The 58,428-nt window shown below is 46.1% G+C and overlaps 4 protein-coding genes across 4 annotated transcripts; 1 reads left to right on the top strand and 3 right to left on the bottom strand.

The window, feature by feature from the left end:
- The first annotated feature begins 25,253 nt into the window (after positions 1 to 25,253).
- Positions 25,254 to 25,886, top strand: LOC136466321 (uncharacterized). Its single transcript, XM_066464699.1, has one exon. The coding sequence runs from the start codon at positions 25,254 to 25,256 to the stop codon at positions 25,884 to 25,886; it is 633 nt and encodes a 210-aa protein (XP_066320796.1).
- Positions 25,887 to 32,584: 6,698 nt separating this feature from the next.
- On the bottom strand, positions 32,585 to 33,964 carry LOC136468039 (aquaporin PIP1-5). Its single transcript, XM_066466896.1, has 2 exons — positions 33,113 to 33,964; positions 32,585 to 33,000 (listed from the first exon to the last, which is right to left on the bottom strand). Exons 1-2 carry the CDS (start codon positions 33,881 to 33,883, stop codon positions 32,905 to 32,907), a joined length of 867 nt encoding a protein of 288 aa, XP_066322993.1. The 5' UTR covers positions 33,884 to 33,964; the 3' UTR covers positions 32,585 to 32,904.
- Positions 33,965 to 35,746: 1,782 nt separating this feature from the next.
- On the bottom strand, positions 35,747 to 43,192 carry LOC136468038 (signal peptide peptidase-like 4). Its single transcript, XM_066466895.1, has 14 exons — positions 42,878 to 43,192; positions 41,450 to 41,608; positions 41,248 to 41,359; positions 39,161 to 39,277; positions 38,851 to 39,002; positions 38,582 to 38,764; positions 38,187 to 38,227; positions 37,892 to 38,048; positions 37,761 to 37,814; positions 37,588 to 37,680; positions 37,336 to 37,478; positions 37,148 to 37,218; positions 36,373 to 36,456; positions 35,747 to 36,258 (listed from the first exon to the last, which is right to left on the bottom strand). Exons 1-14 carry the CDS (start codon positions 43,013 to 43,015, stop codon positions 36,119 to 36,121), a joined length of 1,644 nt encoding a protein of 547 aa, XP_066322992.1. The 5' UTR covers positions 43,016 to 43,192; the 3' UTR covers positions 35,747 to 36,118.
- A 142-nt stretch (positions 43,193 to 43,334) lies between these two features.
- On the bottom strand, positions 43,335 to 48,597 carry LOC136468037 (U-box domain-containing protein 33-like). Its single transcript, XM_066466894.1, has 7 exons — positions 48,049 to 48,597; positions 47,203 to 47,324; positions 46,870 to 46,991; positions 46,608 to 46,712; positions 45,811 to 46,141; positions 45,258 to 45,398; positions 43,335 to 45,152 (listed from the first exon to the last, which is right to left on the bottom strand). Exons 1-7 carry the CDS (start codon positions 48,473 to 48,475, stop codon positions 43,644 to 43,646), a joined length of 2,757 nt encoding a protein of 918 aa, XP_066322991.1. The 5' UTR covers positions 48,476 to 48,597; the 3' UTR covers positions 43,335 to 43,643.
- Positions 48,598 to 58,428: the final 9,831 nt, after the last annotated feature.

Raw genomic sequence — 58,428 nt, 5'->3', positions numbered from 1 at the left:
TTTAAATAGTTAGCTTAATACCAAACCACACATAGGAATCTTAATTCTTAAGTGAGGAGGAACAACTAGTAAATAAGGGAGGTTACCACTTATCAGCAGCCACAGAAAAGAGGATCGAAAGCTGTTCTCTTACTCTTATACTCGTCAAAAACCAAACATGCACCTTTTTGGAGTTGGAGCCTTGGAGGGAGTTGGAGTGCCCATTTCAGATCAGGTGCAACCACATTTCATTTTACCTTCTCTTGCTATTCTTCTCTCGTCTCTCCTCATATACAGCTCCAAAAAGGTCCGTCCAGTCCACATATGTAGCGGTTTTAGGGTCCCTTTATATCAATCCATAGGAATCGATTCATTCTAGGCCCTCTTTGGCAACCATGATTTTTTTTTCATGTGTTTCTATGTTTTTTCTGTGAAAATTTACACATTTTTTATGAAATTCATATGTTCCAAAAGGACTCTCGTCGGGTATCGATATTAGGGATACCCAAAGCAAGGAAGTTAGCGCACACGCTGACTTCCCCGGATGGCTCGAGACGTATTAAAAGGTCTCGCCCGACCTCAAGACCGCGGGCTCCGTCTCGCCCGACCTCGACGCCGCGGGCTCCGTCTCGCCTGACCCCAAGGACGCGGGTTCCGTCTCGCCCAAGGCCGCGGGCTCCGTCTCGCTCGACCTCGAGGCCGCGGGCTCCGTCTTGCCCGACCACGAGGCCGCGGGCTCCGTCAAGTCCGACCTTGAGGCCGCGGGCTCCGTCTTGCCCGACCTCGAGGCCGCGGGCTCCGTCTCGCCCGACCCAAAGGACGCGGTTTTCGTCCCGCCCAAGGTCACGGGCTCCGTCTTGCCCGACCTCGAGGACGCGGGTTCCGTCTTGTTCGACGGGGACCCATACCGCCGCCAACCACTCTAGGTCCAAGCGTATGGGCCTGGGTCAAAACTCTGATGCCAAGGAAGAGGCCGGCACGCCTCGATGTAACCCGTGGCCATGACGGGCCATACCTGGAGATTCACATCAAGAACAGTGTCAGACGTGCCGGTGCTGTTCTGCCTAATCCTCGTACGGACGCTGATAGGCGCGTCAGTTCACCATGACGTCCGTCGGGACGGAATAGAATGCCATGACCGGCAGATGATGCCTGTGCATGGCGTCAGTGACGAACAGGTCCGCGACATGGAGCCGTCCCTGTTGACATCTACAAGATTGGCGGGACCTGCATGAAGGAGAAGAAGGACCTAGCAACCCTGGAAGCCTTCTTCTCTCTCTCGTTCTTCTCCTTTTCCTCCTTTGTAACCCGCGCATTCCCTTCGCCTATAAAAGAGGAAGCAGGGCGTCCCACGAAAAGGAGAGATCAAGACGGGGGGTCTTAACATAAGAGCACGACATGAGCACACGGCTGAGCGGTAAATGAGCTCTCAGCACCCGTTCAATCCTTCCACCAGAGACTTATTATCCTATCCCTCTCTCGCCTGTTTGTAATCCCTACTACAAACCAACTGCCGGTAACACGAGTAACAGCGAACTGGACGTAGGGACGTTCTGTCCGAACCAGTATAATCCCTTATTATAACAGAACCGACCAATTATACGAAATTAAGTAACAAAATCATTCGCCAGAGCAGACGGTTTAGCAAACTTAAGCCCGTATAACCCGATAGTCCGTGGAATCACGAAGGATTTCAAACCAACTCACATCCCAGTCAAGATCATAATAAGTTTAGCGGTCACCATCATATATTACATAAAAGTTCACATCTCAGATACATTAGAGTTTAAAACATAGTTATTACAAAACGAGTTCGAATAAAAGTAGCGGAAGCCATTTGTTTAAAACCACACACACTCACACGGAGTTCAAATACAGTGCCAGCTAATGATCATCTCCAACAAAAGCATCAGACGAGACATAAGGAATGATCATGCCCATGGTCCTAAGCATCACCCATCGCAGGATACAGGCAGTTGATACAGTAGCCGTAATACATCTGCCCATCTTCAACAAGGGGGAATAAAACCCTGAGTACGAGAAGGTACTCAGCTAGACTTACCCGACATAACCAAAATAAGTGACACCAAGGATTATGAAGGGCTTAATAGTAGTGTAGCTGACTCATTTGCAAAAAGAAGCATTTTTATCATTTCAAGAACCTTTCTAGAAGCATTATTGTCAAGTTCATTATTATTAATCTGTCGACTACATTTGCACCTATACTAGAGCAAACATGTGATTAAGCAAATAATGATAACCCATGATCATTAACAACTTCCATATTGTCATATTCATTATAACTGTCCAAGTATTCCATCAACATTACTACGATGAAATCACTCAAGTTAAGTGCTCACTATCCAGGAGCGATGGCGATTCGAATCGATTCCTAACCAGCTGGTGATTTATTCCTTATACAAACCCCACTCACCCGCTAAAGTGAGGTATTGATCACCGAGTCAACTATCCAGGAGTCTCGAGTTTACCAGGAACCACATGTATCCGGGGGCCAACCGACTGCACTTTGGTCTTATCATCTCGCCCCCGTGTCCTACCACACCTGCTCCGGCACAGTGCGCTGCGGGCAATCTACTCGGCCCAAATAATCTCCCAGCTTCACGGTCGGAAGGTACTTTATCCGGACAGCTAAATGTAAGGCAAGCGTTCAACATGACTCGAGGCCCAACAACAGTCGATTCTTAATCGACACAGACAGAAAGCACTACAGTTCAAAACTCTGTAAGTCTCCGTCCGGTCTCAACTTCATTTAACACTTAGTTATACCATGACTACATAGTTATCCAAGCAGATCCAGGTAACCACCTATAGCTCGCAGGTGACAGGAAATCACCCGACTTCTACCGGTCTAAGCCAGCTAAGCATTGACTCGACTGCGGATACCAGGGTAATAAGGATATAGTATAACAAAGGTAGACAAGGTATAATGCAGCAACGGTTGCAAACAACTCCTGAACATAATGCATCAATTAAAGTAAAGCATTTAATTAATAATTGCAAACCAGGGAGAAAATGCTCTGGGGCTTGCCTCTCTCGAAGGAGCTTGGGCGGTGATCGGGGCACTCCGGAAGTTCCTCAACGTCCTCCTCGTCGACTTCGGGCACTTCCTGCGGCTGCACCTCGAGCTGCTCCTCGGGCTCCTCGGGTATGACGACTGGGTTCTCGGTTTGCGATCCTGTATGATGCAATGTGTGTAAGTGCTTATGCAATCGGTGCATCGGATGAGATGAATACAATGGATATGCTTGAATGCAAGGTAGTCAACATCATCCAAGAACATATACTACAAGCACATGTCATCTACTGCCTTCTCTTCTACTACTAATATGCTAAGTCAACACATCTTATTAAATGCTTCAAAGATACACCAAAGCTTCACTAATTTCTTAATCACACATAAAGCAACACTTGATTAAACCCTAATTAATAATAATAGGTTTGAATAGCAACATGTATTTTTATTGCTTAGAAAAATCTTAGAAAATTACCATAGCACAGTACTACCCTAAGTAGTCTACCATTAGATTTTCATGGTATTTGAATGAGTGGATTAGCCTACACAAAAATAACAAGCTATGGCATGATTATGAACATGAAAATACTTTGTACTGTGAAAAGTGTCAAACAATAGAGGAAATATTTTTCCTATGTTCTGCACAGCAAATAATCACTGTACAAAAATTATCACATGCATGTTTTATAAAAATTTTGCTCTCTAGCAAAAATAACAGAAATCAGCCATTAAAGGCACTTGAACTACACCTCATAATTTTTCTATAGCACATGCATAACACATATTTTTCCTAGGAAGTACATTACATAAGAAGATTAACAAACTTGGAATCATATTTTTCTGAAGCCTATAGGTTTTTCTACACATTTTTCAAGTTATCAGCAATATCAAGGATTAAATAAAGCTCTACAGAAAAGTATCTCAAAAATGACATGCAATATTTTTAACAGATAGATCTAGTCACAAGAAACACAACAAAATTTGTTTCATCCATTTTGGAGCACTATAACTCGAGATATACATTTTCCAAGCATTTTAATCAATTTTTGAAACCATTTTAGAAATCCCTTTCTTTAAAACAAAAATCCAGCGACCCAAATAGGATAGGTACACCCGGTGCAGTGCACCTAGAGAGGCTGCCACACGGGACCCGCAGTCAAGCCGGACCCACGCGTCAGCCGGAGCCGAAGCAGAGGTCGCCGTTGACCGACCGGCTCTCGCCGCCGGTGAGCTTGCTAGCGGTGAGGTCACCACCAGCGGCTTCCCCGCGTCGAGGCGGACCCGAGGTGCCAAGAGCGGCACTGGAGTAGCTCGGACACGAGCTCGCCGGCGCACATGGCGACACGGCGGCGCGGCATACCCGTGGGCGGGCACTCCTGGCCACAACAAGCCACGGGGAGGCGCGCACAAGGGTCGCGGGGGCAAAGCAGTGCTGATGCGCGAGAAAAGGATGATAGAGGTGGAGCGGGTCGCCTGCGCGGGCACGAGCTCCGGCGAGCTCAGCCATGGCGGTGCGGAGAAGAAAGTCGGCCACCACAGCCTCTCACCTCGCCCACGGCAGACACACGCGGGCGCCACCGAAGGAGATTGACGAGGTGGAGCTGCTGGCGGGAGGAATCGAGGAATGAGGCACGGGAGGAGGAGCACGTCGCCGGTGGAGCGACTGTGACGCTTGGTGGCAGAGCTCGCTGCGCGCGGGAGCTGAGGCTGCTGCGGCTGGCTGAGTGGGGAGGCGAGTGAGGAACGCGGCGCTGCCGGGTAGAAGAAGGCGCACGCGTGGAGGCGGAGTCAAGCCGTGGCTGCCGTGCGGCGGGCGTCGCTGGCGCATGGTCGCCACGCGGCGGGCGTCGCCTGACGCGGTCGGGCGCGGCACGCGGGAATGGCGCGGCGCAGCGCGGAGGCAGGCCAGACCCGGCGCGGGGCTGGGCCGAGGCGACGGCCTGCTGGGCCAGAAGCGCGTGGGCGAGCGGGGGGCTACTGGGCCAGACGCGCGTGGGCGAGCGGCGAGGAGGCAGGCCGGCTTCGGTCGTGGGCCGAGAAGGGAGGCGACGGCCCATGAAAGAAGAAAAGCATTTTTAAATTTTTGATTTTTAAGGAAATTTCAAATATCAGTTTTCAAATACCCTTTTGAGCAAGAAAATGACTTCTTTTGAAAATGGCCCAAAAATAAAAGTTGCTTAGAATTTAATCCTCTACAACTTTGCTTTTATGACCAAAGTCCAATTCTTGATAGATTTTGAATTAAAAATTAAAGTCAATTTTAACTCAAAACCCTAATTTTGGAGAATTATTTTTAAAGCAGAATTTTGCAATAATTTCAATACAAACTTTGCTCCAAAAATTGCGCTAAATAATTCTAGATAATTTACAATCATAGCCAAACATGTTTTACTAACCTAGCAAGCATAATTTGGGCAAAAGCAACTCCAAACAAGTGTATGCAACATTCATGTTCCGCGAGCATGTTTCATATATTTCGAAGCAGGGTTTCAGTTATTATTTACATGATTAGGCATGTATGATTAGGATGCTTGATGATGCATAATATGTATGATTTGCAGTGCCTAAATGCTGGTCATAACACCAGGGTGTTACAGCCCTCCCCCCTTATAAAAATCTCGTCCCGAGATTTGGGTTACGAACCATTTGTTATAAAAATCTTCATAAGCTTTTTATAGATATTCTCCCGTTTCCCAAGTTGCATCTCCCTCATCATGATGATTCCACTGTATCTTGTATGTTTTTACCACACTATTCCGAGTAGCATGTTCTTTAGTGTCTAACACATGGACCGGTTGCTCACGATACACCAAATCTGATTTGAGTTGGATGCCTCGAGGTTCTATTCTTTCCTCCGGAACATGCAAATATTTCTTGAGATGTGATACATAGAAAACTGGGAAGACGGTACTCATTGTCTCAGGTAACTCTAACTTATAAGCTACTAGACCTCTCTTTTCCAAGATCTTGTATGGTCCTACGAATCTAGCGGCAAGTTTTCTCTGGACTCCAAACCGTTTCTTCTTCATTGGTGTGACCTTCAGATAAACATAGTCACCAACTTCAAACACAAGAGGTCTCCTTCTTCTGTCTACATAACTTTTCTGACGCGATTGGGCCGCCTTCATATTTTGCTGAATAATATGAACTTTCTTCTCGGCTTCTTCTACAAAGTCAATGCCATAATACCTTCTATCTCCTGGCTTGACCCAATTCAATGGTGTTCTATATTTTCTGCCATACAAAGCTTCGAATGGAGCCATCTTGATGCTTTCTTAATAACTATTATTGTAAGCAAACTCAGCTAATGGTAACCATGACTCCCATGATCCCTTAGAAGACAACACACAGGCTCTTAACATATCCTCCAAAATAGCATTCACTCGTTCAGTCTGACCATCTGTCTGAGGATGATAAGCGGTACTACGAATCAAACTAGTTCCTAAGCCTTTGTGTAAATGTTCCCAAAAGTGAGCCGTGAACTATGACCCTCTATCAGATACTATAGTCTTTGGTATACCATGCAACCTCACAATTTCTACGATATGCTTCTCGGCATATTGAGGTGGTCGATAAGTTGTCTTGACAGGTAGGAAATGAGCGGTCTTAGTAAGACGATCCACAATCACCCAAATCGAATCATGTCCTTTTTGAGTAGTGGGTAAACCCGAGATAAAATCCATACTTATATCATCCCACTTCCAACTAGGGATGGACAGAGGTTGCAACAAACCGGCAGGTTTCATATGAATAGCTTTCACTCTACAACACGTGTCACATCTAGCAACATATGCTGTAACTTCATTCTTCATTTTGGTCCACCAATAATGAGGTCTTAGTTCTTGATACATCTTACTACTTCCCGGATGGATAGATAGCTTAGAAAGGTGAGCTTCATCCATGAGTTTATTCCTAAGCTCTCGATCCTTGGGAACCACAAGACGGTCGTCAAACCACAACACGCCCTGTTCATCCACTTTAAAGTGCTGAGACAGCTTTTCTTTTATTTTCTCTTTAATGCGGAATATTCCCTTGTCGATTTTCTGGCCTTCTATTATCTTACTCTCCAAAGAGCAACTAATCTGAATACTATGTAACACAGCAGGATGCATCAGATCGAACCCATCTTCAAGTAATGGCTGAACATTCAAGTAATGTGACTTTCTGCTCAAAGCATCTGCCACTACATTGGCTTTTCCAGGATGATATTGCACATTCAAGTTGTAATATTTGATCAATTCCAACCATCTTCGTTGTCTTATATTCAACTCTGGTTGGATAAAGATGTACTTGAGACTCTTGTGATCTGTGAAAATGTTGCACACATTACCAAGTAGATAATGTCTCCAAATTTTTAGGGCATGCACAACTACAGCAAGTTCAAGATCATGTGTTGGATAGTTGACCTCGTGCTTTCTCAATTGACGTGAGGCATAAGCAATGACTCTCCTTTCTTGCATAAGAACACAGCCCAATTCAATTTTTGATGTGTCACAAAATACATCAAATGGTTTCTCAATGTCCGGTTGTGCGAGAACAGGAGCAGTGGTCAACAGTTTCCGCAAGGTGTGGAAAGCTGCTTCACACTCCTCTGTCCACACAAACTTGTGATCCTTCTATAGCAGACTTGTCATAGGCTTGGCAATCTTCGAGAAGTCTGGTATAAAACGACGGTAGTAACCAGCTAGTCCTAAGAAACTTCTAATCTCAGGAATGGTGGTCGGTGCCTTCCAATCCATAACCTCTTGCACCTTACTTGGATCGACTGAAACTCCATTTTCTGACAAAATGTGCCAAGGAAAGGAACCTTCTTCAACCAGAATTCGCATTTGCTAAACTTAGCATACAGCTTATGATCTCTAAGTCTGGTCAAGACAATTCTCAGATGCTCTTCATGATCATTCTCGTTCTCGGAGTACACCAGAATGTCATCGATGAACACCACCATGAACTTATCCAATTCTGGCATGAAGACTGTATTCATCAAAAACATAAAGTATGTAGGAGCATTTGTCAAGCCAAAGGACATGACAAGATACTCATACAACCCGTATCTAGTGGAAAATGTAGTTTTTGGTATATCTTGTGGTCTAATCTTGATCTGATGATAACCGGATCGCAAATCTATTTTTGATAACACCTTAGCCTTGGCTAACTGGTCAAACAGAACATCAATATGAGGCAAGGGATACTTATTCTTGATGGTTACAGCGTTAAGTGGCCTATAATCTACGCACATTCTCAACGTGCCCTCTTTCTTCTTCACAAACAAGGCAGGACATCCCCATTCAGACTTGTTTGGCCGGATAAATCCCTTTTTCGATAACTCTTCTAGTTGCTTCTTCAGCTCAACTAATTCATCGGGAGGCATCCGATAGGGTCTCCTTGAAATCGGAGCTGTTCCGGGGATTAAATCAATTCCAAACTCAATATCCCTATCCGATGGAAGACCAGGTAGCTCATCCAGGAATACATCCGGAAACTCACACACTACCAGAATCTGATGAATAGGAATAACTTCAGTAGCGCATGTCACACTTATAAGGTCTGTTCTCCGGGGCAATGGTACTTGGAAAGTACCCTCACCCAGGGGATCCTTAAGGGTAAGTACTCGACTTCCAGTATCTATGACTGCTCCCCAATCCTTCATCCAATTCATCCCTATAATGACATCCAAAACTAGTCCAGGCATAACTATCAAGTTCACTCGAAACTTCCTGCTACCTAATTCAAGGGTTGCCCCTCGAACCATCCGATTCGTCAAAACATTAGCCCCTGCTGAACTTATACGGTAACCATAACCCAATTCTGTGCATAGTTGTTCATGTTTCTGTGCAAATGCTTGACTCATAAAAGAATGCGATGATCCAGAATCAAATAGAACAACTATAGGGTTTTCGTTGACAGGAAACTTACCAGCGGTTACGGGCTCTCCTTCAGGAATCTCATCCACAGTCGTACTATGCACCCTAGCATTATAAGTCTGCTGCTTCTTCTTGGGTGGATAAGGACAGAACCTTGAGAAGTGGCCAGGTTGATCACAATTATAGCAGGGTCCCCTCACTGTCCTAGTAGATCCCACAGCTCCCTTGGAATTGCCTTGTACCGCAGTTGCGGCTGCCTTGTTGGACTGTACTGCCATCTTGTAAGGCTTCTGGGGTCCACGGAAATTCTGACTTCTCTGCTGAGGTGGCCTGAACCTAGCGCCAGGTGTAGATGGATGATAGGGAGGATGACCTCCCGCAGGTGCTCGTGCTTGGGAAGGACCACCTTCTAGGGCTCTCTTACGAGTCTTAGCTGCGGTGCTGGCGTTGTTATTCTTTTCCTGCTTCAGACAATCGCTGATGAAGTCATTGAACCTGGCACGGTTGTTGGTACCCACATGCTTCATCATCTTTGGATTGAGTCCCCTCTTGAAACTGGCGATTCTCTTCGCATCGGTGTCAACCATGTCGGGAGCATAACGACATAAGTTGTTGAAGGCATGCAAATATTGCGTCATGGTCTTGGTGCCCTGATTCAACATCAAGAACTCTCCTAACTTCATCTCGGTCAGCCCAGGTGGAATATAAACTCCATGGAAGGCCTCAGCGAACTCTCTCCATGTAATCTGAGCATTTGGAGAAAAGGTGGTGCGATGGTGCTTCCACCACATTCACGCTGGTCCTTGCAACTAATGTGCAGCATACTCAGTTTTTAATACCTCAGTCATCCTCAACACACAGAATTTATCTTCTATAGTGTTGATCCATTCTTTAGCATCGAGTGGTTATGTTGCTTCCTTGAATATTGGTGGCCTGGTGTCCATAAAATCTTTGAAGCTGCTGTATTGATTCACCCCAATGCCACCACCCTGATTGTTACCGCGCTGAACATTGTTAGCGATGGTACACAGAAAATCCTCCATGTTCTTCTAGGATTGTTCCGTGTTGCACTGACTCCCGAGTAACTATGCGAGGAACATCTCTGGGTAAACGGGGGAGAAGGTGGCAAATGCGGTTCATGGGGAGGCTCATTGTTGTTGCCGTGGTTTCCACCACCACCACCGGTCCCCGCACCGTTAGCACCGGTCTCAGCGGCCTCATACGTGGTACAGCGAGTGTTTGTCATCTGCATATTTCAGCAACAAGTAATGATTGAGTGAAGCTGTAATAATTGCGAGTGAAGGAAAAATTATGCCGTACTGAATTTACTGGAGAGAATAAATTCATACAATAAAACAGAGGCACAACAATCGCATTCCAATTAAAACAATATCACTTAATCAAATTACTTCAACAGCAAACATCATGTCCATACAACCAATTGCCAGCATACATACACTAGACTTTTATGCGTTCAGATATCGCATTAATAGCCAAGTTCCAATCACATGCCAAGTCTCGTAAGTTCGAAGCAAAATACATTAGGTTACATGCCAACAAAAGAAAGATCATCACGACAGGACCTAGATACTAGCGCAAGGCAACTAGCCTACTCCTCGGGGCCATCGTCGGGATCAGAGACGTCACCATCGCCCCTAGGTGAAACTACAGGCTCGTCCTCGTTGTCGTTGTCGATGTCCTTGTCAGCGGCGTCTGGTGGAGCATATGGGCCAACCCCATTGTAGAGCGCGTGAAACTCCTCATGCAGGTTGTCATTGTACTCCTCTAGCTCATCGACCCTCTGCAGCAGAAGGTCCCTCTCGTCCCAGGCTTCATTCCTTTCCTAAACCAACTGTCCAATCATGCGGTCTGCATTGTTGTTGGTTTGAGTCAACGTATGCACCCGCTGCATAGCTCTATCACCTCTCTCAACTGCCTGGTCTCGCTGTAAGTTCATATTAGCCAACTGCTCCTGCAAACTAGCTATAGCACGTGCCTGTCTCTTCTTCTGCTTTCTCCCCTTGAGCTTATCCTAACCACGTAAGCCAGTCAAAGCCTAGTAGGTACTCTCAAGACCCTCATACGCTCTGATGGTGGCGAACATAGCACTCATAGCCTGATTGTCGCTAGCCTATCCCTCAGCTAGACCTCTGACCATGGCACTTCCCTGAGGCTGAACCCAAATAGCATCACGAGGATCATCCCTAGGAAAGGTACCAGCTAGAGCTGCTGCAAGCTCACTGGGAAATCTGCTCATGATATCCCTGATGACACGGAAGGCTGCTCCCTCTGCACCCTCAGCAGGAGTGCGACCCTCAAACTCCAAGTGCCAACCATCCCAATCTAGAGCATCACCAAGAGCAGGAACCATGATCTCTACCATTGCAAGTCCATCCTCTGCTAACTGGCTCTCATTCCAAGAGTACACCGATTCTTGACCCTCTAGGTACCCCACATCATGGAGCACTCTCCAAAGCAAGGTCGGCATGACAAACTCGCTCAGGATGGTGTCCATGGTGCGGTGCTCCCTCAGGGCCAACGGACGTCGAGGTGCTCTTCCTCCGGTGGACTTACGGGCGGTCTGCTTCGTGCGGGCCATCTGTAGCAAAAGTTCTTTTATTACCCCGGGGAAACATATTTTATGTGATATAACTTTTATCAAAATGAGATAATCAATTTATAAGGGGAGGAATGCATGACATGAATGAAATGCACAAGTAATATGATGTATGTACGTGCCGTACGTTCTCACAAACTTATGAAATAAATTTCTAGCGACGAATTCAGTGGCATACAAACAATCTCTCAAATACATATCTAATACGTTCTACACGATAGCGTTGTTATGTACCTATAGAAGATTCATTTCAGCCCAATTCCCAATGAATGCATAAAAGCAGTAAATTTTATCTACACGCTCTACACGAATCCTCAGATACGTGTACAACGGTAGTAACTACCCGAACCATCGTCCTATTGATGGCATCGCCTTAATAGACGGAATACCCACACATGAGATATCTTTGTAAAACATGCGTAGAACTTGTAATTACTCTGGCATCATATAAGCATTCACCCTAGATCAGCGGTGTATCCGATCATGCTCTCACAACTCACACTTACTGAGGCGTAGAGGCAATTGATCCATACACTACCACTCAAACAAGTGGCACTCATACAATAGCACGCCGTATAAGCGACGAAAGAGAAATATGATGCAAGAACCCCAAGTCAGTACTTAATTAAGCCACCTAAAGTCCTTAATTAGGCATAAAGGATATGACCACTGGCACACTTTTTAGTTTAGAAATCACGTTTTCAAATGCCTTTTTGTTTTAAATACACTTGTGAACAGTAACACGCTAAACCATGCTCTGATGCCAGCTATAATAGAACCGACCCCTCCCACATTTCACCTTGGCAAAGCCAGAACATCCTTGCCACGGCGGCCTCGCTCCGGGGGCTTCCAAAGCCCACGACACCCGAGGATCGTCAGGCCCATCATGAGATTCGCACACTACTCGAGCGTATGGTGGCGCAGCAGGCTGACAGCTCGTTGTCTCGACGACATGAGCTCAACGCCAGCCAACGCGCGCCCTCAAAGCGACCTGACAGGGACATGTTAGTCCACCTAGTGTAGCGAGGTGGTAGGCCGTGCGCCGTGGCCCTGGTGCATGAGCGTCTCAGCCTCCACTGTGATGCACGCAACACCATGGATGCCCCGCAGGCATGCCCACGATGATGAGGGAGGAGGCTAGCCGTGGCTACCACCCTCATCATGGCAGACGCTACGACAGCGGCAAGGATCGAAGCCCGAGCCTCGACTTGCTCAGACCTCAGGCCTTTGGCCAACACATCCTCAACGCTGTCTTCCTACCGCGGTACCGACCAACGACCAACATCCCGAAATACTCTAGGGAAATAAACCCCAGATTGTGGCTTGAGGATTATCGGCTTGCTTGCAAGCCGGTGGAGCGGATAGTGACAATTTCATTATCCGCAACCTTCCATTATTCCTGGCCGATTCAGAGTGAACGTGGTTGGACCACCTTCTGCCCAACCGAATCCAAAGTTGGGCATACCTAAAAGAGATCTTCGTGGGAAACTTTTAGGGCACATACGCGTGTCCTAAGAACTCATGGGATCTTAATAACTGCCAACAGAAGTCCGAGAAACTCTTTATGGGTACATCTAGTGCTTCTCTTGGCAGGGCAACAAGTTGTCCGACATCGTCGATGCCGACGTCATAGGAGCTTTCCTGTCTAGGACCACCTATGAGTCCCTAGTTCACAAGCTAGGACGTAAGGTCCTGTGAACCACCAATGAGCTCCTCGACATCGCCACCAGCCACGCCTCGGGCGAGGAGGCAGTCAGGGCGATTTTTTACCGCCCCAAGGGCAAGGCAAAGCGGGACAAGGACGCTGGCTAAGGCGCCTCCAACAGCCCCAACAACAAGAAGAACAAGCAGCGGCGCGAGGGCTCACTCGTGGCCACTACCGACCGCGATCAGCGGCATGAGGGTGAAAGGTCCTAATGGCTAGAGGGGGGGGGGTGAATAGCCTAATAAAAATTTCTACAACAACACTTAACCAAATGGTTAGACAATTATGAGGCGAAGCGAGTGTTGCGCTAGCCTACTAAAAAATGCAAGCCACCTACCACAATTCTAGTTTAGATAGTGTCAATTCACACAAGAGCAATGACACTACCCTATGTTAGTGTGCTCTCAAAGGCTAACTAAAGAGCCACACCAACCAAGCATGCAAGCTCTCACAACTAGCAACACTAAAGAGCTTGTCAACTAGTTTGCGGTAAAGTAAAGAGAGTGATCAAGAGGGTTATACCGCCGTGTAGATGAATGAACCAATCAATCACGAAGATGAATAACAATGATGACCAATCACCTCAGAATCAATGATGAACACAATGATTTTTTACCGAGGTTCACTTGCTAATGATGAACACAATGATTTTTTACCGAGGTTCACTTGCTTGCCGGCAAGCTAGTCCTCGTTGTGGCGATTCACTCACTTGGAGGTTCACGCGCTAATTGGCTTCACACGCCAAACCCTCAATAGGGTGCCGCACAACCAACACAAGATGAGGATCACACAAGCCATGAGCAATCCACTAGAGTACCTTTTGGCGCTCCGCCGGGGAAAGGTCAAGAACCCCTCACAATCACCACGATCGGAGCCGGAGACAATCACCACCTCCGCTCGACGATCCTCGCTGCTCCAAGCCATCTAGGTGGCGGCAACCACCAAGAGTAACAAGCGAAATCCGCAGCAAAACACGATCACTAAGTGCCTCTAGATGCAATCACTCAAGCAATGCACTTGGATCACTCCCAATCTCACTATGATGATGAGTCAATGATGTAGATGAGTGGGAGTCCTTTAGCTAGGCTCACAAGGTTGCTATGTCAATGAAAATGTGCAAGAGTTAGCCCTTGAGCCGGCCATGGGGCTATAAATAGAGCCCCCATCAAATAGAGCCGTTATACCCCTTCATTGGGCAAAACGCGCTCTGACCGGACGCTCCGGTCATACTGACCGGACGCTGGCCCTCAGCGTCCGATCGCCCGATGGACGCCATGCCTCACCAGCTTCAAACGCTGTTTGTCAGATTTCAACGGCTACGAAGCTGACCGGACGCTCTGGTAAAACTGACCGGACGCTGAAGCCCTAGCGTCCGGTCGTTTCCAGTAAACTCCCCGAGGCATGTTTTTTCGACCGGACGCGTCCGGTCCACCTTGACCGGACGCAGCCAGCGTCCGGTGCTCAACCCTAGCCACTATGCCATCTGACAGCTCGACCGGACGTAGCCTTTTAGCGTCCGGTCGCTGAGTGACCCAGCGTCCGATCAGTAGACCGACGCCAGCATCATTTCGATCAACTCCATTTCAACTCTAACTTCTTCACCCTTGCTCAAGTGTGCCAACCCCCAAGAATTTTGCATCCGGCGCAATAGAAAATAGACATTTCATTTTCCCGAAAGCGCCGAATCCCGCCGAGAGGGACCCAAACCCATCTCAACCCTACAAACACCTTGTGCACATGTGGTAGCATATTTACACAAATATTATCAAGGGTGTTAGCACTCCACTAGATCCTAAATGCATATGCAATGAGTTAGAGCATCTAGTGGCACTTTGATAACCGCATTCCGATACGAGTTTCACCCCTCTTAATAGTACGGCTATCAAACCTAAATGTGATCACACTCTCTAAGTGTCTTGATCACCAAAACAAAATAGCTCCTACAAGTTATACCTTTGCCTTGAGCTTTTTGTTTTTCTCTTTCTTCTCTTCAAGTGTAAGCCCTTGATCATCTCCATGCTATCACCATTGTCATGTTATGATCTTCATTTGCTTCTCTACTTGAAGTGTGCTACCTATCTCATGATCACTTGATGAACTAGGTTAGCACTTAGGGTTTCATCAATTCACCAAAACCAAACTAGAGCTTTCAGAGGGCTCGCTCGTGGCCAGCTAGATGAAGCGCGCGACGTTGCCCTCCTCCACTCAGTCAAGTACCAGCAAGTGTTGCGCTGATACCACAGCTGTCGAGTGTGGGATCGGGCCTTCAACGTCAGGGACCTAGTACTCCACCTCGTCCAGAGCAACAAGAACCGCCACAAGCTCTCTCCGCCGTGGGAGGGACTGTACGTCGTGGCGGAGGTGCTCCGACCAGGCATCTATAAGCTTAAGACCACCGACGATGAAGTCTTCGTCAACACCTGGAACATCGAATAGCTACGTCGCTTTTACCCTTAATCTACGCACGCTTTCTCTTATCGGTTTTGCTATCGTCTCCTCAATCTTTAGTGACACCCGACCCCAGCAACGGCAAGGGGTCAGCCTCACTCGGGGTCTGATAAGAGCATATCTATCTGGTAGACATTCTCTATGCCCGACCCTTTCTCACGTTAAGATCTAGAAGCAAGAGTTGCGGAAACAAACGTTGAGTAAAACTAGTTGGACTGCAAGAAACCTATGGCTCAGCAGCTACGGTGTTTTTGCTCACCAGCGTGATCAGAGTTTTTTGCCTGCACCCCGGGCTTTTTAGCCTTAACTACGGAAAGAGTCGGAACACATCAAAGAGTATATCTATCTGGTAGACATTCTCTATGTCTGACCCTTTCTCACGTTAAGATCTAGAAGCAAGGGTTGCAGAAACAAATGCTGAGTAAAACTAGTCAGATCGCAAGAAACCTACGCCCCAACGGCTATGGCATTTTTGCTCACCAGTGTGATCAGAGCTTTTTGCCCGTACCCCGTGCTTTTCAGCCTTAACTACGGAAAGAGTCGGAACGCATTCAAGAGTATATCTATCTGGTGGACATTCCCTATGCCCGACCCTTTCTCACGCTAAGATCTAGAAGCAAGGGTTGCGGAAACAAACGTTGAGTAAAACTGGTTGGACTACAAGAAACCTATGCCACAGCGGCTACGGCGTTTTGGCTCACCAGCGTCATCAGAGTTTTTGTCCGCACCCCGAGCTTTTTAACCTTAACTACGGAAAGAGTCGGAACGCATTAAAAAGTATATCTATCCAATAGACATTCTCTATGCCCGACTCTTTCTCATGTTAAGATTGAGAAGCAAGGGTTGCAGAAACGAACGCTAAGTAAAATTGGTCGGACTGCAAGAAACCTACGTCCCAACGGCTACGGTGTTTTTGCTCACCAGGGTGATCAGAGTTTTTTCACCCGCACCCGAGCTTTACAGCCTTAACGATGGAAAGGGTCAGAACGCATTAACCTTTTTATATAAAAAGAGGAGAAGAGCTAAAAATCTGTTTGGCCATAACGAAATTTAAGAGCTTGTTCACCTATTACAAGTTCGCCGCCTGCCTTATCTACCTAACTAATTTCTTGGGGGTTGATCTCATCTTCTATCTCAGCAGGTAAGTCCTGTGCCATAGGGTCCACCTCCTTCTCGATGCCATCCAGCTCGGCGTCGGTGTAGACAGGCGCGATAACTGTCATAGGTAAGGAGGGATACAAAGCTAAAAGCTCTCCTACGGCCCATTCAGGCACAAGAGTTCGAAGGCTGGCCCTCCAATGGGTTCACAGCCGCTTCAGGGCGCCCTTAGAGTGAGGGGTGGAAAGGGATGGGCCCACTAGTGGCCAGTACCTAGGCGCATGAGCGTCGCGGGCATCCCAGCCCACGCTCGAGTCTTGGTCGGTTCTCAGTCCATGTTTTTCCTTGAAGAAAGGCAACGAGCCCTTAGGACCGGTTGAACAGATCCGAGAACTATATTGATTGGCCGCCAAGAGTCGGGAGTCGGTCACCAGCTGATCCATGCCAAACCCCCACGAATGGGAAGCCGGGGCCCCACTTGAACAAGCCCGTTAATAGCTCACTGAGCACCATATTTCGTCCATCGAGGAAAAATATGGCATGGCTCAGCCCCTCTATTTTATTGAAAAAATGCTTAAGGGATGACGATCACAAAGATAAGCTGACCCCTCAACTAGACCCCTACAACATGCGGGGGCTCGAGGGAAGTTGGACTCGCAAGGAGACCGAATGCACGATCGCAGGACGATGCCTTGGATCCTAAGGAGGGATACAGAGCTAAAAACGCTCCTACGACCCATTTAGGACCAGGAGTTCGAAGGCTGGCCCGCCGACAGGTTCACAGTCGATCCAAGGCACCCTTAGAGCGAGGGGTGGAAAGGGATGGGCTCACTAGCGGCTAGTACCCAGGCGCATGAGCGCCACGGGCATCCCGGCTCACGTTTGAGTCTTGGTCGGTTTCCAGTCCATGGTTTTTCCTCGAAGAAAGGCAACGAGCCCTTGGGACCGACCGAACAGAACCAAGAACTATATGGATTGGCCGCCAAGAGTCTAGAGTCGGTCACCAGCTGACCCATGCCAGACCCCCGCGAATGGGAAGTCATAGCCCCACTCGGACTAGCCTGTTAACAGCTCACCGAGCACCATGTTTCGTCCATCAAGAAAAAATATGGCATGGCCTAGCCCCTCTGTTTTATCAAAAAAAAAACACTTGAGTGATGATGATCACAAAGATGAGCCGACCCTCGACCGGACCCCTGCTACGCGCGGAGGCTCGAGGGAAGTTGGACTCATAAGGAGACCGAACGCCAGGTCATAGTACGATGGTGGACCGATCGGATCCTAGGGGACCGAAATCAAGAAAAATCTTCCCGACCTCCTGAATCCTACGGTTACATACCCCAAGAAGACCAATCGCGACAAAAGGGAATCGTCGTCCTACTAGGACACACCATGGGCTACAAAAAAAGGCCAAGGCCCTCAGAGTCCTCCCGTCCGGAAAAGCCTCCAAAGGAGTATTCTACTCCTCTGCAGGCTCAGGGGCTACTATCAGGTATTGATATTTGGGATACCCAAAGCAGGGAAGTTAGCACCCACGCTGACTTCTCCAGATGGCTCAAGGCATATTAAAAGGTCTCGCCCGACCACAAGGCCGCGGGCTCCGTCTCGCCTGATCCCTTGGGTGCAGGCTACGTCTCGCCTGACCCCAAGGACGCGGGTTCCGTCTCGCCTAAGGTCGCGGGCTCCGTCTTGCCTGCCCTCGAGGACGCGGGTTCCATCTCGTTCGATAGGAACCCATACCACCGTCAACCACTCTAGGTCCAAGCGTATGGGCCTGGGTCAAAACTCTGACGCTGGGGAAGAGGCTGACACGTCTCAATGTAACATGTAGCTATGACGGGCCATACCTAGGGATTAACATCAAGAACAGTGTCGGACGTGCCAGTGCTGTTCTGCCTAATCCTCGTATGGACGCTGACAGGCGCGTCAATTCACCACGACATCCGCCGGGACGGAGTGGAACGCCATGACCGGCAGATGACGCCTACGCATGATGCCAGTGACAAACAGGGCCACGATATGGAGCCATCCCTGTTGACATCTACAAGATCAGCGGGACCCGCATGAAGGAGAAGGACCCGGCAACCCTGGAAGCCTTCTTCTCTCTCGTTCTTCTCCTTTTCCTCCTCTGTAACCCGCGCTTTCCCTTCGCCTATAAAAGGGGAAGCAGGGCGCCCCATAAAAAGGGGAGATCGGGATGGGGGATCTTGACATAAGAGCATGACACGAGCACACGGCTCAGCAGCAAGCGAGCTCTCAGCACCCGTTCAATCCTTCCACCAGAGACTTGGGATCCTATCCCTCTCTGTCCTGTTTGTAACCCCTACTGTAAACCAAGTGTCGGTAACACGAGCAACAGCGACCTGGACGTAGAGACGTTCCGCCCGAACCGGTATAAACCCTTGTGTCATCCGAGCCAGACGCGCAAATACAAATTTACTCGTCGGTTGTCCAAAAACACCAACAACTCTTAACAAAAAAGATACAAAGAAAGTGAAAAAATCCCACGTTCCAAAAGGAGTATAACTATAATTTTTGTGGTTAATAAGAAGGCAACCAACTTTGGCTGATGTAAAAATGAAGTGATTTATTTATTACCCCAAAAATTGGTTAAAAAATCAAGTCTACTTAAAGTTAATGAAACTTGTGGTTATTGCATATGTATTAACTCTTATTTGTATTTTATTAAAATTAAAAAATAATTTTAGATCGCAAACTGCATTCTTAAATACTAGGATATCATAAATCCTTTGAGTTATCAAGTATTTATTTTTCTGCCGGTGTATATTTTACACAACCGAACGAAAAACAGTTATCACACTACAGGAGTAGCTTTCGGGCTGCTGGAGTTTTCATGCTAGATTAGATGGTATACGGCTGCGGGGTATATATTTATTGTCGGTAATGCTCTCCCTCGGGTGTCCGATGCTCTGACGTGCCCTTCATGGGCTTGCAGAGCCCAATAGGAAGTCTACTCCCGGCTTCTAAAAAATATTTTCGCCGTCTCCTTCTCCAACTCAACCACCCGCTGCTGGTGGGTCCAGCCGGCGCGTTAAGTTCGGTGTGGAGGCGCACGTTCTCGGCCTAGAGCCGCGACGTCGGTCTCGAGGAACGGCACGATGGCGACGGTCTCATGCTCCCGGAGCTCCTCGACGAGGCGGATGAGGTTCGCGGCGACGGGCCTTGAGGTGACTCAGGCGGCCCCGTCATGCGCACCAGCTGCACCTGTGCGGACGACCGCAAGAAGTAGCACGAGAATGGCCCACCGAGGCCGCGCAGCCGCTCGCCCGCTGGTATCTCCTCCGCCCACTCTGCGGCATCGAGCTCTGCGTCGACGAGGCTCCATTCATCCAAGTAGCAAGTAGATGCTACGCTGAAAGAGCATGTTGCAAGAGTATGTTTCAAATATTTCAGAGATATGTTACAACTGTTGTATATTAATGTTGTAAAAGTAGATCGGGATGTTGCACATGCTGTAATGGCTATACATGTATGTTTCAAGTGTATGTTCCAAATGTTTTATCTGTTCTAGACATATGTTGCAAATGTTTTATCTGGATGTTGCAAAACTAGATCTGGATGTTATAAGCATATGTTTCAAGTGTTCTAAATGTTTTCATATGCATGTTTGCAAGTGTTTCATCTGGATGTTGCATATGTTTGCAATGGTTTTCAAGTGTTTTTTGGGTGTTTTCCATGAGTGTTTCAGACGCTTATTTCAAGTGTTTCATCTACCTTCAAACGTATGTTGCAAGTGTTGTATCTGTATGTTTTAAAAGTAGATTGGATGCTACATCTCCCTCCTCGCTTTCTACAACCTCGCCTCAGTGTTTCGTCCTCCTCCCGGCGCCGGCTGGGCATCCACCGCCCCATCTCCCTCTTTATAGATGCTGGTGACATTCGGGGGCGGTGCGGGCCCGTGTGGACGTGCGAACGGCGCACAAACAACTACATGCGCGAACATCCGGACGCCTCATCTGTTCGGACGTCTGGGCTAGCAAGCCCAATTTATTATTCAACCTGTAAGGACGTAACACCACATCTATATATCCTCTGTGGATTATAAAACCGCGTTGTTGTGAAAGGACTTAGTTAAACCTTAAAAACTATACGTATCAAGTTTTAAACACGTAAATTTGTATTGCAAAATATTAATATAAGCACATAGATTTGAATTTTTTTAAGAATATAGAGATATTAGTGGTTGAGATGGGCATCGAAGACGGTGCAAAGCCAAATCTATACTTTGGGTGTGTTTAGTCCGTGAAATGAAAATTTTTGGATGTCACATCAGATGTTTCGGGGGATGTCGGAAGGTTTTTTTTGGATAGTAATAAAAAAACTAATTACATAGCTCGTCTAGAAACTGCGAGACGAATTTATTAAGCCTAATTAATTCGTCATTAGCGCATGTTGGTTATTGTAGCACTTATGGCTAATCATGACCTAATTAGGCTTAAAACATTCGTCTCGCGATTTCCAACCTAACTATGCAATTAGTTTTTTTCGTCTATATTTAATACTACATACATGTGCCGTGAGATTCAATGTGACACCTTAAGGTGAAAATTTTTGGTAAAGAACCTAATGTTATGTCCAGCGATAGGATTAAAGAGTGAAGTGACTCCTCTGTCTTTCTTTTTTACTTGCCAAAGTGCTCTCGCATCCCTCGTGATCCATACCTGACTCTGACTCACGACCGTGTATAATTTAGAGTTCGACTCTATAAAACAACCTTCGTTGCAATGCACGGAATATTTGTTAGTATATATGGCTATACTATCTTTTACGGGAGGCTGTACAACCTTAGAATTACATGGGCTTGCACTTGCGCAAAATCTTTGTTGCCCTCTCCAGATAAGTCTTGAATTAATATGTTCCCCTGTTATGTTACGATAAAATATTTCCCACCATCAAATTATAAATTGTTTCAAGTCTTCCCATCATACTGGAGCATATAATATAATAATTAATATGGAGAATCGAATTAGTTAAACTGCATTTTTTTTTCATGCTTAAATACATGTCCATGTCTATCGTGCAACAGCAGCGTCATGCATCAAATAAACATCCTCTTCTTTATTAATGGCCTCCGTTCAAGCAACTCGAGAAAGAAAATGTAGAGCTGAATGCACGCAGCACCGACGGACAGAGAATGAACGAAGCTAGTCGCCACTTCAACGCAAAACCACGGATGATGATACATTTAACTTAATCTAATTAGACAGGAGAAAGTTGGGCGTGGACACCCTCGGCTAGTCGACTGCAAGGAAACAATATTTTTGTTCATTCATTTTTTTTTTCTGTTCAAATTCTTCTTTAAAGCACCACATAATCATTCACTTTTCACTCTATACTACTAGGAAGTCGCGGTAATTTTGACAATAGTAGCATCAACTAATCCGCCGTACGTGCGAGTTAAAATATCAAGAGACATAATCATTATTTCGCCTAAATTTAGATCTTGATTTTAAAATTTTAACCTCGCCGGTTGTCTTTTTTTTTTAATGCAATGGCAGAAGCTCTGTCTTTCAATTATGATAGGGAAAGAGAGTTTATGTACAAGTAAAGAGTCAAGACCCATGATAGATGCTCATTTAAATCTCGCCATGTAACTCAAGACCCATGATAGAGTTTGAAGTAGGATTTGGAATAATGAGGTAAGGGCTTCTTCTCCGATCCATGTATGGAGGAGAGAGAGAGAGGAATCGGTGCATGTTGTTGCATCGGTTCATCAGCTCAGTTCAGCCATACACAAATCAATTTAAAATTGAATGTGGACCGTCCGTACGCAGACACCGTGTGGTCTGTGTTACCGCTGTGTGGGCCAACACATCGTTTTCAACATTCCCATGGTGAATCACAAGCTCCGTGGGCCATTTGTCAGCCGTAGGTCCCTACCTGATTTGTTTCCGTCAGATTGCTGCACCATGCAATTTTTGGGGAGCTCCTGCTGCCAAAGGAGGTAAATTGAAGCTCATACATCAGCCATGGGCCCTACAATACTGGAGAAGTATGAGCCGCCCTGCACTGATTCACCAATGCCGATGCTCTAACGGCGCTAACCTTAAGAGAGTATTATATTTGAGCCTTAATCATTATTTATTTCAAAGGATATGAAAAACCCTCCTCGTTTCTCAGGATTTTTGAATTTTCTTATCAACAAAAATTTTGTGTGTAGTTTTATGTTTTATTATAAAAAGTTGAGTTCTTACCGTTTTGTTATTAGTATAGATATGCCAACATTTTTGCTAAACTAAAATGTACTCCCTCCATCTCAAATTATAAATTGTTTTGATTGTTCTAGATACATAGTAAATGTTTTTTACTATGTATCTAGACATAGTGTGTGTATATATTTAAGTATATAGCAAAAATAATTTACCTAGAGAAGCCAAAATATTCCCTTAACAACACATAGGTGAGTAATTATTTAGAAAATAAAGTAGGTGGCTAAATCTTTCTATTTTCTAATTATTTTAGGCATTTTTTCTATGAGAAACGTAGAACCTCTACTGGGAACCTAACTAGTAAAAACGTGGAGGCTTTATTGTGGGCTTAATTAGTTAAACTGCATCTTTTTTTTCTCGAATACGCAAAAGATTTGCGTATCATTGTAATTAAGAAGAAGAAGAGTTTAACCATACACACGACGCGCTTCCAATGAGCGCCCTAGGAGGTCTTACAGTTTGACTGGACCTTCCTAGGTGACTGTTTCAAACTTGGATATTACATAAAAGTAACAACCGAACTACGAGCAGCGCAGTAACCTACGGAGCTTTGCGTCTCCGCTAATGGCCGCGCGACTCTGTTCCGTCATCCGAGAAGAGCCTTGTACCAATCGTAGCAGCGGTCGTCGGGAACAGCTCTTCCAGCGCTTGCACTTCGCTTGACGTCCAGTTCCTTGCGAAAAAGTCGTCGTAAGCTCTCTTGGACGCGGATGAGATCGGACCTGCCGGCGGTGCAAAGCCCATCCTCTGCATAAGGAGCACCTCGCCCCGCTTGGAGATCGGAATGTGCGCCAGCGGCTGAGCGGCAATCCGTCTGCTCCGCTTTGGCATGGGTTGCCCTATGGCTGGCACCTTCTGCCTGGGTGGGCTGGCGATTAGAGGCGGCATTCGCACGAGCTGCACCTCCTCAGTGAACCGTGCGAGACGTCGGGCAGCCTCACGTGGTGTGGGCGTCGCGTCGCTGGGGATGGTGCAACCCTCTGCGACGTCGGGTGCTCCCGCTCGTGGTGGCGTGAGCTGTGGCGGCCCCCGCACTGACGACATCAGAGACAAGTCTGTCGTCCACTGGGCAGCCGTCGTCGGGGAACAGGTGTCCGCCACTGGTGCCTCAACCTCCTGAGGGGCTGTCGTAGCAGGTAGACACTCAGGTGTTGCTGCCCTCATTGGCCGGCTCACGACGAGCGAGGCGGTAAGCTCCTCCAGCATCGGGTCGAAGGAGGTGACCAATGCGGGGGGGCCCGCACTCACGCACAGCGCCAGCGCCACCGGATCTGGCTCTGGAAAGCCTAGTGCAGTAGTAGAAGTGGATGCCCTGTCAGCGTGGTCGGCAGGCGCACCCGTGCCAATCACCTTGGGCTTAGTCTTGTGTTGCCGATGTTGTCGTCGTCCCCGGCCGGCACCCCCCACGCCCCTCGGTGCGGCACCCTTCGCCCCGCCGCGCGGCGCGTGCTGGGAGGACGCAGGGCCGACGCGAGCGGAGAACCGTGGTAGGTCGGCACCCACCGCCGCCGAGGTCGAAGCATTCCTACGCCTGCAGTCCTTGACGAGGTGTCCGAATCCACGACAGCGTAGGCAACGCCGTGGCAACCGACAGGTCGCTACTCGGTGCGAGTAGGAGAGACAGTTGAAGCATCTGCCGTGAAGATCTGCCGGGGTCTTCTTGACCTGCGAAAGTTGCCCCTGGCTGGGGCGAGGCTCCATCGAGGCAGCAGCAGCAGATCCAGTGACCTGCCCGGGGAGGATCTCACGCCACCCATCGTTGTTGGGGGCGGAGACCCGTCCACGACGGCCGAGGCGCTGGCGGGCAGGGACACGGCCATCCACCGGCCGCACAGGCAAGCCGTTCACTAGCTGCGGGCGTGGCCGGCTGCGCTTCCTCCGCCTACGGCTATGTTCCTGTTGGCCCCGTTGAGCACCAGCACAGCTGTGCAAAGGCCCCGCTCCGCGGCGCCCCAGAACTACGGCTGAACGAATCTGGCGGCGCACAGGAGACGCCGAGGCCAGCTTCGCCGGGCGACGAGCGGCCTCCAGGTATGTCGTGGGGTGGTCGTCATCGGTCTCCTCGTCGTCGTCGTCCGCCCACCGCCGGCTCTTCGAACGTCCACCGGAGGAGCATCCGGGGAAGAACGGTGCCGCGACCGGCGAGAGGGAGGAGGTTGAGGCATCCAGCGACGCCGTGACGGTACTCCAGGGCCCGGCCGCGGCGTTGGCCGCATGCATCCCCAGCGGCGGAGGGGACGAAGCGCCAGAGGTTGCTTCCTTGGCCGTCAGCGGCGCCATGGCGTCCCTGGGCGGCGCACGCGCAGGCTCCCGCGGCCGTGGTAGCGCGGCCGTGGAAGCGCCCGCGGCGGCGCCCTCATCCCCGGGCGGTGTTCGCGCGGACCTCGCGGGAGGAGGCGGCGGTGGAGCGGCCGAGGCAGCGGCGTTCGCGGCGGCTACTTCCGGCGTCGGTGTCCGCGGCGGCGCAGGCGGCCGCGGAGGGGGCGCTGAGCCCGTGGATCCGGCATGGGCGCGCTCGACGCCGGCGGTGGTTGCTGCAGTGGCGCCCGACATCAGCGTCGGCGTGCACGGAGCAGTGGCGGAGCCCGACCTCGACGGCACCGGTTGCGTGGAGGGCCGCGGAGATGCGGAAACGCCGGATCCATCGGGGACGGCCACGGGTCCGCCGCAGGCCGTGACGGCGGCAGCCTCCGACGCCAGCGTCCGCGCGGGCGGCCATGGATCCCACGTAGTCGCCAGAATGCTAGATCCGGCGACCTCAGTGGTGGGGAGGGTAGGGGAGGTGGGGGGGGGGGAGGAGGGGGAGGGGAGGGTGGGGGGCGCCGGCGCATGGGAGGCGGCCGGCGCCGCCGGCGGCGGCGTGCGGGAGGCCGTCAGGTCGGGGCTCTCGAAGGGGGAAGTTGTCTGTTGATGTAGTTTGGAAGCCCTAAACTGCATCTTTTCATGCTTAAATACCTGTCCTCTATCGTGCTACAGAGGCGTCATGCATCAAAGTACACGTACTTGACAAATAAACATCGTCTTCCTTGTTGCCTCACTTCAACTCGAGAGAAAAAGTATAGAGCTGAATGCACCACCGACAGACACAAAAGCTAGATGACACTCAGGCTAGTCGGCTACTAGGCAACATAATTTTTGCTCAAAATTTTGCAATTCGAATTCTTCTGCCAAACAGTTTTTTTTAAAGAAATGATTCTAAGTGTTTCTCTGAAATGAACTAAGAGACCGAGAGTTAAAAAAAAATAGCTTCTCCTAATTCTGTGAAGTGATTCTCCATCATGATTTTGAGAGTTTAGGCTAAAAAATCAAAGAGAATCACTTTCAGCCACAGAATCACTTCTCTTAAAGAATCAACTTCCACGTAGAATCAGAATTAGATGAAGCTCTACCAAACACACCCTTAACAGTGGTCCCCGGGCTAAGGCCCCTGCTTCATGCTGAAGCTAACAGCGGCGACATCTTTTACTTTATTTTTCTCCTGAAGTCTATCTCTATTATGGTCGGGGTTGGTCGGGGTTTCTCGGTTGAAAAACCTTACACAGATTTTTCGTTTGACACTGTCGACATCTATAGACATCACTTTGGAGAACCCCTTCTGCATAGTGCTGGTTGTTGCCGCTTTGTTTAGTGACCCTTGTTGCCGGCGCAAGATTAGAAGTTTGTTGTTGTGACTTTTGTGTTGTCATCATAGCTTGTGTTGCTAGTGTTGTTCTTGTTCTATATATAATTGTGTTTTATTTTCCATTTTTTCTACCTTTTTTCATCAGTACATGGATTTTTTACCTTAATAAAAAGATAAATTAAACTACAACAGAACTAAGGGGGAGCAGTCCAGAGGGATCACCATTGCTTTGCACCCAAGAATGCCCTTCAAATCAGATGAGATGATAAATTAGACATGTGGAAGAAGAACGCATGCCTCAAAAGGCACTATAATAATAAGCTTGTTCCCTCTTTTGTTATTATTGCTAATCTCCCCCAGCGACGACGACGGAATCATGAGCAGTGATGAAAAGCTAGCTAGCAGGGTAATCTAATTAGCTTTGCATCTTTTGCGTAGAGAAAGCAGGAAGGGCTGTGTGCTCATAGACCGTAATCCTCTCCTAATAGACCCCTTCGTCCCCGTCTACCTTTTTTAACAAAGTGAAATGATGCATTGGACTTTTGGCGATATCTATGAAAAGCACTGCTATGTATACTGCTCTGCCGGGCAAGTGGCAGGATCATGACAAGAACGCAATACATATTTTCCTACAGCTACTTTTATTATTATGCAGATGGTATTGACTTAAATATTACATACTCCATCGTTTAAATTATAAGTTACTTTATTTTTTAAGTATATAGTTTTTTTTTGCTATACGTAGAGATATGCACTATGTCTACATACACGACATAAGTACTTAAAAAGATAGAACAACATATAATTCGGAATAGAGATAAAAATTGGAACGGCTTAAGTAAATTACTTAGGCCTTCTTTGAAACGCGGGATTATCAAAACATGGGAATAGGAAAAACACAAGATTAGAGTTGCACGGAACTTGCAATCCTACAGGAATATATAACGCAGGAAAATTTCTAATGTCACATTTCTATAGAAAAAACAGGAAAAATATAGGAACCAGCACAGGGATACACACAAAGGAAAGTTTCACAAAAAAAAAAGACATAAAGGAAAGTTTTCATCAGATCCAGCCTCATGTTAGTTTATTTCTAAAATTTCTATGTTTTCTCTTTGTTCTAAAGAAGGTCTGTACTGCATTATATATCTGATGAAGAACCGCATGTGTAAAGCTACCAAATCAGATGTACCAAGTCAACAAATTATTAATTAACTGGATGACCAACGTAGGCAAGAGGGAAAGAAGAAGAGGAGGGCGGATAAAATAAAATATAATAAAATGAAATGGTACTAGCAACTAGCTATATATGGTATCCAGCAAGTCAATGGAGCAGAAGAAAATAAAGTGGCATTGAAAGTCTTAACAGGGAAGTGATAACAAGCTAACAGCGATGTTGCATCCGATCAAAGCAAGCAGCTAGGCAAGTGATAAAACGATGCTGATGCACGCCACACAGGTTTAATCTAACTAGATATTATTATATAAATATGAGAACTGAGAACATATCTGGTCTTCTCATCCTAAGGTCTCATTTGGCGTACTCCCTCCGTCCCTACGAGAATGTCGCTACGGGTTCGTATTAGTCAATTTTTCTTAAGTTTAACAAGATTTATAAAAAATATTAATAATATTTATATATCTAAATAAATTTATTATAAAAATATATTCAACGAATTGTCTAATGATACTAATTATGTATCATAAATATTAATATTTTATTACATATATTTGGTCAAAGTAAAGAGTATTTAGCTTCTCGAAAACGAGAATGACACTTTTTTTTTTATGAGAGAAGAGTAGCTTTTATGAGGTTCTGGCTCGTTCCTTCTAGAGACTATAGCATACTGTTCTGCACTGCAGCATACTGTAGTAGAGCATAAAAAAAGCAATTTTGGCTCTAGCAAAATACAGCTGAGAAAGTGAAAGGGCTAGATGAGAGGCTATTTTAGGGCTTCGAGCTCCACTATAGTACTGCTAGAGTTAGTCAGTTACGGGGCCAAAGCGTCAGACGTCACATGTGCCTCGGGCCTTTGCCCTGTTCGGTTGGCTGATAGATAAGCTATGGTTGAAAGTATTGTTGGCTGATTTGTTGTGAGAGAAAAATATTATTCGTTAGCTGAAAAAATACGGCTTATAAGTCAAGTGAATAGGGCGCTTATGGCCATCTATAGCTAGCGGATCCATCCATGTTTGAAATAAATCTCTGTATATATGCATGTAATGATAGTATCAGAAGAAGGTTACAGACTTACAGCATGCTACAGCAACTGGTACTCTAGTACATTTGTTCATCACTCTTTGTTGAGATGTACCTAATTAAGGAACTGTAGTTTTGAGCTGACATGATGGTGCATATACATATACACACACACAAGAGAGGATGATGTCTGGCCTGGCTTGGGACTAAAAAGCTTGGCCGGCCGGCATGCCATGCGCCCATGCCTAGTGATCATTACCAAGAACACAGGCCAATCAAAAGATTAATGTCTTGGGCCGACAGATTAGATTTAATTTGCAAAGGGCCGGGGCCCGGATCGAAGGAATGCTGCCTCGCCTTCTTGCCACGTCGAGCAAATTATTTAATTTTGTCTTATATATATTGGCTCAATTCAGCAATGATTGCCCTAAACATCGTCAGGAGGATTCATCAGAAGAGCTAACAAAAAGGAAAAGTCATGCACACACACACACACACACACACATATATATATATATATATATATATATATAATAATAATAATAATAATAATAATAATAAATAGTATAGAAGAACATAAAGCGGCGGGCTTTTTCTGAATATAAAAATATCAAAAAGAGGAAAAGAAAAAAAGGAAAAATGATACATATATACCCTTCCAATCTTAGTACATACAGTACGTAATTTGTACCATTCACATTCTGTTGGGTTTTACTAATTCCATCTTCTCTTCCCAATGAAATAAAAGAAATTCATGCAAACTAGGCAGCTCGGTTGGTTAAGTTCCGGTGGTGAAATCTGCCCACCAGGATTTGTCTTGACTTGCCTAGGTGTTCTCATTTTTCGGGTGGTGGAATCTATCCACAAGGGTTAAATCTTGACTTTGACCCGGGTATTCGTATTTTCTAGAATTTAACGGTGTTCAGTGCTAGACGATGTGTCCATTAGCAGTGAGACGTTTATGGTGATTCATCAATATTGAGATTTGTAGCTAGGTCCAGCTTAGTATCTCGGAGGTGCTTATAGGGATATAGTATACGTGCATGCGTTCATAGAAGTGAGTGAGTATGTGTATATGAGGGTTTGGGTAGGGTACTAAGTCAGCATGCTGCGACATATCTATGGCAGTGAACCAAACAACCAAAGAAATAAGTGTAACATAACTGATGCGTGAAGTCACAATGTTAGATATACGAGCCAAATATGCAAACCTGAATTGTAACCCTAGCTCTCCGGCAAGACCATCAACAACGACTAGCCCTTCTTACCTCTTCCAAATTGTCAAGCATCATGTAAGCTACTGTACAAGTACAAGACTGCCAATGTTTAACAAGATGGGCTTGCTGGTTGGTGCGACACAAGAGATGGGTGGGCTCAAATAGCCTACCTTGTTTCCATGAAGGCCCATCGACACAACTCAATGCCTAGTTTTTTTTTTCTTTTTTCTGTCCATCTGGTGGTGTTTCTCCCGGTTGCTGGAAGCCTGCAGCTGCAGATATATATATAGTCTATTTGGTCATAAGTACTTATTTAAAAACTGGTCAAATTTTAAAACTTTGACCATAAACATCTTTTAAAATGTCTAGTTTGGAAACATAAAGACGATGTGTGGAATTTATCTTGAAAAAATCACTTTCATAATCTAGTATGTGATTACATATATAAGTCAGTCATAGACTTAAGTAATTAAGCTGGACCTTGAAAACAGAGAACGTCACAAGTAAAGCATTTTTGGCCAAAGCTAGTATCTGAGTTATGCTGAACTATACAGAGACAAGCAACGGGTATGAATTTTAGGATGGTTTTGGAAGTGGGTTCATGCATGTATGAACGTCTGTGCCTGTATTATGATTCGTATGAATCTGGGGGGGGAAAACCGCGTGAAAATTGAGCAATGCCTACCGTAACACATTGGTGCTCGCTTTTCGTTTTCTTTTTGATGGTGCTTGCTTTTCGGTAGACCAGAAACGTGACATCACTATATGCCTCTAACTGATAAGAGCATGCCGTCTTACTACTTACTTTGCAGGATATGAGTGCCGCCAAAGCAAAACACATGCATAGTGGAGCAGAGCCATTGCCATTCCCTGCTCTACTCCGAAAGAGACCTCTCACCGACTCTTCTCTTCTTCAATAATACTACTATAAACTACCTAATCCCTACCATGCATGCATATTAATAAAGTGATCATTTACAAATAAAACGATTCTGCTTATTGTGCACAAAATTTCGAAAATGGTCGGTAGTGGTAGTTTAAGAGCTAGTCCCGATAGGAACCAATATAATGAGTCAGTCATCTTGGGCACTGTTCGCCTAAACGGCTGTTTAGCCCATTTAAACACTGTGTAAACGCTACACGGTGGTACGCCGTTTCCGTTTAATCACCCTTTTACCCCGTTTAATTGGCCGTTTAGCCCGTTTAATGGGACGTTTTGCCCGAATAATGGCTAAACGGTAGGCGACCGACTGTTTACCGTTTAACGTTTAGGAAAACACTGATCTTGGGCGCTTATAAGCATACTACAAGCTCCACAGCCTGTTCGGCTGGGGATGAAACGATCATATACGATCGTGGATTATTACTGCTGGCTGGTTTGGTGTGAGAGAAAAATATTGTTCTGACTAAAAATTTACGATCGTTTACGACCAAGCGAACATGCCGCCAAGTTCTGAATGTATTTAAGCCTAAAGGTGTATTATTGTTGCATCATACGACAACACCAAGCGAATTGCGCGTAGCTAAGCTAGTTAGGTTTATTAGGGTAGAACTTGTTCATCTAGATTCAAATGTCACTATGGAGTATACCCAAAATATTTTAAATCTAAAATTGCATTGTGCGCCTACCACTTAAGTAGAGGCTGGAAGATTGTTCCATGACCGTGTATCAACTCGATGATGTACTGATCTTGGAATGAAATAAAATCTTCCTTCTCCAATTAAAAGAAGATTTAAGTCCTCAAGTTCACACGGATGTGTACTCATCGCATTATGCATTTGGGTGACGATGGACTAAATTTTGTTATCCAACCTTATCCGCTATTATAAAAAAAAAAGGATATATAGCCATTCATCGCCAAAAACAAAGCAAGCGCCATTTGACAACTTTGACTTTTTATGTTTACACAAGTCACATTCGTGCGCGCCAACACTAATACTAACTGTGGCCGCCTTCATTCTAGGGCAAGCTTTGCACACATATATGCCATATATGTGCTAAGCAACTTTAAAAAAAACTGTGGCCGCCGGTCTGATGACAAAAAAAAGAATCATGATCTCAAGGTAGAATCAATTAAGCTACTGGAACATACAACATATTTGGTATCTTTACTCGCATGCTTCATTTCCCGTGCAAGCAAGTTTGGGAGAACCAATTTGGTTCGCCAATGCTAGCAAGAAACCACGCTAAATGGGACGAGATCTAAGTGGCCCATATACATATATGACATCATTGGGACACATGAATCGTACCAGTTTGACAGAGCGCGTCTCCTAGAGCTGAATCTAGAAGAGGCCGCTGATTTTGTGAAGTGATTCTCTGAAGTGAACTAGAAGGCTGGAGCTGAAAAAGTAACAGAATCACTTTATGCACAGAGTTTATCCTAGAGAATTATAGGGAATCAATTTCAGTCATAGAATCACTTCTCACATAAAATCTGAAGAAAAAGAGCTAACCCGAAATTGGTACTCCGGTCGGCGGCCGGGTACAATATCATAAACATGGAGTCTTCTTCTTAGTTTTTATTTGTCATACACTTGAATTTGAGTTGATGCAGAGACTACATATATGTCGAAATGCTTATATAGAAGGAAGTAGGCGATAAATTTACATATGCATGCATACCCCAAGCGATAAAACTAAACAAAACTCACAAGTGTGCATTGCAGACGTACTGATGGCTAGCTGAAGGCGCAATCAAGAAACACCGGCCTTCGCATCACACTAGCTAGCTCGCACGAACATGTATATAGATAGATAATTATTACAGTAGTAGATGAGACAGTGAACATCTCTGCCACATAACAAGACATGGATATATATAGCTTAACAATCCATATGTATGATTGTTGCTTGATTGGAGCCTCTCTTGCATGTATGTACGTATGCTTAGTCGCGGCTCTTGAAGGGGATGGCCCTGATGATGACCACGTGGTAGATGGCGGCGAGAGCAGCGCCGATGAAGGGGCCAACCCAGAAGATCCACTGCAATTAATTGCATGGAGAATTTGAGATGGAATGCAAACGCAATGGATCGAAGAAGAAGAATATATGAAATCATGAAGAAGAATCGATTAGTCAATCAATAACAACTCACGTGGTCGTTCCATGCGTGGGACCTGTTGTAGACGATGGCGGCGCCGAGGCTGCGTGCGGGGTTGATGCCGGTGCCGGTGATGGGGATGGTTGCCAGGTGGACGAGGAAAACGGCGAAGCCGATGGGGAGCGGCGCGAGGATGGGGACATGTGAGTCACGCGCGCTACGCTTGGCGTCGGTGGCGGAGAAGACGGTGTAGACGAGCACGAACGTGCCGACGATCTCGGCGCCCAGCCCGTCGCCCTTGGTGTAGCCGGGGTTGACGGCGTTGGCGCCGCCGCCGGCGCCCATGTACAGCGTCTGCTGGAACCCCTTGACGACGCCGGCGCCGCAGATGGCGCCCAGGCACTGCATGACCATGTAGAAGAGCGCGCGCGTGAGCGACAGCTTCCGCGCCAGGAAGAGGCCGAAGGTGACTGCCGGGTTGATGTGGCCGCCGGAGATGCCCGCCGTGCAGTAGACCAGCGCGAAGATCATGCCGCCGAAGGACCAGGCGATGCCCTGGATGCCCACGGTGGCGCACTTGCTGGGCGACTTGCTCACCCCCATCACCGTCAGGATGCTGATGTAGAGGAAGAGGAAGGTGGCCACGAACTCGGCGATCCCGGCGCGGTAGAAGGACCAGGACGTCAGCTCCTCCGCCTCGAACAGCGGCGCCGGCGGGGGTTCCTTGTAGTCCTTCTCCTCCGTGCCCTGCGCCGCCGTGCCGATGGGCTGACGCTCCGAGTAGCGGTTGGCACCCAGGCGGACATCCTCCTCCTTGCCCTCCATCTGCTTGGGTGTGTGAGCTAGCTAAGCTGATAGCAGAGCTGAGGTGAGTGAGATGGCCGTACTAGCTGCTGCTCTGCTGGCTGTGTGAAGCGAGGGGATGGCTTTCCAGAGCTTTTTATAGCGGCAACCTGCTAATGTAACGAAATCAAAGGCCCTGTCTTAATTATTAGTGGTGTTTGTTTTTGCTGCCAAGCCACTAATTTCTCAATTATTAGTGGCGACTGGTGGATGGTGATGATAGGGTTTTGGTTGGTTTTCTTAATTAGTGGCTGACAGGGTTCATTGAGCAGACCTACTATATATGCATGGCTGAGATAGTTAGATTTGTTCAGTCTTGGTCTATGTCCTCATCAGCGCAAGAGGTGGAGATGGCATTGCAGGCGAGGAGGTTATTATTGAGCAGTTTTGATTTTTATTACACAGTATAAACGTTGATAAGATTGGATAGGAAATTAGCTGGTGTTAGGAAATATGAAATTAACAAATATATACTAGTTTTAGACGGTGATAATATAGGATTAGTAGGGCCTTAGGTTTAACCAAACCGAATCATATATGTATTTGTTTAAATGGACTCTGGCTATGTAGCTTAATTAGCTCTGGAAAGTTGTGGCCTTCACTCCAGTTGGTAGACACGGACAGATAAGTGGTCAGTTAGGGTGCTTTATCCTTTGTGAGCTCATCTAGCTGTCCCTAGTTGTGTCACTATTCTACTATTTTGTATGCTAATAATCCCTTGATCAATGACAGCCACAAACCAGCCACCACGCGCTAAGTATGGACTAACAAACATCGCAAACAAATAAACAAATCTGATCGCATACATATATATTAGTTTCCAGCCATATATACATACACACATGTTCTCAGCACACATCGAAAGTTCATTTTCTTTTTACTATTAACTATGTCCGTGACCGTGCTCTGCGACGCAATTTACATCCTGCACGTCATCTGTTCTAATACGTGCGATATTCTTCTAACTCACACGAGCATGGGTTCTGAGTCCTGAGCCATGGAAGAAACAATAGACCACTCTAATACACAATAATTCATCAGATACTACTACTACTACTCCTAGAAAAATTAATTAGGACGGCTCCTAAAAGCGACACAGGTATGGATTGATATAGATTAGAACGTCTTTTAACCGCTTTTATTTATACTGAAAACACACACTGTATTTGGCTAATTATAATGGCAAACCGGACTAGGTAGTGGGTGAAATTAAACGTTACCCACTAGGGTGTAACAGCAGTCAAAAAGAGGTGGATCGTCGTCATGGCATGGAGAAGCATATCAAGGGGCACTAGCCAACAAGTGAAGGAAGCCGACCAAACCAAACGTTAGGCTTTACAAATAAATCAGGAGCTGCCGCCGCCCTGTACAAGGAAGAACAGGGCGTGGACAAGGAGGACAGCGATGGCGTGGGACGGCAGCCGCTGCTTCATCGCTGGCCGCACACCGCGCCACCCGCGACCTCACCTGCTGCACCAAAAACGACTCTTAAATCATGTAAAGGCAGCCGCACCGCACTCGCACTCCTGTATGTAGAATAAAAAGAAGAAGAATCGCGGCTTGGCTATTCATCATTCGTTACAAAAAGGGAACTGTCTCGTGCATCGCCACAGTATTTCTTCTTCTTTATTTAATTTAATATATATACAGGTACATAAATAACAAGTAACTGGTCACGAGAGGGAGAGGAAATACACCCACCCCTACCATTTCACGGATGATCGATAATACATACCACACAATGACTGTCACATCATCTCACCGACAGAGCCAGCAGCCTCTTGCCACGTGTCCCCGCCTTGTAAGATCACGAGCATGTCCACTCAAAACCATACATACACAAATAAAAACTAGGATCGAGGCCAGATTTGATTACTTGGAGCTGCACAGCTGTGGGTGGTCTCAGGCACCAGATATCTATATCTCCCACATGATGCAGTGCTGGGAAATAACCCAGCTATAAAGCTCCTTCCTTCCCGCACCTTTTATCCAGTGTCATAGCATCACTCATATACTGTACAATACATGCACCACCTGATGTACAACGTACTAGGATCACGATCAGGGGGCGGGTCTAGAGTTATCCTATGTAGGGTTCATTGCAAATCAGTAGACTCCTCCATTACGTCGCGCACCATTATCCGTGAAACTTCTTTACACAAGGGTCGTCAGCAGCAACATTCTCGGCCAGGCCACATCAGGTAAGGTTAGTCTTGTTTACGACGTCGAGCTGACCGCATCAGGCGAGTCCTTCGGGGATGGGTGCGTGTGCATGTGCGTGCACACTCTCTCGGGCTGCCCTTTCGTCCACAGGTTTCTGAGTTCACCTCTCTTCATGCCGAGTGCTATGAAGGTGCCTGCACAAATTTGGTAATTTGTTAAAACAAAAACAAAAAAGGAGCCTATCCAGAAGACATGGCATGAAATACTTCTACATTGATAGTATCATCAGGGGGCAAGGCATCACTTACCAATCGTGAAAGGCACAATGTAAAGGAGAGCTGGCTGGCCATGGCCATCCATAAGGTTCAAGGCAACGTATGTAATTAGGAGACCTAAGAAGGACAACAACAGCACCGTATGTCAAGGACAATATGGTGGTGAAACGGCATCAAAATAATATGCGCGCAAGACTTTGGCTAAACATTCATAACCGCATATGGGAAATAGTCATTTTAATAAGTCCACACAAAACAGATGCCAATATTCTACACCACATATGGTCAAAGGCATGTGCACAATTTCCTCCATACTACTGTTGATTCATGATATCAAATTCACACAACTGAACTCTAAATCAAATCAAGGTGGGTTTGGTAATATGATGTATGTGTATGTATTCGACGCATCAACAGATCATATTGCAATGATGCAAGACAAACTTTTTCTTTCTTCCAGCGTTCATTTATGCACAGGAAGCCATTGGAGTTAGATAGCACTTATGATAACACAAATTCAGAAAGTAGAAGGTGCGGTAACCAGCAACCGTGAGCAGCGGGGAATTGTGTGATCCTATTTGCAAGGCATACATTGTTAAGATGCAACCTTGTGCCAAAAAAGGCCAAATGAAGAAATGTGCTATCAAGCATAGCAGTTTTAGATGCTTGTACACAAAATGCATCACTCAGAAACGCCTCTATCAGTATTGCTTGCATTCATCCATCCATCTGACATGGCTTTTCAATTCAGGATGAATGTGCTAACACACAGTACTTAAAATCTGAAATAGAAGTACTGATATATTACCGGAACCATATGCCACCATTGACCACAAAAAGTAGCCAGACTGCAAGGTCTTCTTGGCAGCCCAATCATACCTAAAGACAGAGGAATAAAAGGTATTTCATAACTAATGACAGATAAGTACTTATTATAGAGAATATGAAGAAAGTTGATTACTGTTATCCAGCCTCTACTTCTTAAATTAGCATCACCTTAATGCAAAAGCAACCAACAGCCCAGGAAGAAGGATATCACCAAAGCCTATGATGCTGTATCCGCCCCATGGATCAAACATCCGAGGAATCTTTAACAGCATGGGTACACCATCCTCATCAGTCTTATCACCACGTGCAACCTGCGAGCAGACCACATGCATAGCTAGATATCTAGCAAACCATAGAAGAAGAAACTAGATGTCTAGCAGACAGCAAATATCAAACATCACAATAGTCATTCATACATACCACAATCATCACACTTTCATGGAATATCATCTTGGAGATAAAAACCCAGAAGATGTCATATAAGAAGGCACAACTCAGGAGGGCTGAACCCACCTGACAGTTAACAGGCAATAACAGGTGTCAGTACCAATCGCTTAACTGAATGCAAAGCATACACTAAGAGGAATAATCACCTTGAGGTTAGGTATTCTAACAATTTGGATGACTGTAACGATCAAGGTAATACCCTAAAGGCCACCAAACAAGATATTAGTGATAACAGATTAATCTCAACAAAAGGCATTGAAAATAAAACAACACTCACAAGAATATCTTGCCCAATCCAAGCATAGGACAACCGGCGATAAACACCCCACAGAACAGCAAATACTATGCAAAACGGACAAACTGCCAATGTAAGGTATGAAACAGCTCCAAAAAATGGCACTTTCACAAACGATTCTGCAGCAGGTTTAAACCGCCTGAAAGATCCCATGACTTCTACTCAGTAACAGTAAGAAAAATACACATAGCTGTAAAACCTGATATAAAAGGGAGCTAAGAAATGTCTAAATATTCATCTTGAGTCAGAAAAAAATAACAAAATTTACAGAGCATACCTTGACATCGACAGTAAGCCCACCAAGCATGTTTGCAGACCCTTCATAGAAGAGGAAAAAACATCACAGGAGCTCAAGAAATGGAAGGCAATACATTATTATGAGTAACAAATTCATATTGCTATCTCATCGAGACATTGATACACCCATACACCATCACACTTGGTCATTCCAAAACTAACATAAAGTTCTTTGGTCAATTTGTGGCAGTTCTTACATGTCCAAAAACAATGAATTACAGATAAAGATGAAAGTGTCTCAGTGTTCTCTCAAAATTGACAGCATATTATCAAAGCACATCGGGATTTGGCCATTTGGGTGATTTAGTTTTTGGCAGCACAAAAGCACAGTTCAGACAGATGCAATACCAGAAAGAAAAATGAAATGGTACACACCTCTACACCACCTATGCAAAAGATAACCACCAGAAGCTCCACAAACCAATGAGACATCTTCTTGTAGAGTGTTATCAAGAAGCATGATGCAATCACCACAAACAGTATTGCCGATGCCATGTTGATTTCTACCATACCACTAGAACCTCCAGCCTCAAAGTTTGGTGGTACTTCATGACCATCCTATACAAGTATTGTACCTGTCAGTCCTTCTTTTCAAGTGCGCAAAACTAGCAATAAGAAATCAAACAAGATTTGGGGTTTAGAACCTTCAGAAGCTTCTCTTGTTCAATATCTGCTTCTCGGGCGCTCCATGCTGACCAGTATGATGCACAAAGAATGGTACCAACTGCCATAAGCCAGAGAAACACCTCTGCAGTATCAACCAGAGGACGATCTGGAGAGTACAGCTCCACTAAGACTGACAAAAAAAAGGAAAACGTAAGCCTGTTAGCTATCTTGCATTAAAATAACCTTCCAATTCTCAAGTTACCAAAAATATGAAAAGTTAAACAATCATAGGCACCCATGTATTCACAGGGATGACACAAAGCATGGAACTGAAGACAAGCAATTTACCTTCACCACTTGAGAGAGACCTTTCTAAAGAAGAGCCCGCATTTTTTGGCAGAAGAACAGTGGGTATGCCGATATCTAAATTTGTTTCATTGGTCTCACATACCATCTTGTATAACTCTGCAAGTGGATGCACGATATGTGTTCACACCCTATGTTAGAACTCAGAAGACAAACCCACAGAAGCGCTCATCTATATACATTAACATGCTATATGAGTTTACATACATCATAAATAACAAGTGTCCTTGACATGGATAAAACTAGCAAATCAAACAAGATTACAAGTTGGGTCTGCAAAGGCCCCAATGATTTAGGTTTAGTGCTGAGAGATGAGCCAATCAGAAGTAAAAGGACCAAAGAGATCTCAAAAAAAGCTATCACAACTTATAAAATAAAGAATTTTTAATAGGTCTACACCAGTTCACTTACAAGGATTTATTTCATGCCACCAAAGGCTTTAATTCCAAGCATTCAATAGGTGTAGGTCGGTTTGGAAGGGAGTACAAGGGAGTCCTTCCCACATCAAAATCAGAGGTTGCAGTAAAGACGGTATCATATAACTCAAAGCAGGGAATGATAATACAGATGCTTGAATCTGAATATGGATTAATCTTACAAAAGATAACAGCAGACCTCAGAGAAAAGAGGGATAAACATAAAAAAGCAGTGTTATTAAGTTGTCGCCCTAGGTGACGAAGTGCTCGTGGGGCCCTGGCCTCCTGGGTGTCGACATCACCTTGGCAGAACCAGTGAGAAAAGGAGGAGAGAGGAAGGGAAGAAGAACATGAGGCCAAGCAGCAGCAGCCAACACATCCCTTCCAGCTCCAGCATTGGTGGCCAGAGCAAACATTCTGTTGGGGTTTAGTCCCACATCGTGTAGCGATGGTGGGGGAGCACAACATATAAGGCGGGAGAACCCCCACCTATCAGGCTAGTCTTTTGGTTGAGTAAGGCCCAAAGGCCTTATATGTTGTCAGCTCCGGAGGACCTGGGACCTGTGGGAGCGCAGGCTCGTAATGAGCCTGGCCGGCTGCAAGCCAGCTCCAAGATCGAGAACTCAGTAGTCACCACCGGTTCCAACAATTGGTATCGGGAGCCCATGGTCAGAAAAGCTAAACCCGATAAAAAAAATCTCGCGTCACATATATGGCGGGGGCACCCCGATGTGTGACTAAGGGAGAGATTGTTGGGGTTTAGTCCCACATCGTGTAGCGATGATGGTGGGGGAGCACAACATGTAAGGCGGGAGAACCCCCACCTGGCCCAAGGCCTTATATGTTGTCAGCTCCGGTGGACCTGGGACCTGTGGGAGCGCAGGCTCGTGGTAATGAGCCGGGCCGGCTGCAAGCTAGCTCCAAGATCGAGAACTCGGTGGTCACCACCGGTTCCAACACATTCCTCTGGTCACTAATGGTGGTGGCTGATCAAGAAAGGGAGTGGTGACAGTGGTCAATATGGAAGGGGAGTGGTGACAGTGATACATTTTAGGGCCAAGGAAGTGACATGGAGGAGGGAGTGGTGACAGTGGTCAATATGGAAGGGGAAAGGGGAGTGGTGACAATGATACATTTTAGGGCCAAGGAAGTGACATGGAGGAGGGGCTGATAGCTGGCAGAACGAGGAAGACAGGGATGCAAGCAGCAGGGTTGGTATGGGAGCTGGAATTGTGGTGCTGCTAAGGGAGAGGAGGGATATGGCCTGGGAGGCTGGCTGCCTAATATGCTATGGGATGGGAGGACATGGCTTGCTTTGGTGGGCTGGCCAGTCTCCTTTGTCCTTCCCCTTATTGCCTTTTTGCTTTTCTTTTTTCTTCCATCTTCCTCTGCTGTCATTTGGGGTGCTTTTCCTTTGGGGTGCTCAACGCCTTACGAATGCTAGGGGCTGACAAGATTACAAGAGTAATAAAAAACCATTCTAGTGGCGAAAGAATGTATATGCTCGGCACTACCAAATTACTGAGGTGATCCCAATTCCATCCCTAACCTCAGCAGCTGCTTACATGGTGCTCCAACACAGGCCATAACCCATAAGTGGAGAGAATTGTAGCTTTAGAAGAAGCCATGACGGATTTCATATACGATGCATACCCTGCTTATCATTGATGATTATAATCGCAGAAGCACCAGCAGATTCAGCAACCCTAGCTTTTTTAGTGAACGTACAGTTTCCCCTCTCCACTAACAAAATATCTCCAGCAACCTAACAAAGGAATAAGAAATCACTAGGTAGCAATGCTTAGAACAGTAAAAGAAAGACAGAAAGCTAAATTATCATTTCCAGAAAGTCAACCTTCTCTTTTGGAGGGGTGCAGCAATCAGAAGTGTCTGCTAACAGCAAGTTTGTCCAGTTGGATTGCTTTTCCTTTGACTCTATCTCGGGGCCAAATCGAGCACCAACACCAACAAACTCAATTTTATCCTTTTTGTTGATCCAGGTCCGCACTTTTACCTGACAACAGAACAGGGGCAACATGTGATTGTAGAGAATAAGATAAGTGTGCTAAAGAATCCAAACATTCACCAGTATTTTTAGATATTCAAACTTTCAAAGTGACAATACCAAGTGAACTTCAAGTATAGCGTGCATGACTTGTGGCTAGCTGATTACTTAGTTGTCAAAGAAGTACCAACCACCTTAAGTCGGGAAAATGTAATGGGCCCTGAGAACCACATTAGCTAGGTAGACATAAAGGCCCTCAGATGTGGGAATACTGAACCAGATGGAGCACTAAGACAAACATCTAGCCATGAAAACAAATTAGATTGGTACAAGAAAAGTTGTCCTGCATACTGCATTACATGAAGCAATCATAGCGGCTATGGGGCTGAAACAAAAATAAAAAAAAATGACAATGGATCAAAGAGGGTGTTTAGTTGCTAGCCACACTTCACCTTAGGCAAGTTTGATCAAGTTGGCAAGTGTTTGGTTGGCAACAAAGCCTAGGAAAGATTCTTTTGGGATCCTCGTGTCACAGAGTAAGAAAGTGTGGCAAGACTCCCTTAGATCCCTTATATTTCAGGACAGAGGGAGTAATATATATCTTGGACATAACACTAACTTTAGGACATGTGCTGGGAGCAAACAGACTATAACCACTAAGCAGGTTATATAGATAACCTTCAACGAGAGAATCCCAGCAGCTTAGTTGAGTTGAATGAGCTTACACTAAATCTGGGCTTTATCTTGAAATAGGGAACAGGAATAAGCCAACAGCACTGGGGTTCCGCCAATGTAAGAACTATAATCCCCAATTGGCAGCATTGTTTTTTTTTTCGATCAATCAATTGCCAGCATTCTCAAATTTGAAAGTCGTAAATAAATGCCATCATATGTCTAATGAAGTGCATAAAGGCAAGGACAATCCTCCGTATAATTAACAGGATATGTAATGAAGCACTAGAGGCGTCCATAGTCGACGCTCCTGTACGCGAGACCGTACGGCGACCTAATCGCGCCTCTTCCGGTCCAAGCAAATGACGTGGCTGAACACCCAACCCAATCCACGCACAAAAAAATAAAAATCAAGCGACGGTACAGCCACCCGAGGCGAGATTGCAAACTCCCAAGTCCACGAATTCAATCCCTAGTTTAGCCCCCAAACACCCAATCCGAGACTCACGGGCCCCCCCAAACCCTCGCTAGCATCGGACCACCAGCTGGACTGGACTAAAATCAACTGCGCCGCGCGCGAGGTGAGAGACAGGAGGCAGCCCTTACCAGCACGAAGTCGTTGGAGCATCCGGGGATCTTGGGCGCGTCGTCGTCCTGGAGCCTGATGTCCCCTCCGGCCGCCACGGCCGCCAGCGCCGCCAGCGCGAGCAGAACCACCAAGGGCTCCAGCGCCCCGCGGGCCATAACCACCACGCCGACGCCGCGGAGGAGGCGAGGCGAGCACGATGCGATGGATTTCGACGCCGATCTGCGTGTAGACAGGAGGCGGAGGAGTAGTATCTCCCTTGTTTTGAGAGAGAGAGAGGAGGCTGCTGGCTCCCTCGCTTTTTCCTCCGCTTTCGTCGTTGTTGGCTTCGGTTTTCTCGGCGCGGAAACAACGAATGGTCGTCTTTATCGGCGGCTGCGCTACTCTGTCTTTAGTTTCGTTGGGTCCGGCAGGAGGGCCCACCGGTCAGACGTCTCTTCTTCGATCGTCTTCCCGTCACCTTCAGCTGCCTAGGGCGATCTCATCCGATACGGCACTAGGCTAGGCAGTCACAGGAAGCAACAGTACTGGGCCTGTTCGGCTGCTCTCTTCTTTTTTTTCAGCGTTGCAGCCAAACCATGGTTAGTTGAGAAATGAAGAGAAATCGTTACCTTTTGTATAACCTGAAAGAACTGTAAAAATGGAACTCAGGAGAAAAAATCGTTTCTGGCACATTTCGATGTCACACACTCAGGCAATCAGAGAACATTTGCCCAAAACAAATGAAAACAAAACAAAAAAAGAGAGAGGCTAATTAGCTCTCCCGCGTCAAAATTTTGCACCGGATCAGTGCAGCCGATGATGGGCATGGAGCTGGTGGTGGCGCCACTCGTGGATGGCGGAGCGGAGCGCGTGGTTGGGGACCAGCTTCCGCGTCGGGAGCTTCAGGTTGGTCATCGGCGACGTGTCGTGGCCGCTGCCCAGCCACTCCCCGATGGCCTCCGCCTCGTACGTGAACCCGTCGCCGGCAATCTGCGGGTCCCTCATCACCTCCTTGAGTATCGGGCAGAGGAAGTAGGACGGGGCGCCGTCCGACAGCGACGACGGCGACCTGCCCGGCGCGGAGCTCATCGCGGCCTCCAGCACGCCGCGGGCCTCCTCCAGCAGCACCGCGGCGGGGACCCGCGGCCTCCGCTCCGCCTCCACGTCCACGTCCACACCGCAGCATCTCAGCCCGAGCAGGCCCACCTCCCTGGCGCGCTCCGTCGGCCACCCTCCCGCCGTCACCTCCTGCCACGACGCCCTGCCGCCCGCGGCCTCCCGCGCCGCCTTCCTCGCCAGGAACGCCGGCCTCCCGGTCACCAGCCGGAGGAGGACCACGCCCAGCGCGTACACGTCGCAGTGCGGGGTCAGCTCCCCCGTCGCAGCGAGGTACCGCGGGTCCGCGTACGCCCGCGCCACCGGGCCGGCGCCGGGGCGCTCTCGCTCCTCCACGAGCCCGCGCACGCCGAGGCCGGCCAGCTTGCACGACCACCCGCGCCGCGCGTCGTCCTCCACCACCAGGATGTTCGCCGGCCTCACGTCGCCGTGCACCGTCGCCCGCGGCAGCGTGGAGTGCAGGAACGCCAGCGCGGAGCACGCCCCGTACGCGACGCCGCACCGCGCGTGCCACGGCAGCGGCGGCGGCGCCGACCCGCTCCCGTTCCCGCCTCCCGGTTCCGGACCCAGGCGCTCCTCCAGGCTCCCGCCCGGCACCAGCTCGTACACGACGGCGCGCGCCGCCGGGCACGCGCCCACGAGGGTCACCATGTTCGGGTGTCTCGCCCGGCTGACGCCTTCCACCGCACGGGAGAACCGGGCCTCGTCCACGGCCACGTCGCGGTCCACCACCTTCACGGCGACGGCCATGTTGCGCAGCTCCCCTCTGTACACTTTGCCCCGGCCGCCGTCGCCGCCGCCGCCATCGATCCTGACAGACTCGTCGAAATGTTTGGTGGCCTCGTCCAGCTCCCAGTAACCCAGCTGCAAGAAGCTCACTCTCTGCTCGCCGCCGCCGTCCTCTGTGGACGTGGACGCGGACTCCCTCGCATTGCAAGGATGATGTCCTTGCCGGAGTGTGTCCAGGAGGTTGTACGATTCCGACAGCCTGACCTCGAGGTCGTTCATCGTGCGCTCCGAGCTCGCGATCTGGAGCTCCAGCTCGGCGCTCCGGCCGTCGACCTTCCGTATCTGCTCCAGGATGTCGTCGAGCTCTCGCCTGTCCTGCTCCATGGCCGCGCGCTCTCTCGCCACCATCTCCTCCACCTCCTTCCGATGCCTCGCCTCTCTCTGATACGATCTCTCTGCTTCGTCGGCCTACATCCATCACATACATACATACACATGGTCATCAGCTACATACATACATACATATGGTCATCGGCATGAATTTTGACAGGAAGTGAAGCTTCGTTTTGTGACCATCTTGGACGCTTTGGCGAGCTCGCGCTCAGCCATCTGACGCCGGCGAGTCTCTTCGTACGCCTCGTGCTTCAGGTTCTCAGCTTCCACGAGCACATGCTTCAGCTTCTCGTACAAGGCATCATCAATCTCACCAGCATCCTGGGAAAACAGAATGAACTGTTCATCGTCCGAAAAACATGTTCCTGGCAGATGCAGTGGCTGGCTGGATAGATCGAGTGCAGGACAGTCTAAATGCACATGGTAAATCTATATACACTGTACATGTATTTTTCAAACCAAATGCATTTATTTTTTGAAACGGAAGCTTTTAAACCAAATGCATATACTAGACAATTTTCAGATTCCTTTGGAAGCCAGCTTGGACTGCACACTGTTTACTGTCTGGATTATCCTGTGTCTGAACTCTGAAGAAGTTAGAATGTGAGGTACCCCTAAACACCACAATGTATCTGATAACCTCCAATTTTGCTCTTAATTTCTTCACTTTTCCTAAGGACACCAATTTACCCCGATACTTATTTCGTAATAAAAATCAGAAGTTGGCACGTACCGAACCGTCCAATGCGGGCATTTCCCGGTCGTCTTCAATTTCTTGTAGCAAATGCACAGCTGCCGGTTCCACTTGAGCCCCCACAATTTCAGAGATGGACTCTACTGAGGATCCAGCAATGGCGGTTGCTTGATTATTTAAATCCTCTATGTTGAGGTCCCTTGCAGGAGTCTGTTCAGCTGATGGATCGTCTGATTCTTGTGTGCTGAATGTCTCGCTGCTGCGCAGGTGTGGCGAGGATTTCGATCTCGAGTAGTCAGAAGTGCTTGACCTGCGGCTTGTGCTAGCCGTGGACGATTCAGCTCTATGTGCTTGTCCCTCGCTCGCCTCCCTGTACCAGTTGCCAGAGAGGTAGATCGAAAACAGGAAATAATTCATTACTCCTCCTCCTACTACTACTTTGCAAGCAATTTTTACATACAGGAAAACTATATCGCATTTCTTTTTCAAAAAAAAAAGGTACAACTATGTCGCATTCGAATAAAATGAGTCCTGCTACTAGTTTGGCCTCGTTCAGTTACTCATGATGTGAATGAAATGAACCAGAGAAAGCTCGCTCCTTGACCGAAGAACGTCAGACTTTCTAGACAGATAGGACACAGACAATCAATCTAACACATGTTCAGTTATTGTGAAGCTACCACAGGTCCAAAGGTTCTAACACGTCTACACTAATTCCAGGCAAAGCAACGTACGCATACAAAAATGTCTTCGCCATTTAATTCGGAAGTATTCAGGAAGATGGAAATGACAGACTTTTGCAGCTAGCATCTTCTCGATGAATGCAGAATGCATACCTGGTGCAGATAAGATTTCCCCTGCAGACGAACCAGATCCTGCAGGAGGGATTCGCATCCCGCTGCACCGTCAGTGCCTTCTTAGACCTTGGCGTCCGCATCTTCCTAGCATCATCACGGAATCACGTCGCATCAAGATAGATAAAGTACGTTGTTTGTTACCATATTAATCAACATTGATCAAGCAAGGACAAGGATGAAACTACATACGAAACCTAGCTATATGTGCCTGAGGTCTGAACAATGGCCATATATACCATACCTGCTGTATGCCCGATCAGACGCAGCGCCCATGACGAGCTCGGTGACCCCATGGTCGTCAACCAACTGCACGAGACCCCTGGCGATATCGTCGCTCGCGATGATGATCTTGCTCGCATTCACCTACGGAAGTTTCTGAAACTCGTCAGAAAATTCATATGTCATTAGCAGTAGCAGGCTGAACTGAACCTAGGGAAGAAGCTAAGCCGGGGTGGGTAAGGCTATTATCATCTGAACACGGTGGATCCTAGAGACTGCTGAAAAGGCTCATGTCGACATTGACAGGTTGGGACGATGACAAAAAAAAGATCTGGGAAGGGAGCAGGCTTTCAACCTTTTGACTTTGGCAAATTTCCAAGAGGTCGTCTAGGACTTTGGCGATCCTCTCTTCCTCCAGCTGCCTGTACGCAGCCACCTCCTCCTCTGCAAGCTGGCTCACTGGGACCCACGCCCCCACTGCAGTAATCCATGGGCCCAAAATGATCATATATTTTTCTTTTGAAAAGAATTGTTTAAGATTTGTAAAGACACAACACAACACAAGAACAAGCGTAGACTGTAGATGCAGGGACACAGTGGCAACTAATCTTACATAAAAACAGGCAGTAACGTGAAGTATTGGAGTTCAAATGGTTAGCTGAAAGAATTCATGAGTTTATTACGAACAATACATGTTGGTTGGCCATGTCGTCCAAGAAATGGGAAGCTGATAAAGATGAATGCCCCTCTGAAACTCGAGGAGCCAAACTGGCAACGGTGCTCGGGGGCGGGGGGCTTGCATTTGTTTAAGATCTTTTAGGGGTCTCGTGTCTGAGATCCTGATTTGATCATTACAAATTAGACTATTTTCGCAGAAAAAAATCATAAACAGGCATCAGGAGCATACAAGTCTTCAGTTTCCAGGAAGGGGACAAAAAAAAAGGATGTGAACAAAACTGAAAACGGCATGCAATGCAGTGCAGTGCAGGCAAGCGAGCAGGATAAAGAAAGAACAATAGTAAGTAGAGGATAAGACCTGGAGACAGTAGCTAGCTGCTACCTTACGTACGAAACGACAAGTAGAAAGAAGAAGAAGAAGTAGCTGGAGAAAAATGCAGGCAGGCAGAGGAGGGGAAGGGAATGCATTATGCTAGCATGTGTTTAGAGAGAGAAAGCAGAGGGGGCAGAGGAAGGCACGCACTGATGTTCATCCGGGAGGTGGAGCGGCGCAGGTGCGCGAGCACGAGGCGCTTGCTGCTGCTCCGGCGGGGGGCGAGGGCGGCGAGCACCCAGCGCAGGTTGGCCTTCCATTCCTTGGCCGCCTGCGCCTGGTTCCGGCTGCCGCTGCCGGTCCCAATCCCCACGGCGCAGTACACCGCCTGCGCGTGCTCCTCCTCCGTCTCCTGATTCTGATGCTGCTGGTGCCGTCCTCCTCCTTCCGGCCGCAGCTGCCCCAGCTCGTCGCCGTCGGGAGCAGCAACCGCGGCACGCCCTGGAAGTGGTAGTTGTACCGCTACCGCCGCCTCCATAGGCACAGGCAGTGGCGATGGTTCAGCGGAGCAGGGTGTACGTACACGCACTGTCGTCGGCGAGGCGGCCGCCTCCGCTCTGCTCCCAGCGTGTTCCATTCGATCCGAGTGGGGTTTGGAACTCGCCCGGAACGAACCAGCGATGGATGGAATGGAACGTAAAAGGGTAGGAGAGACGGCGGGAGTGGGGGCTCACACGACCCGAGCTGCCCGGGCGCTGACTCGCGGGGCCGGATATTCCTGGTACCTTTTTGCCTCTACTAGTAGTGAACTGCCGACTGCCGCTAGCTTGGCGCGCTGGCTGTGGCTGGTCTCATTCTCATCCGTCTGCTTCTTTCTTTTCTCCTCTTCTCCGATCGTATCTACTTTAATCTATGTATATTAGAATAAATTATGATGAAATTTAATTTATTTTTTATTCTAATCTACTTTAACACATATGGATTGAGATGGATATAAGTACATCCAAACCAACCCTAAGAGAAAAATTCTTTGTCTATATTTTTCTCCACGTGGAAAATAATTTCTAGCTAGAGTAGTAATGTTACTTTATATCTGCATTGCGGCTCATAAATTAAGCACTTGTGTTAAAAAAATATATAGCTACATGCTTTTAAGTTAAATTCAATTTTTTTATTTGTGTTTCTTGACGAGGACAAGGATCCTCCAATTTAGATTGAAGGATGAGGTTAGAGCGATAAGGATGGATGGTGCGACACTGTGACCGGCAGTGGGAGCGTCGATGGATGGGGGCGGTGGTGCAACAACAGAGGTAGGAGATGAGCCTTATTGTTGCTAGCAACCACACACCAGGAATGAGTGTCCCATCCTCATACGTGGAGGATCGGATGGGAATGGGACACACGACTGAGTTAAATGAAGACAAAAGCTAGTTGTCCCACCATGTCGCATAACCGTCGTGCGGTCTCTCTAGTTGAACATCTTCTACGACTTTGTATTGTGACCCAACTCGGTTCACACTCCACATCGATCCTTCTCACCCACGAGCTAGTGAATAATTGATGCGAGCGGGTCTTTTCATCTATGATAATCGACTAGAAAATTAACTTGTAAGATAACGACTCTATTTGTAATCGGCTTGCCACCAGAGTTTTCGCGGCTATAAGATGGAGATTAAAGGGTCATGGTGCCTTTTCTACCTCCATCGCTTGTCCTTTCCTCCATCTAGCTTCCTTTCCTTTGTGTTGATACGCACCGTACCTCTATCTAGCCACCACAACAAAACTTTCTTAACCCGTTCACATTGAAAGGTCCTAATATGGCTAGAGGGGGTGAATAGCCTATTTAAAAATCAACAAATCAACTAGAGCAATTTGATTAGTATAACAAATAGCGAAATGCAAACTTGTTCTAGCTCTATAAGGGTTGTAAGCCACCTATCCAACAATCCTAGTTGTTATGATCTCTAGACACACAATTTGCTATGTTACTACTCACTAAGAGCTCTCACACTTGCTACACAAAAGAGCTCCACTAGATGAACTTAAAACAACAAAGCAAGCTCTCAATTCTAATTACACTAAAGAGCTTGCTACAACTAGTTTGCAAGAATATAAACAAGTGAGTAGGGTGATTATACCGCCGTGTAGAGGAGTAAACCAATCACAAGATGAATACTAAATCAATCACCGGGATAATACCAAAGGGCAAGAGACAACCATTTTTTCTCCCAACGTTCACGTGCTTGCCGGCACGCTAGTCCCCATTGTGTCGACCAACACTTGGTGGTTTGGTGGCTAAGAGGTGTTGCACGAACCTCGTCCACACAATTGGACACCGCAAGAACCTACCCACAAGTGAGGTAACTCAATGACACGAGCAATCCACTAGAGTTACCTTTCGACGCTCCGCCGGGGAAGGCACAAGACCCCTCACAATCACCACGATCGGAGCCGGAGACAATCACCAATCTCCGCTCAACAATCCTCGTTGCTCCAAGCCGTCTAGGTGGTGGCAACCATCAAGAGAAACAAGTGAATCCCGCAGCGAAACACGAATACCAAGTGCCTCTAGATGCAATCACTCAAGCAATGCACTTGGATTCTCTCTCAATCTCACAATGATGATAGATCAATGATGGAGATGAGTGAGAAAGCTTTGGCTAAGCTTATAAGGTTGCTATGTCAATATAAATGGCCAAGAGAGTGAGCTTGAGCCGGTCATAGGACATAAATAGAAGCCCCCACGAAATAGAGTTGTTGGCTCCTCATTCCACTGAAAAACGGGGCGATCGGACGCGCCGGTCAGTGTCCGGTCACGCCATGTGTGCCACGTGTCCCTGCTTCAAAACGCTGATCGCCCAATCTCAACGGTCATCAGTACATTTAAGTTGTGACCGGATGCGTTGCTTCGTAGTGATCGGACGCGGGACCTCAGCGTCCGGTCATTTCTAGTAAGCATCCAGAAGCATAAAATCACGACCGGACTCACCCAGCGTCCGGTCACACGGTGTCTCCTCTGTGCGCTGCCACGTCAGCAGGACCGGATGCACCCCGTCAGCGTCAGGTCACTAAGTGACCCAGCGTCCGGTCGAAGATCAACACCAGCATCTTCACGCTTCCATTGACCGAACGCGTCGGTCCTACCGAGACTAGCGTCCTGTCACTTACAGTGACCTCCGTTTTTTGTATAGAGCGCCGGTGGTACCGTTGGACTGTCCGCACTCTATAGGCGGACACTCCACCGGTGAAGTTCCTATCCCTTGCTCAAATGTGACAACCATCAAGTGTATCCCCTTGTGCACATGTGTTAGCATATTTTCACAAAATGTTTTCAAGGGTGTTAGCACTCCACTAGATCCTAAATGCATATGCAATGAGTTAGAGCATCTAGCAGCACTTTGATAACCGCATTTCAATATGAGTTTCACCTCTCTTAATAGTACGGCTATCGATCCTAAATGTGATTACACTCACTAAGTGTCTCGATCACTAAAACAAAATGGCTCCTACTATTTATACCTTTGCCTTGAGCCTTTTGTTTTTCTCTTTCTTCTTTTCCAAGTTCAAGCATTTGATCATCACCATTGTCATGATCTTCACCATTGCTTCATCACTTGGAGTAGTGCTACCTATCTCATAATCACTTTGATAAATTAGGTTAGCACTTAGGGTTTCATCAATTAACCAAAACCAAATTAGAGCTTTCAATCTCCCCCTTTTTGGTAATTGATGACAACCCTTACACAAAGATATGAATTGAAATTTAATTGAATCCATGTTGCTTGCCCAAGTATATTTACCATGTGTAAAAAAATATGGACAAGTTTCATGAACTCCAAATGGTAGCAATTGCTCCCCCTATATATGTGCTAAGAGTTTGGATTGTAGCTTGCACATATGCTTAGATAGGAAATATAGGAGACAATTTCTATCAAATGATGCTAAGGTATAAGAGATGGACCTTTGAAGCGTGATACCAATCGGAGTGCACCAATATACCATCCTTAGCACCATTAGTAACTAGACATACATAAAAACTAGAATACCTTATGAGATCAACATTACAAGCAAGGGTTTAGTTTCCATAGACTGAACATAAGTCTAGTTACTTTAGCCTATGCATGCTAGTTTCTCATTTCATCATTCAAGCCTATAACTAACATACACCACATAAGCATAGATATTGAAATTTAGAACCTGTGCCATGCAAGAAAATATATGAAATGCACATTCAAATGCAACATACAAGTTTATGAGCTTACTCCCCCTACTTGTGTGCATTTTTTATTGATCCCCTTACAATATCATTTCATTTGTTTTCATTTGTTTGCTCCTCCTATCTTACTATCTTTATGAATTTTTCTCCCCCTTTGTCAACAATTAGCACAAAAGGTGAGCTCAAATTATAGATAGGTTGGGGTGAAACTATGTGAAATGAGGATCATTTTCCCAATTTGGTTTAATCTAGATCACTTGCAAAAGATATTTAACTCGGTTTGATTCAGGACAAACTTCTTCACACCTCTAAATAAGAGTTATCTTGTACCATGTTAAGTTAAACACTTATAGCTTATTTTCTAGATCAAACACTAGGTTTACAAGCCCATAAATATGTCATATGCTACCACTAGACCATTTCAAACATACAAGCAATAGTGGTACCATACAAGCATCAAATTCATTTGATTTTCATGAATGAGCCTAGGACATGATGGGAATGACTAGATGCACTAAACAAGTCCTTAGCAATGGATGGATGACATGTCAATCAACTTTACCTTGCTTTGCTTGAAGAGAGGCATGTCATATAATGGGGGGGTGCATCAACACATATTGGAGAAGTCAAGTATGTTCAATTCATTCCTTAGCTTGTAAAACCTCTTCTCATCAAGTTGCTTGGTGAAGATATCGTCAAGTTGATCTTCGGTGCCCACACTCTCAATGCAAATGTCCCCTTTTTATTGGTGATCTCTTATGAAATGATGACGGACATCAATATGCTTTGTTCTTGAATGTTGGACCGGGTTGTTGGTGAGCTTTACGGTACTTTCATTGTCACATAGCAATGGCACTTGCTTAAATTTGATTCCAAAATCACTCAAAGTAGCCATCATCCAAAGTAATTGAGCACAACAACTACCGGCCGAAATGTACTCTGCTTCGGTGGTTGAAAGTGCTACACTATTTTGCTTCTTTGATGACCAAGACACAAATGATCTTCCCAATAGTTGACATGTGCCCGATATGCTCTTTCTCTCAACTTTGCATCCCGCATAATCGGAGTCTGAATATCCAATCAACTCAAATCTTGCTCCTTTGTGATACCACAATCCAACATTTTGTGTATGCTTCAAGTACCTCAATATTCTTTTTGTTGTCTTCAAATGACTTTCTCTTGGTGAGACTTGAAATCTAGCACACATACAAACACTAAATATTACATCCGGCCTTGATGTGGTCACATAGAGTAGACTTCCAATCATAGACCGATACATCTTTTGATCCACCATATTGCCACTAGCATCACTATCCAAGTTTCCACTTGTCCCCATTTGTGTACTAATAGCTTTAGCATCATTCATTCCAAACTTCTTGAGCATGTCCTTAATATACTTGCTTTGACTCACAAATGTGCCATACTTCATTTGCTTGATTTGAAGACCAAGAAAATAACTAAGCTCTCCAATCATGGACATCTCAAACTCACTTGCCATCATCTTGCCAAACTCTTCACAAAAATCTTGATTTGTTGACCCAAATATGATATCATCAACATAGATTTGCATTACAAACAAGTCATTTCTAAGCTTATTGGTGAAGAGAGTGGTGTCAACCTTTCCCATCTTGAATCCCTTAGAGAGTAGGAAATCTCTCAATCTCTCATACCATGCTCTAGGTGCTTGTTTTAATCCATACAAAGCCTTTCTCAACTTGTAAATATGGTTGGATTTCTTTTCATCTTCAAAACCGAGAGGTTGCTCAACATACAAAAGCTCATTGATGTACCCATTGAGAAATGCACTCTTCACATCTATTTGGTACAACTTGATGTTGTGGGCACAAGCATAAGCTAACAAGATCCTAATTGCTTCCAATCTTGCAACCGAAGCATATGTTTCTCTAAAGTCAAGACCTTCAACTTGAGTGTAACCTTGAGCCACTAATCTTGCTTTGTTCCTTATTACTATCTCATCTTGATCTTGCTTGTTCTGAAAGACCCACTTGGTTCCAATCATATTATGATTCTTAGGCCTCTCAACTAACTTCCATACTTGGTTTCTTGTGAAGTTGTTTAGCCCTTCATGCATGGCATTCACCCAATCAACATTCTTCAAAGCTTCATCTATCTTCTTATGTTCAATGGATGACACAAATGAGAAATGCTCACAAAATGAAGCCAATCTTGATCTAGTTTGCACACCTCTTGAAATATCACCAATGATAGTGTCTAATGGATTATCTCTTGCAACATTGGTTGGTTGAAGCACTTGCACTTGATTGCTTGCATTTGATTGATCACTTGGTTGAGATGATGAACTAGCCACTTGTTGTTGATCTTGCACTTTGTCATGACTAGTACTTGCTTGAACTTGATCATGAGAACCACTAGCTTGCACATTTGAGTTAGAGAGCACTTGATTCTTGTCATCTTCAACATCAATCACCTCTCTAGGCCTTATATCGCCAATGTCTATGTTCTTTATTGCATTGACCAATTGAGTGCCTCTTACATCATCTAGATTCTCATCTTCCTCTTAGGAACCATTTATTTCATCAAATTCTACATTATGAACCTCCTCAAGAGTACCACTAGCTAAATTTCGAACTCTATATGCATTGCTAGTAGTGGAGTAACCAAGCAAGAAGCCTTTATCACATTTCTTTTCAAACTTGCTTAATCTAGTGCCTTTCTTCAATATGTAGCATTTACAACCAAAAACCCGAAAGTATGCTATGTTGGGCTTTCTTCCATTCAATAGCTCATAAGGTGTCTTCTCCATCATAGGGTGACAATAGAGTCGGTTGCTATAATAGCAAGCCATGTTGATTGCTTCGGCCCAAAATAAATGACTCACATTGTACTCACTCAACATTGATCCTGCCATATCAATCAAAGTTCTATTCTTTCTTTCAACTAGGCCATTTGATTGTGGAGTGTACTTGACCGAGAATTGATGTCTAATTCCAAATTCATCACACAACTCATCAATTCTAGTGTTCTTGAATTCACTACCATTGTCACTTCTAACTTTCTTGATAGTTGTTTGAAACTCATTGTGAATGCTCTTGACAAATGATTTAAATGTTGCAAACACACCACTCTTGTCAACAAGAAAGAACACCCATGTGTATCTAGTGAAATCATCCATAATCACAAATCCATATTTGTTTTCACCAATGCTAGTGTATGTGGTTGGTCCAAACAAGTCCATGTGTATCAACTCAGATGCCTTAGATGTGCTCGTCATGCTCTTCTTAGGATGTGTGTTACCAACTTGCTTTCGGCTTGACATGCACTACATAGCTTATCCTTCTCAAATATGACATCTTTCAAGCCTCTAACTAAATCATGCTTAATCAACTTATTCAATTGTTTCATTCCAATATGACTAAGCCTTCTATTCCATAACCAACCCATGCTAGACTTAGTGATCAAACATGATGTCAATTGAGCTTCTCTAGCATTGAAATCAACCAAGTATATATTCGCATATCTAAATCCTTTCAATATCAAGTTATAGCCATCTACACTTATGATCTCTACATCATCCACACCAAATATACACTTGAAACCAAGATCACACAATTGAGCTACCGATAATAGATTGAAGTTCAAGCTCTCTACTAGTAACACATTGGAGATGCTCAAGTCATTGGATATTACAATCTTACCAAGTCCCTTGACCTTACCGTTCTCATTGTCACCAAATGTGATACTATCAATCCCATTGCTCTTATTTTCATTGATTGAATTGAACATTCTTGGATCACCGGTCATGTGTTGTGTGCACCCACTATCAAGCACACAATGCCTTCCTTCGGCCTTATAATTTACCTACAAAAGAAGATCAATTCTTTTTAGGTACCCAAACTTGCTTGGGTCCTTGAAGGTTAGTTACCAAGATCTTTGGTACCCAAATGACCTTCTTCTTTGGGCCCACAATTGGTGTACCAATGAATTTAGCCTTCACACCATTGACACCCTTAAAAATCATATAACAAGAATCAAATTTAATTGAGGACACATTAGGTAGCTTGTTCTTGTTAATCTTGCAATATTGCTCTACATGCCCAACTTGCTTGCATCTATTGCAAAACAGATCATTGCCCTTCACAAAGCTAACTTTGGGAGTGACAAAGGCCGCCTTGTCTTTCTTGGGGTTATAGCCTAATTCCTCTTTGTTGAGAGAAAACCTTTGGCTACCCAAGCACTTTAGCAAGCGGGCATCTCCACCATAGGCATTGCCTAAGGCACGAGTGAGCCCATTCACCTCCTTCTTGAGGGTCTCATTTTCCACCATTAGTGAGGCATCACAAGTGAGATCATCACTCAAAGGTGAAGTAGAAGTAGTAGTGCTACAAGAAGTGTTAGTGGGAGCAACTACAATGGATTTATAAAATATTCATCAATAATATCACATATTAGTCCCATATCACAAGACATAACCACTTGCTCCTTCTTGGCTTCCTCTATTTTGACTTGCTCGATGAGAGAGGAGTGAGCCTTTTCAAGCTTAGAGTGAGTTTTACCAAGCTTCTCATGGGCTTCCATTAGCCTCTCATGAGTGGCATCATCAAAGGATTGCTCAAGAAATTTAACTTTCTTACGTAATTCTTTGTACTTCTTTCTCTTCATTTCAATGCAAGTGTGCACTTGCTCACACATGTCCAAGAGCTCCTCCTTGGTGTACTCCTCCTCCTCCTCATCATCATTATCACTCCTACAAGCATCACTTTCACATTCATCGTCATCACTCACATCATATTTTACCTTGGTAGGCTTTGCCATGAGGCATGTCGATGGAGTGTCGAAGATAAAAGGCTTGTTGTTGATGGCGATGCTTGCTAGTACTTTTTTGATAGATTTCTTATTATCATCACTAGAGCTATTACTATCCAAAGAGCCATCACTATCCTATGTGACCACATAGCCTCCACCTTTCTTCTTCTTTTGGAAGGTCATTCTCTTCTCCTTTTCTTTCTTGTCCTTCTTGTGCTTCTTCTTTTTATCCTCATCATTGTCGCTATTGTAGGGACAATTCGCTACAACGTGATCGAGGCTCTTGCAATTGTAGCATCTTCTCACATATTCTTTGCTTTTGGTGTGATCTCTTCTCTTTCTTGCACCATAGCTCTTCTTCTTCATGAATTTTCCCATCTTGCGTACAAAGAGGATCATAGCTTCATCATCAATATCACTAAGATCATCATCATCACTTGATTCTTTCTTGGACTTTCCCTTGTTCTTGGATGATGATGAGCTAGCCTTGAATGTTATACTGTTCTTTTTCTTGTCTTCTTCTTCCTTCTTGTCATCCTTGTCATCCTCCTCCCTTTCCACATGGTATGTCTCTTATGTCATGACATCACCTAGTACTTGGTTAGGGGTAATCTCCTTCAATCCTCCTCTTATGATAAGCAATCTCAACATCTTAAATCTTGGAGGTAGGCACATTAAGAACCGATGAGAGACATCATTATCCTTGATCTTCTTTCTGAAAGCCTTCAAGTCATTGACAATTACTTGCAACCGATGGAACGTCTCTGGAATGCTCTCATGATCCTTCATCTTGAAGCTTGTTAACTTATCCTTGAGGATATACAACTTGGCACTCTTCATCGCCGTTGTGCTCTTATATGTTTCCTCCAATCTCCTCCACACCTCATTAGCTCTTTCATAATCCTTGATTTGCTCAAACACCTTGGAATCAATGGCATTGTATATGGTATTGAGAGCCATTATATTGCATTGTTTGTTGGTCTTATCTTGGTTGGTGGGATTGTTGGGATCAATGATAGCATAGTCATTCTCGGTCACCTACCATACTTGATCATTGATTGAACCAAGATACATCCTTATCTTTCTCTTCCAATAATCATAGCATGTGCCATCAAAGAACGGTGGTTTACCCCCCACATGGTTGAACACAACTTGAGCCATAATTTGACATCAAGGTCGTTAAGCCTTTAATCAAACGGTGATCACGGCTCTGATACCACTTAAAAGGTCCTAATATGGCTGAGGGGGTGAATAGCCTATTTAAAAATCTACAAATCAACTAGAGCAATTTGATTAGTATAACAAATAGCGAAATACAAACTTGCTCTAGCTCTACAAGGGTTGCAAGCCACCTATCCAACAATCCTAATTGCTATGATCTCTAGACACACAATTTGCTATGTCACTACTCACTAAGAGCTCTCACACTTGCTACACTAAATAGCTCCACTAGATGAACTTAAAACAACAAAGCAAGCTCTCAATTCTAATTACACTAAAGAGCTTGCTACAACTAGTTTGCAAGAATATAAATAAGTGAGTAGGATGATTATACCGCCGTGTAGAGGAGTGAACCAATCACAAGATGA

This window comes from Miscanthus floridulus, chromosome 7 (assembly GCF_019320115.1).
Source record: "Miscanthus floridulus cultivar M001 chromosome 7, ASM1932011v1, whole genome shotgun sequence".
Taxonomy (NCBI): domain Eukaryota; kingdom Viridiplantae; phylum Streptophyta; class Magnoliopsida; order Poales; family Poaceae; genus Miscanthus; species Miscanthus floridulus.
Note: the sequence above shows the minus strand (reverse complement) of the source record. Positions and strands in the feature narration are given on the sequence as shown.

Coding starts and splice junctions, on each gene's coding strand:
- LOC136468039 (XM_066466896.1), bottom strand. CDS start 33,883: ATGGAGGGCAAGGAGGAGGATGTCCGCCTGGGTGCCAACCGCTACTCG. Junction 33,001..33,112: donor CCCACGCATGGAACGACCAC/GTGAGTTGTTAT, acceptor AATTAATTGCAG/TGGATCTTCTGGGTTGGCCC.
- LOC136468037 (XM_066466894.1), bottom strand. CDS start 48,475: ATGGAACACGCTGGGAGCAGAGCGGAGGCGGCCGCCTCGCCGACGACA. Junction 46,992..47,202: donor AAATTTGCCAAAGTCAAAAG/GTTGAAAGCCTG, acceptor AAACTTCCGTAG/GTGAATGCGAGCAAGATCAT. Junction 45,399..45,810: donor TGCCCGCATTGGACGGTTCG/GTACGTGCCAAC, acceptor CTGTTTTCCCAG/GATGCTGGTGAGATTGATGA.
- LOC136466321 (XM_066464699.1), top strand. CDS start 25,254: ATGGCGTCCCTGGGCGGCGCACGCGCAGGCTCCCGCGGCCGTGGTAGC.
- LOC136468038 (XM_066466895.1), bottom strand. CDS start 43,015: ATGGCCCGCGGGGCGCTGGAGCCCTTGGTGGTTCTGCTCGCGCTGGCG. Junction 41,609..42,877: donor GCTCCAACGACTTCGTGCTG/GTAAGGGCTGCC, acceptor TTCTGTTGTCAG/GTAAAAGTGCGGACCTGGAT. Junction 37,681..37,760: donor TTAGAATACCTAACCTCAAG/GTGATTATTCCT, acceptor GTTAACTGTCAG/GTGGGTTCAGCCCTCCTGAG.